Raw genomic sequence first — 72,089 nt, forward strand, 5'->3', positions numbered from 1 at the left:
TTATCATAGTAACTCATATGTAATGCAAAAGCGCAGATTACAACCATTAAAATACTTTGTATAGTTGAAGACTTACAGTAATTTGAAAACATCACTGGACATCATAATGACAGCTACAGTTTCAATAGTAATGATCTAAAACATTTTTTTTTTTGGATCTAATGGGCAACATGTGGCCCCCAGGCCTTAATTTGCCCAGATATGTTATAGGTTAGAGTAAATAACAAGTGAAACAAGGTTTTCATCATAGTTATACACATCCATGAAGAGAAAGCTGTTTTAGCATGCACACACACCACATCACTGTGACAACACACACATTAAAAGCGCAATCGAGATGGGTTTGGCACTTTTAAATTTAAGCTGTTATTATACAGAAGTTGTTACAAAATCTTCCAAGATTTTTACACAGCCCTCCAAAAATAATATCATCAATGTCTGCCTGCTTACTTAAAAAGACATACCAGTTTTTTTATGGTCTACATATGATGTAATGGTGCGTCTTTGGTCAAACTTGGCAACAGCAGAGGACTTTAACATGCATGTGCATGTATAAGCCAGTCTGCTTAATAACAAGAGGAAAGCACTCACTTCTCTGAGCGCTTTGAGTATCTAATAATAAAAAAGTGCGATATAAAGCTAATCCTTTATTATTATTATTATTAATATTATTATAAAGAGAAATATAAGGAACTTATTTCTTATAACATCAAACTACAATGGCAAACTCCTGCAAAGCTCTTCGGGTAAAACATTACCATATATGGAGATATCCGATAACATTACTAATAAAATATGGCAATAAAGTCTCTAATTTCAAACGGATCATTTGGAGCAAGTTTCACAATATAGGGACTTATAGGGATTCCAACTGTAAAGAAAACAAACAGGTAACAATAGGTTAAAAAAGTTGTTTTTGCATAAGAGGGCCGCTGTAAATGCAACTGATTTTAGAATTTACCACTTGTGTCTTCTTCTGGGGCTTGGCGTGTTGAGTCTGATTGGGAGTAAGGGAAGTGTACTTAACTCCAAGCGCCTAGAAAAACACTTGAGCATAAAATGGGAGATGTGGCTAAGTGTATGAAAGTCAAATGGGACAAATTAAAATTAAAATAAGACATCTTTTAATCATGAATTGTATGTCATTAAAGGACTACTGAAATGAGATTTTCTTATTTAAACGGGGATAGCAGGTCCATTCTATGTGTCATACTTGATCATTTCGCGATATTGCCATATTTTTGCTGAAAATATTTAGTAAAGAACATCCACGATAAAGTTCACAACTTTTGGTGCTGACAAAAAAAAGCCCTGCCTTTACCGGAAGTCGCAGACGATGACGTCACAAGTGTGGGGGCTCCTCACATATTCACATTGATTTTCATGGGAGCCTCCAACAAATAATGCTATTCGGACTAAGAAAACAATTTTCCCATTATTTTGAGCGAGGATGAAAGATTCGTGTTTGAGGATATCGATATTGACGGACTAGAAAAAAATAAAAATAAAACACGATTGCATTGGGACGGATTCGATGTTTTTAGATACATTCACTAGGATAAAACTGGGAAATACCTTATCTTTCTATTGCGTTGCTCGTGTTTTGGTGAGTTTAACAGTACCTGATAACCGGAGGTGTGTCTCCACGGGTGTCTTGACGACAGTGTCTCAGGGGAGTCGATGGCAGCAATGGATGGCACAATCTCAGCTGATCTCCAGTAAGACGCGATTTGTTACCACAATTTTCTCACCGAAACCTGCTGGTTGACACATTTTGTCGTGATTCATGTTCGCTTGACTGCGCTCTGATCCATAGTAAAAAAATTCACCTCCAGGAATTTTAAACAAGGAATCACCGTGTGTGTGGCTACAAGCTAAAGCTTCCCAACTCCATCTTTCTACTTTGACTCCTCCAATATTAATTGAACAAATTGCAAAAAATTCAGCAACACAGATCTCCAAAATACTGTGTAATATGCAGTTAAAGCAGATGACTTTTAGCTGTGTGTGTGTGCAGCGCTCATATTTCCTAAAAACCTGTGACGTCTTGCGTACATGTCATCAATACACAACATTTTCAAGACGAAACTCCCGGAAAATTTAAAATTGCAATTTAGTAAACTAAAAAGGCCGTATTGGCATGTGTTGCAATGTTAATATTTCATCATTGATATATAAACTATCAGACTGCGTGGTGGGTAATTGTACTTGTAATGAAATACATAAATATGTTCTCCGGTGTGGCAATGTATTTTTAATCTGAGCAACATTTATAATTAATTACGAATACTTATTTAATTATCCATCCATCTGACCCAGAGCAATAATTACAAATTCTTATTTAATTATCCATCCATCTGACCCAGAACGTGTAGCAGTTTAAGTAAATGAATTTATTCAAGTTGTCTGAGTTATTTACTATATCCACTGGCAGTCATCCACTTCTCTGGTCAAATTTCCAGACATGTGGAACTTTGCAGGTGTTAGGATCGGTCCATGGAGTTGTTGCTTGAGTTTGACGGATAAAATAAATTCATGAAGTGCTGACATACAACTTTTGTAAAGTAGTTAAATTAATGATTAAATCATAAAAAAAATTGTGAAATATTGAATTACATCATAAAGTAAAGAATACAATTAATGCAATACTGAAATCAATAATTACAACAGTAAATAGTTAATTATAGATTGAATACATTAATTAAATGTGGTTAAATAATTTAACACAGTTAATAACACCTGTATGTACTTAATTTCCAATTATAATTAATGGCACATTTATCCATCCATCCATCCATCCATCTTCTTCCGCTTATCCGAGGTCGGGTCGCGGGGGCAGCAGCCTAAACAGCGAAGCCCAGACTTCCCTCTCCCCAGCCACTTCGTCTAGCTCTTCCCGGGGGATCCCGAGGTGTTCCCAGGCCAGCCGGGAGACATAGTCTTCCCAACGTGTTCTGGGTCTTCCCTGTGGCCTCCTACCGGTTGGGCGTGCCCTAAACACCTCCCTCGGGAGGCGTTCGGGTGGCATCCTGACCAGATGCCCGAACCACCTCATCTGGCTCCTCTCGATGTGGAGGAGCAGCGGCTTTACTTCGAGTTCCTCCCGGATGACTGAGCTTCTCACCCTATCTCTAAGGGAGAGCCCCACCACACGGCGGAGGAAACTCATTTCGGCCGCTTGTATCCGTGATCTTGTCCTTTTGGTCATGATCCAAAGCTCATGACTATAGGTGAGGATGGGAACGTAGATCGACCGGTAAATTGAGAGCTTTGCCTTCCGGCTCAGCTCCTTCTTCACCACAACAGATCGGTACAACGTCCGCATTACTGAAGACGCCGCACCGATCCGCCTGTCGATCTCACGATCCACTCTTCCCCCACTCGTGAACAAGACTCCTAGGTACTTGAACTCCTCCACTTGGGGCAGGGTCTCCTCTCCAACCCGGAGATGGAACTCCACTCTTTTCCAGGAGAGAACCATGGACTCGGATTTGGAGGTGCTGATTCTCATTCCGGCCGCTTCACACTCGGCTGCGAACCTATCCAGTGAGAGCTGAAGATCCCGGCCAGATGAAGCCATCAGGACCACATCATCTGCAAAAAGCAGAGACTTAATCCCGCGGCCACCAAACCGGAACGCCTTGACTACGCCTAGAAATTCTGTCCATAAAAGTTATGAACAGAATCGCTGACAAAGGGCAGCCTTGGTGGAGTCCAACCCTCATTGGAAACGTGTCCGAGCTGGTCCACAGTTCCACGACCAGGACGAAAACCACACTGTTCCTCCTGAATCCGAGGTTCGACTATCCGGCGTAGCCTCCTCTCCAGTACACCTGAATAAATCTTACCGGGAAGGCTGAGGAGTGTGATCCCACGATAGTTGGAACACACCCTCCGGTCCCCCTTAAAGAGAGGGACCACCACCCCGGTCTGCCAATCCAGAAGTACCGCCCCCGATGTCCACGCGATGCTGATGAGTCTTGTCAACTAGACAGCCGCACAGCATCCAGAGCCTTAAGGAACTCCGGGCGGATCTCATCCACCCCTGGGGCCTTGCTACCGAGGGGCTTTTTAACGACCTCAGCCCCAGAAATAGGAGAGTCCACCACAGATTCCCCAGGCACTGCTTCCTCATAGGAAGACGTGTTGGTGGGATTGAGGAGGTCTTCGAAGTATTCCTTCCACCTGTCCACAACATCCGCAGTTGAGGTCAGCAGAACATGTGTTCTGGCACATTTAATTAAACATATTTAATTATGTCCCATTCGTCTTTATATAAAAAAGTTGAATGGATAAAAATAAAATATGTAATGTTTTTCCCGTACTGAACAGAAGGATGGGGTCATATTCTAAGCAGGCTTGACTTGGTCGCGAGTCCCCCTTCTGTCTCCAAATTCCCGCAGGCCTGCGCTCATACTGAACATTGAATAGCTTTCAACAATTATTGAAATAATTATACATTAAAATAGTTAATTTAATAATAAACTAAACACATTTAAATTAATTTAATAACTATTATGTATTTGCTTATTTTTGCAGTTTGTGACACTCTTAGTGGAGTCTGCATGTTTTTTTTTCACCGCCTTGACAAAGTTAATCATCTAGTGTGTCTATTCCATCTGCACATCATCACTAAGATGTTATTGCACGGTTTAGGTAAGTAGATTTTTGTGCTCAATTATGAGATGACACCATGAATTGATTAACGTGGACCCAACTTAAACAAGTTGAAAAACTTATTCGGGGGTTACCGTTTAGTGATCAATTGTACGGAATATGTACTAGACTGTGCAATCTACTAATAAAGTTTCAATCAATTATTTTAATGAGTACCTATTGCAACACTGAATGCATGTGTTTTACAAACCCCGTTTCCATATGAGTTGGGAAATTGTGTTAGATGTAAATATAAACGGAATACAATGATTTGCAAATCCTTTTCAACCCATATTCAATTGAATGCACTACAAAGACAAGATATTTGATCTTCAAACTCATACATTTTTTTTTTTGCAAATAATGATTAACTTAGAATTTCATGGCTGCAACACGTGCCAAAGTAGTTCACCACTGTGTTACATCCCCTTTTCTTTTAACAACACTCAATAAACGTTTGGGAGCTGAGGAAACTAATTGTTGAAGCCTTGAAAGTGGAATTCTTTCCCATTCTTGTTTCATGTAGAGCTTAAGTCGTTCAACAGTCCGGGGTCTCCGCTGTTGTGTTTTATGCTTCATAATGCGCCGCACATTTTCGATGGGAGACGGGTCTAGACTGCAAGCGGGCCAAGGACCCGCACTCTTTCTTTACGAAGCCACGCTGTTGTAACACGTGCTGAATGTGGCTTGGCATTGTCTTGCTAAAATAAGCAGGGGCGTCCATGAAAAAAACGGCGCTTAGATGGCAGCATATGTTGTTCCAAAACCTGTATGTACCTTTCAGCATTAATGGTGCCTTCACAGATGTGTAAGTTACCCATGCCTTGGGCACTAATGCACCCCCATACCATTATAGATGCTGACTTTTGAACTTTGCGTCGATATGTCTGGATGGTTCGCTTCTCCTTTGGTCCGGATGACACGATGTCGAATATTTCCAAAAACAATTTGAAATGTGGACTCGTCAGACCACAGAACACTTTTCCACTTTGCATCAGTCCATCTTAGATGATCTCGGGCCCAGAGAAGCCGGCGGCATTTCTGGATGTTGTTGATAAATGGCTTTCGCTTTCCATATAGTAGAGCTTTAACTTGCACTTACAGATATAGCTACGAACTGTATTTAGTGACAGTGGTTTTCTGAAGTGTTCCTGAGCCCATGTGGTGATATAAATCCTTTAGAGATCGATGTCGTTTTTTTTATACAGTGCCGTGTGAGGGATCGAAGGTCACTGTCATTCAATGTTGGTTTCCGGCCATGCCGCTTACGTGGAGTGATTTCTCCAGATTCTCTTAACCTTTTGATGATATTATGGACCGTAGATGTTGAAATATCTAAATTTCTTGCAATTGCACTTTGAGAAACGTTGTTCTTAAACTGTTTGACTATTTGCTCACGCAGTTGTGGACAAAGGCGTGTACCTCGCCCCATCTTTTCTTGTGAAAGACTGAGCATTTTTTGGGAAGCTGTTATTATACCCAATCACGGCACCCTCCTGTTCCCAATTAGCCTGCACACCTGATGTTACAAATGAGTGTTTGATGAGCATTCCTCAACTTTATCAGTATTTATTTTTACCTTTCCCTGGCATCAAATTCTAAAGTTAATGATTATTTGCAAAAAAAAAAATGTTTATCAGTTTGAACATCAAATGATTTGCAAATCATCGTATTCCGTTTATATTTACATCGAACACAATTTCCCAACTCATGGAAACCGGGTTTGTAGTTGCATAATACTTACACATACAAAGTCTCCAAAGCAAAAGCATATTAGAAAGTATCAAGTAACAAAAGGTGTCCACATCATTCAACTTTCTGCATCATGGCCTTAACTTTATGAATCACTGTGGTAAATAGGTTTGAACATCAAATACGTTGTCTCTGTAGCATATTCAACTGAATATGGGTTGAAAATGATTTGCAAATCATTGTATTCCATTTATATTTACATCTAACACAATTTCCCAACTCATATGGAAACAGGGTTTGTACATTCATTTTCAAGTTGGCACAGGAGTAGTGTTGACTGAACTTCAAGAATTTTAGTTCCTCATTTCGATTCCGGTTCCTATCGATTCTTGATTCTAAAATAGGCCGGGTCATCAAAAGCTTGTATGGTCTAAATGTGGGCGCAAACGAAAGTGTTCCCTTTAATAACCAGACAAAAATGTCCCCGTTAGGAATAATACACAAAATATAAAAACATGAATTACTTAAAGGCCTACTGAAACCCACTACTACCGACCACACAGTCTGATGGTTTATACATCAATGATGAAATCTTAACATTGCAACACATGCCAATACGGCCGGTTTAGTTTACTAAATTACAATTTTAAATTTCCCGCGAAGTTTCCAGTTGAAAACGTCGCGGAATGATGACACATATGATGACGCGTGTTTGTGACGTTATTGGTTGGAGGGAACATAGCCCAGCACCACTTACGGCTAAAAGTCGTCTCTTTTCATCGCGCAATTACACAGTATTTTGAAAATCTGTGTTGCTGAATCTTTTGCAATTTGTTCAATAATAATGGAGAAGTCAAAGTAGAAAGATGGAGGTGGGAAATGTTTAATCACACAAACAGTGTTTCCTTGTTTAAAATTCCCGGAGGTGAAGCTTTCCTATGGATCAGAGCGGTCAAGCGAACATGGATCCGACTACATCAACCGGTAGTTTTCGGTGAGAAAATTGTGGATATAGGTCGCCTCTTACCGGAGATCAGCGGAGCCAGAGACCTCATGCAGCTGCCGTGACTTCTCTCAGAGACTCTGGTGTCAAAACACCCATGGCCACACCCCTCCGACTTTAAGGTACTATTTAACTCACTAAAACACTAGCAACGCAATAGGCAGATAAGGGACTTTCCAGAATTATCCTTGGAAATGTGTCTAATAACATCTGAATCGCTCTCACTGCAATCGCCTTTTTTTCAAACTTTTTTTGTATTTTTATTTTTTTCTAGTCCTTCACTCCTTTACCTTATCCACGAAGCTTTCATCCTCGCTCAAATTAATAGGGAAATTGTCGCTTCCTCGGTCTCAATAGCTCTAGCTGCTGCTGGCTATGATTGTAAACAATGTGAGGATGTGAGGAGCCCTACAACCAGTGACGTTACGCGCACATCGTTTGCTACTCCCGGTAAAGGCAAGGTCTTTTTATTACCGACCTAAAGTTGCAACCTTTATCGTCGATGTTCTCTTCTAAAGCCCTTCATCAAAAATATGGCAATATCGCGAAATGATCAAGTATGACACAGAATGGACCTGCTATCCCCGTTTAAATATGAAAATCTCATTTCAGTAGGCCTTTAATATTCACAGACTTGTCTGATTTATAAAAATATGAAACTGAAATTTGAACGAGATGATTAAACAATATTCTTTCATTCATTGATATGTTTACTTGTTCTTTTTTGTGTTTTGGTGTACATATTATTGCAATAGTGTGGGACGTTTATACTTTGCAAACTTCATATAAAACATTTGCAAATTCTGATGTTTATGTGTTAGACCATCTGATGCTTATATTTGATAATGGCAGCCGCACCAGTATCATTTGTTTACCGCCTCAATGTTGGCATTAAAGATGTAATTTTATTGTTTACCTGATGCTGGAGGAACAAAGCCAGCGCCGGTCAGACTCTTTTTAGGAAGGCATCGAAACTAGGAATCGAAAATAAAAAATTTATCGGTTCAGGGATAATTGGAATGTAGATTCCAGTTTCCATCGATCCTTAATGCCCAACCATAGACAGGGCACAATAAATGCTCCAAATCCTTGAGTGGTCTGTCAAAGCCATGTTGGTTCTAGTGAGTCTTAATAGTGCACAGTTAGTGTTTTGGCACTCCTAATTGATTTTCCACTGTAAAAAAAATTTACAAATCATAATTTAGAATACCCTAAACTAAACACTGGGTGCATTAGAAAGAGTCTTGACCATAAAAACCCTTAGGCGTGAATTAAAGTGATTTTAGCATACCATTTGCATATACAGTGGTACCTTGGTATGTCCCACTTTTCCCAGGATTCGGTTTTTGGGGTATTCTTTCCTGGCAACTGCCCCAGATATCGTACAACCAAACAAGACCAACAACAAACTTGTCCGTTTGACTGCGTGTCTTCCATTAGTGACTTCGTCTTGTTGTGTTAACACAATAACATGCGTAATTTAGAAAACATGCCTGTGTTAGTCTGCTTTTTACTCCCAATCCAAACCAAGCGTCATTCTACCCCAGCTCTGTTGCCTCTCTGTGACATCATCACTGATAGATTATTTAGTTCTTTGATTACTTACCAAGTTGCATTAAAGGTCTCACTTCTTTTTTTTTTTAAATAATCTAAAAAAAAAAAAAAAGTAAACCCATAATGGGTGTAGGTGGACTTCAGATCACATCCCGAGTGTGGCCACCGCTGCTGCTCACTGCTCCCCTCACTTCCCTGGGTGTGAACATAGGGATGGGTCAAATGCAGAGGTCCATTTCACCACATTTAGTGTGGGACTTTAACTGTACGTGCAACCTTTACTTTGGGCCGAGCATTTTGATGAATAAGTGGAGCAACGCGAGTGAATTCAAGAAAGAATGCTATCAAAGTATACAGGTGGTTTTCTTTTCCTCCCTCATCGCTGTGTTTACAATAAGCGTCTTTAATAAAAGTAAAAGTGATGTTAAGGGTTAATTTTTACATTTAATTTTTCATTTTTATTCATTTCACATTGTTTACTGCATTTAAAACTTTCTATGAATTATGTTTTGATGTAATGGATTAGTTACATTTACCAGTCCCTTATGAGACATTTTTGTACAAAACCCAAAACCAATGAAGTTGGCACCTTGTGTAAATCTTAGATAAAACAGAATACAAAGACTTTGCTAATCCTTTTCAACCCATATTCAATTGAATACACTGCAAAGACAAGATACTTGCCATTTAAACTGGAAAAAATTGTTATTTCTTGCAAATAACAATTGGATGTGTAATGGTCCAGAGTGGTAAAACATATTAAAATCTAATGCAGTTATTGCTTAAAACCAATAAAAATTGTTAATATACATATTAAGAACCCAATGTAGTGAGAGCAGCTGTCCAAAATAGGGGAAGATGATTAACCGGTTCACAATTTATTAAAATACAATAAAACCAGTCACGTTGGTGATGCTAAAATACCAGATGGTACAAAGGTGATGGGCGGGGGGCCAACAGTCGTGTGGGTATCTTGGCTCCGCCCCTTCCACGGCGTCCTCCTGCACACAAATTAAAAAGGGGGGCAGGCCACGGAGATAAAATCAACAAAAAACTGCGACGCTACCCGGGCTGACGTCACACCTACAAACAAGGCATGGGTTTCCCCTGCAGTTGCTGTAGTTCCGCGTCAAAGTGTTGGGGCACGCCCACTCTCCTCGCCAGTCTCAGTCACTAGCGGGACCTACGTGGCCGCACCCGACCCGCTCCGCCTCTTGGTCGCTCCGGGGGTCTCCGCAGGTCTCTGGGTCCGAATCGCCCCCAGTCCACAGAACCACACAGCCAGCGTACGACGCACGAGCCCGCAAGCCCACAGCCAAAGGCAGTTGGGTGTCCCCACAGATCCACAACAGTACGGCACTTACTTGGGCGGCAGAGTTTCCTCTGCCCCTGCCTGTTGTGGACGTCTTGGGGTTCGTTCCGGTAGCCTGCGGGGTCTACTGCGTGGTCCGGGGGTTCCTTCCCAGCCTGCGTGCGTTCACTCGGTCGCCCTTGGCAAAGCCTGTTGATTCCTCTCCGTTCCGACCAGAACCTGCCGTCCTCTTTCTCCTGTCGTCCAAGCCTGTCGTTTCCCTCTGTCGATCCTTCCTCCTCTCGCCCCTGCCTCAAGCCTTCTTCTTCTTCTTTTGTTTTTATGGCGGTTGGCAATCAACCTTCTGGTGTGCATTACTGCCACCTATTGTAATGGAATGTGGACCGAGGTGGATCCCTACTCTATATTCTTTTATTTAACACAGTGTTTTTTAAATATGTGTATATTGCTTTATCCTATGTTTTCTGAATGCAATCCTAATATACCTCCCACTTCTAACCTAATATTTTCTTTTGCTAACTTATTTTCCAGTATTTCTCTTTCTATATTGTATTTCCTACATTGTATTAAGACATGGTCAACATTTTCTATCTGGTGGCAAAAATCACACAGCCCTGTAGTATGTTTGCCTATCAATTTTAGTGAACTATTTAGATATGTATGTCCTAATCTCATTCTAGTAATAATGTCTTCTTCTTTCCTATTTCTACCCCCTTCTCTCATTACACCTACTCTCCTCTGGACTTTGTAAAACTCTCTACCTTTTGTTTCCTTATTCCAATTATCCTGTCACTTTTTATTGTGTTCTATCTTAATTATGCTCTTCACTTCTTCTTTTACTGTGCTTAATCTCCATGTTTACTTCTGTTTTAGTGGTTGCTTGTTTTGCGTATCTATCAGCTAACTAATTTCCCTCAACTCCTACATGAGCAGGAACCCAGAGAAATGTTACCACACCTCCCGCTTTATTTATCCTGTAGATTGCCTGAACTATTTCATAAACTATATCTTGTCTTGTTTCTGATGCTATGTTTTTTATGCTCGTCAATGCACTGCTGGAGTCCGAGCACACGACTACTTTCCTTGCTTTGTTTTCCTTTATCCAGTTAACTGCCATATAAATTGCTACCAATTCCTCCGTAAAAACAGATAGTTTATCACTGATTCTTTTATTTAACACTATATGTCCCTGTGGGATAACTGCAGCAGCTCCTACTTTACTATTTATAGTTTTTGATGCATCTGTGAATATCATAATATTGTCAAAAAACATTTCCTCAATCCATTGTTCTATTTGCTAACTATTTAAATGTCTATTCTTCAGTAATTGCATGTTTACCTTTGGGTTGTCATACATCCACGGTGGTATTGCAGGAATTGGTACTGTAGGGCTAACTTTAATATTGTCGATTTGTGTTTTGTTACATATATCTCCTATTATCCACCCAAAACTATTCATTTTTTTCTTCCCTTTTTCTTGGGAGTTTAGTAGCACTTGACGGGTTGGATGTCCTTGCTTGGATCCTTTTAAGTTTGCCCAATAAACTGCTGAGAGTTGATCTCTCCTCATGTCCAAAGGTTTTTCATTCATTTTTACTTGTAATGCTGCCACTGGAATTGATTTAGTAGCTCCACAACATAATCTTAAAGCCTGCGACTGGATCCGGTCTATTGTCCCAAGTAGAGTTTTTGAAGCAGATTGATAAATAATGCATCCGTAGTCGATAACAGATCGAATTAAAGTGATATATATTGTTTTCAATGTCAACCTATCAGCCCCCCAATCTTTACCCCTCAAAGCCCTCATTATATTTAACACATTTTTACTTTTCTCCACTATTTTGCTGATGTGGGTTGACCAGTTAATATTTTTATCAAACCATATTCCTAAATATTTAAATACTTGTACCTCTTCTATGTTTTCTCCATAGAGTTTTATTTGGAGCTTGTTTTGTACTTTCCTCTTCGTAAAATTTATGACTTGTCTTTCCAACAGAGAATCTTAAACCCCAAGCCGTCCCCCAGTCTTGAACATTATTTACCGCTTTTTGAATCTTCTTGTCTATATGATTTGTATTTCTACCTCTCTTCCACATCACTCCATCATCAGCAAACAATGCCACCTCCACTAACCCTTCCACTTCACTAAAAACTTCATTTATAATGATGGAAAATAGTACTGGACTTATTATACTCCCTTGTGGGGTCCCATTTTCCACTTCGTATTCTCTGCTATATTCATTCTCTATTTTTACTAATAATGTTCTACTTGTTAAAAATTATTTTATCCATCTGTACATTCTTCCTCTAATCCCAATCGTATTTAGTTTCATCAGCAACCCCTGTTTCCACAACATATCATACGCTTTGTCTATGTAAAAAAATACCGCAGTTATACTTTCTTTATTTATTTGTCCCTTTCTAATTTCCTCTTCCAGCTGCACTGCTGGGTCATTTGTGCTTCTTGCTTTGCGAAAACCACTTTGGTAGTTTTTTATAATTTCTTATTACTCTAAATAATATATTAATCTTACATCATTTTTTCCATTACTTTGCCCAAATTTGAGGTCAATGCTATCGGCCTACAATTTCCTGCCTCTTCCGGATCTTTCCCTGGCTTGCATATTGGAATTATTACAGCTGTTTTCCACTCATCTGGTAATTTTCCTTCTTCATATATCCTATTATATAATTTCAAGACCACTTCTTTGCCGATGCTACCTAAATTTTTGATCATTTGATAACTCACCAGGTCTTTCCCTGGCGTCGTATTTTTACCTTTTTTGAAAATTCGAACCATTTCATCCAAAGAAAATGTCATATCCATAGTGTTGGTAAAGCTATTATCGTTGTCTTCCTTCATTTCCTCAATATTTAAACTAATTGTTTCTTCTCTCTTTTGTTTTTCTACATTTCTCAAATTATCATTACTGTGCACGTTAACAAAGGTTTTTGCTAAAATTTCTGCTTTTTCTTTATTTCCTACCACATTCCGCGTTCCATCTTTCATCACATGATTTTTACGTTCTTTTCTGACCCCTGACATTCTCTTGATCATTCCTCACACTTGGCTTAAAGGAGTAGTTCTATTTAGTGTTTCGCAAAAAGTTCTCCAATGATGTTTTCTTGTTTTTTTAATAACATACCTTACTTTAGCTTGATGCCTTTTATATTTGATCATGTCTTGGAAATTATGTGTTCTTCTCAATATTCTAAATGCTCTATTCTGTTCTTGTATTGCATCTGTACACTCTTGTGTCCACCACGGCACTATCTTCCTTCTTCTCCCTATACTATTCCTTGGTATGCTCTGTTCGGCTGCTTCTATTATGCACTTTGTAATATCTGTATTTAATTGTTCAATATCTTGATTTATATCCACTTCCTTTAAAGTTATGTCGGTAATCCATAAATTTCCCCCAGTCACCATGATTATACTTCCATCTTCCTTCTATCCTAGTGCTTTCTGTCCTTTGATTTATGTTTATGTGAATGAAGATTGGATAGTAATCACTTCCCATAGTGCTGTATTTATTTACTTCCCACTCCACCTTTCCTGCTAACCCTTGTGACACTAGTGTTAAATCTATTGCTGTTTCTTTACCCGTGACAACATCTAACCTTGTTCCCGACCCATCATTCACACACACCAGTTCTTTTTCCTCCAAAAGTGCTTCCAATGTTTCCCCATTCCAGTCATCCCTTTCACCCCTTTCATTGTGCTACGTGCATTAAAGTCACCACACCAAATAATATTGCCACTCCAGTGCTCAATTATTGTTTCTAGTTGGTGAATTTCTAATTTCTTGCATGGATTGCAGAAGTTTAGTACTTTGTATCTTTCTTTATTATTCCATACTTCTACTCCTACTATCTCTAGTTCTTGTTTTACTTTTAATATTGAATAATGCATATCTTCCTTGATAAATATGGCACATCCTCCTTGCCCATCATTGCTATCTTTACGTATCATTATATATCCTTTTATTATAAAGTTTAATGTTGGCTTTAGCCATGTTTCTTGAATACATATTATATGTGGTTTATTTTTCATATTATTAATATATCCCTTTAATTCCTGTCCGTTTGCTATCAAACTTCTGGCATTCCATTGAACAATTAACATGGCGTTGGATTGTGGTAACATGACTCGGTCTCGTCTACTCTCTGTAGCTCACCGTGCACCTGTTCCCAGGATAGTTTTTTTTTAATTTAAAAACTTTGCTGCTGCTTTGACAATTATTTTGATTTTCTTAGTCTTGTTTCTAGCCTGTTCTGTACAGTTTATTACGTAAGCCAGGAATACAACTAGTTTGTCCATGGAAATTCCTGTATTTGCGGCCTCTTGTTTTTTATTTCTTGAACTATTTTCACTTCTGTCCTGTTCTGCACTTTCTTGATTTCTTATTTTAACTGCCTTTGCGTATGTAATATTTCTTTCAACTCTGATTTGCTGTACTTCTGTTGCCTGTTTTCTTATGATGCAGCCCCCATACGCTACTGTGTGATTCCCGCCACAATTACAACACTTGACCTGTTCATTTTCTCCACATTGTCCATATTCATGCTCTCCTCCACACCTTCCACATCTCATCTTAGCATGACACACACTAGCTATGTGCCTATAGCGTTGGCACTTGAAACAACGTACTGGGGGTGGCACGTAAGCTCTAACATAGAAGCTTAAATACCCAATCATGATTCTCTCTGGTAGGACCTCCTCTGCAAATTGCACTAGCACGGATTCGCTCTCAGTCTTTTCAGTGTTCCTAAATGCCATCATTCTTTTCATCATAGTGACAGTTCCTCCTTTTATTTCTCTTTTCAGATCATCTAAATTTTCTCCTCTTGGGATTCCTGTCACGACTCCTCTTGCCCCCTTTCGTTCTCCCACTTCGATTTTTTCCTTTATTATTTTGTTGCACAGTTTTTGCAATCACATTACTTTGTTCTTTTGCTCTCCATTTTTGCATTTAATCAACAGCCGTCCGTCCCTGAGCACCTTCGCTATCTCCACCTGTCCAATGTCCTTTTTTAATCCCTTAACCAGTGTCATCAAACTAATGTCATTCATATCTTGGTTTGATTTAAATTCATAAATTATCTTATATTCATCCACCATAACCCTTTTCCTCTTATCAACCTCTTCATCGTCTTCATGCACTCTTTTAGCACTCGACTTTCCTTCACTCCCTCCTCTCCCCTTCTTTCCTCTCTCCCCTCTAGTCCTATCCATTTCCATACTATCCTCATACATCCCGTCACTATCCCCTTCCATCTCGATCCAGTCACAAAACAGTTTATGCTCAACCGCCAAAACAGATTTAGACACTCTCGCCGCCGCCAAATTCACTCCAAATGTTTGGTAGTTCCGCGTCTCTCCTTCCGGAAGCTTCGGGCCACACACCGAAAACTAGCCAGCTTCCAGCACTGACCTGGCCATGAGCAGCTCTCCTGCCTCACTCCTTCTCTTGTTGCTCCTTTTAAACGTGCAGTCCTAATGCTCCTCAGGTGCGTCCAATTTCCCCTGCCTTTGCTGTTTGATTGGGCACTTTGGTTGTTAGGGGCAACCACCTAAAGGGGCAATGTCTTAAAATACCAGCAAAGTCCACAAGGAGTAAAAACATGCAATTAAAAATACAATCATCTTCTAAAATGTAAAAACGTGCAATTCAAAATACAATCAACTTCTAAAATGTAAAAACGTGCAATTCAAAATACAAATTCTAAAATATAAAACCATGCAATTCTAAATATAATCAAATCTTAAAATATAAAAACATGCAATTTAAAATCCACAGCAATAAAATACTATAAAACTTGCATGGCAATGAAAAAAATAAAATCCCCTACTTGTGACCCATCACAGATGGATGGATTAGTTAATTTGGAATTTAATCACTGCAACATGTTTAAAAAAAAAAGCTGGCACAAGTGGCAAAAAACCCTGACAAGGTTGAGGAATGCTCACCAAACACTTATTTGCAACATCTCACAGGTGAACAAACTAATTGGGAAAAAGTCCCTGCTTATTTCAGCAAGAAAGCCAAATGTTACAACAACGTGGCTTCGTAGTAAACGAGTGCGGCTACTAGACTGGCCTGCCTGTTGTCCAGATTTGTATCCCATTGAAAATGTTTGGCGTACTATGAAGCCTAAAATACCACAACGGAGTATTCTGAGTTGAACAACTTAGAATGGGAAATAATTCCACCTGAAAACCTTCAAAAAGTTGTCTCCTCAGTTCCCTAACATTTACTGACTGACGTTAAAAGGAAAGGCCATATAACATAGTGGTAAAAATGCCCCCGTGCCAACTTTTCTGCAATGTGTTGCTGCCATTACATTCTAAGTTAATGATTATTTACAACAACAAAAAAAGTTTCTCAGTTCAAGCATTAAGTATCTTGTCTTTGCAGTCCATTCAATTGAATATAAGTTGAAAGGAATTTGCAAACTATTGTATTCTGTTTTTATTTATGATTTACACAACGTGCCAACTTCATTTGTTTTAGGGGGTGTGCCATTCGGTCATCATCAGACATTTGGGAACGTATTATTAACAAAAACTGAGGTACTTTTTGTACTGGTAACTTAAATACCACATAATGCCGGTACACAAGACAGTGTGTTTGCATTTGTATTGCTATGGTAAATGCCACACTTCTAGCACTATATACACACTATGCATCTGCGTAATGGAATGAACATCAGCTAAAAACTTAACTAAGCCATCTGTCTATTTTCATACCCATTTTGGAGTTGCAGGGGTACCAGTTTTTGTAAGGAGGCCCAAACTTGCTAGTTTGCTGCCACCTCTTCGAGTTCCACCGGTTCTCAGGCCAGCTGCGATACAAAATCCACCAGCGTCCGGAAGGCATCCAGACTAGATGCGTGAACCACCTCAACTGGCTCCTCTTGGATGACCGAACCCCTCAATCTGATGTAGAATGAGCTTTGCCACTGAGTTTTTCTGACAAGTAGTCATGGTGATGGCCACCTTTATGTCATCAGAGTCCCTCGATGAAAGATCCGTCAGTGTGATTGAGAAATGCCTGAAATTATTATTTTTACCCGAGCAAGAATATCTTTAATTGAGGTCAGCTGTCCTGTCCCCACTGTAAACGGTGTGGTCAGGGCACTGTTGTCGGACAAATAGCCAATACATCTCTCTCTCGCCAGAGTGAAAGAGTCCAGCCCCTAGTTCCAGACCCTTTGCTGTGTGTCCAACCGGAACTTCCCCACCTCGCGCACCAGCTCCTTGCCCACCAGCGAGGTGAAGTTTTACGTCCATGAATTGGACCGTCAATGGCCCTGCTTTCGGCTGCTGCCCTGCTCAAAATCCTCCCGAATTCTATGCCCCCTCCTATGAGTGGTGAGCCTATTCAAAGGGTATTTATTCATTTAATATAATATTTAACAAATCATTGATTTCATTATTACATGATTTATTTTTTTCCATGATTTATCTATCTATTTCATGAACAGATAGTCCAACTCATTGTGAATTTATTTTTGCTGCCAAAGTCAGCCATCAAAGTCAATAGAATTTTTTTCCAAGTTGTCAGAGTTAATTCCTCGCTTTCAGACCAATATATCAACCAGTAGTCCAGTAGTTTTGGGTCACTCTTAACCTCTTACAAGCCGAACAGAGTCGCAAGCGGGTTGGCCTGCTGGCACCCGTCAGCTGCTTCAGGAGTCCCACAAGCCATCCAGGCTCGGTACGACTCCTTATTTAGCTTGACGGCCATGTTTACCTGCAGGTGGTGGGTCTACGAGGGAATATCCACGTGGCATTTTTGCTCTGGGCCCGACCAGTCCCCACGGGTGACAGCCCAGCCACCAGGTGCTTGCCTGAGAGCCCATTTACCTGGGGTTGGCTACAGGGTGAGGCCACGTTGCCACATTCGGGTGAGGTGCGGTCTCCTTAAGTTCATTTCCATAGACTTTTCTGAATCGCTCTTTGTCTGGTCCATCACCTAGGACCTGTTTGCCTTCGGACACCCAACCAGGGGCTTTAAGCCCTGGGAAACATAACTCCTAGGATCACTCGGGTACTCAATCCTCGTCACGATGATAAGGTAGTGATTCAACCAATCACATATTAGAATAGCCGAGAACATTAAAAATGCAAGCTCTTAAATGGGTACATTTTTTGGTAGACTTATAACGAGTTCCCACTCTTTACACATTAATACAGGCCTGGGCAATTAATTTGCCTCGGAGGGACAAATTTAGAGAAAAAAATGTGTCTGGGTGCCTGTACATCTATTAGGAACAATAATACAAAACCTCACAATGTCTGAATGCTAAAAACATTATGGCAGACAGCCTTAAAAACGGAATGGAATTTTTTTTTTTTTTTTACTGAATGAGAATCCTACAATGTAAATGAAAATAAAGAATGTGGGATTTACAATATTAACTATGAATATTAAAACACTGAATATTGACAACATATGAACATCACACACCCTCTCAATCAACATAATTTATAATACAGCGAAACGCAAAAAACTGTGAAATATGAACGCAAAAGGTAAAGAAATCCCACCTACAACCTGATATATCTGATACATCACTAAGCTTTAGAACAGGGGTGTCAAACGTGCGGCCCGCGGGCCGGATCAGGCCCACCAATAGGTTTTATCCGGCCTGCGGGATGAGTTTGCTAAGTATAAAATCGAGCCGAAATTTGTGAATGAAAAAAACTGCTTTTCTAAATGTGTCCACTAGATGTCACAATAGCAATTATTTGTATCTTTGTAGAAGATGCTACATATGTAAAAAAAATAAAAATAAACCACTTGATGTTAGTGCACCAGTCAAGGAAAATGAGGAAACTACATAAATGACATCATTTTATTTGGTTTTGATATACATTTTTTATCTTGATAGATTGAAAAACAACTCCAATGAGTTAACTGATGAACATTATCATGTAATTTATTCAGAAAGTAGAAATAACGCCAACTAAAGATAGAAAACCAAGACTTGAGTAACGTGGACCCCGACTTAAACAAGTTGAAAAACTTATTCGGGTGTTACCATTTAGGGGTCAATTGTACGGATTATGTAGTGTACTGTGCAATCTCCTAATAAAAGTTTCAATCAATACTACTAACTGCAACAAGTAAGTGTACAGAAAACTCAACAACATTATTATTTGTACATTTTCAGAATGTCTTTGTTCTATTTTTAAACAAAGAAAACAATCTGAAGTTGTCTTTATTTTTAAGTTATCGTGCCATGATTTTACCAGTCTGGCCCACTTGTGAGTAGATTTTTCTCCATGTGGTCCCTGATCTAAAATGAGTTTGACACCGCTGCTTTAGAACTTTGTTGTAAAAATCTCCTTCTGCGTCTGTCCCTGACACTCGTATTTCAGGCTGGCTGTTCTGGATACCCTCTGGAAACGCTCCCTACCCACACTGCTTGGTGCCTCGTCTGAGCTGCTGTGACTTAGATTACCATAGTAACTAATTAGATTACCATAGTAACTGGTATATCATGCATACGCGCAAATTCCAACCATTGAAATAATTTGTATAGTTCAAGACTTACGGTAATTTGAAAACACTGCACATCATAATGGCAGCTACAGTTTCCATCTTAAAGATCTAATAAAAATATTTGGGAATGGCGGGCCAGAATGAAAAGGTCAACTGCGTTAATAGTTGAAAAATGACAAAAAATAGTTTGGCAATATTGCAAATGTTGGTATTTCAATGCGCAAGGAAAGAATATTATCGTTTAAAAGCCGAGTCAGTTATTCAGTGAAAATGCACTCATCTTTACGCACTATGTCTGAGTTGTGTTCGCTTCCTAATGTCTCATCTCTTGTCCGTATGTCACCTACACGTTTGACCTTGTTTTTTTCTTTCCATCCCCTACTTTGAACTTCTCCTCACCCAAAACTGCAGTCTGGCATTAAAATATTACTAGATCATGCTGCTGCTAATCCAATTTTTTCCCATTTGTCTTTCCACTTTATAAGAAGACTAGTTTTTTTTTTTACCTCACTCAACTCCAACTCTATGTTTTTTGTTTCTACCCACCGGCTTTCTTCAATGTTTATTAATTTCTACCCACCGGCTTCTTCAACATCCATCCATCCATCCATCCATTTTCTACCTTTTATTCCCTTTGGGAACGCGGGGGGCGCTGGTGCCAATCTCAGCTACAATCGGGCGGAAGGCGGTGTACACCCTGGACAAGTCGCAACCTCATCGCTGGGCCAACACAGATGGACTCACACTCACATTCACACACTAGGGCCAATTTAGTGTTGCCAATCAACCTATCCCCAGGTGCATGTCTTTGGAAGTGGGAGGAAGCCGGAGTACCCGGAGGGAACCCACGCATTCACTGGGAGGACTGCAAACTCTTCACAGAAAGATCCCAAGCGATTGAACCCTGACCACTAAGGCAACATAATTGTTTTTAAGCATAGTCTTAGTATTTTCTCAAAGTAAACCCCACAATTTTTTTTTTTAACAAAAACTCCATGTTATCTAGCTGTTGCCTTCTGCAACTTGTTCCTGTTTTGTGTATTCATACACCTTTTCTGTTCAACAGAGACACAATAAATAACAATGGCATTAAACGTTCTCGGTCTGGTGGTGATGGCGGCGTTCTATCTGCTAATCCTGGGAACGGGCATCTATGCATCCGTGCGCTCCAGGAAGGAGGAGAAAAAGTGGTTGGGAGACGGAATAGAGATCACGCTACTGGCTGGACGTAAAATCAACTTGCTAGTGGGCGTATTCACTCTTACAGGTATAAAGCTTTCTTTTGACAGCAAGCCATCAGAAAAATAACATGTAATAATTGACTGGTATTATGAAAAACAACTTCGTTGTCATGTTTTTGCAGCCACGTGGGTAGGAGGAGGCTTTATCCTTGGTATCGCTGAAGCAACATACAACCCGACATTAGGAGCTGTGTGGGCTCTCATGCCAGTGCCGTATGTCCTTACGTTCTTCTTAGGTACTTGAAACCTGTAGCTCTTTACTGTCTTTTTTTTGTGCTTTTCATTGATAGCTGCATGACTATTTTCCAAAATCTTTTTTTTTTTCATACCTACACTCCCTCTTCCTAGGTGGCTTTTTCTTTGCAAAGCCCATGAGAGAAAACAAGTATGTGACAATGATGGATCCTTTTCAGCAGAAGTACGGTAACATGCTGGCCACTGCTCTGATTTTTCCGGCACTAGTTGCTGATGTGCTATGGGTGGCGCGCACACTCGTCAGCCTGGGTGAGTTTATATACTCTGTAGAACTGTTGATAACAGGCATGGGAACAATGGCCTATTAAGTTAAGTTATTAAGTCTCTAAATGTATTTTATTAAAACATTTCAATACTGCCACTGCCTCCGGTGGCAGCATTTTCAATACTTTTCCCGCTGTTGACAGTTTCAGAAACTAGAAGATATGCATTTTTCAGTGATTTGTGGGTCATTACTGTAATCCCAGAGACTTTTGTCAACACAGCTCTGGTAGACAAGGCTTTGATGCAAAGTAGAGTGGGGCTTTGTGTTTACAAAGGAACACGAGCTTGAACAAAGCTACATTGAGGATGTGAATTGTAGAGCAAAATAGGTTATACTTGTATAGCGCTTTTTTACTTTCAAGGCACTTAAAGCATTTTGACACTATTTCCACATTCACCCACACACATTAACACACTGATGGCAAGAGCTGCCATGCAAGGCCCTAACCACGACCCATCATGAGCAAGGGTGAAATGTCTTGCTCAAGGACACCACGGACGTCATAAGCTTGGTAGAAGCTGGGGATCAAACCAGGAAGCCTCAGATTGCTGGCACGGCAATTCAATTCAAAATCGATTCTCAATTCAAACTGATTCCAAATTCTCAGACTTAGTATTTAACAAAATACATATATTCTCAAATAGACAAACCACTGAGAAATGCTAATGTTAAAACTGGCTATGTTAAAACAAATTTAGCTTATAAAAAGATTCAAAAAGGGATTGGAAATTGGAAATACACAAGAAAAAGCTGTAAGGGACAATGCAAACTTCTATATCTCTCCTATTTATCTGAGCTCAATGTCGACGCTTGTATATGGAAATAACATACTTGCCCATTAATGTAGCGCATCCATCCATTTTCTACCGCTTATTCCCTTTTGGGGTTGCGGGGGGCGCTGGCGCCTATCTCAGCTGCAATCGGGCGGAAGGCGAGGTACACCCTGGTCAAGTCGCCACCTCGCACAATAGATCAATATAAGATGCGCACACACAATGTAAGCTTTTGGTAAATAAAATATATATATTTTTTTGTTGGTAACTGGTTTCTAATCTTGGTATTTACTTCAAGTTATTACAGTATGTCTCCATGTACAAACCCCGTTTTCATATGAGTTGGGAAATTGTGTTAGATGTAAATATAAACGGAATACAATGATTTGAAAATCATTTTCAACCCATATTCAGTTGAATATGCTACAAAGACAACATATTTGATGTTCAAACTGATAAACATATTTTTTTTGCAAATAATCATTAACTTTAGAATTTGATGCCAGCAACACGTTACAAAGAAGTTGGGAAAGGTGGCAATAAATACTGATAAGTTGAGGAATGCTCATCAAACACTTATTTGGAACATCACACAGGTGTGCAGGCTAATTGGGAACAGGTGGGTGCCATGATTGGGTATAATAACAGCTTCCCAAAAAATGCTCAGTCTTATATGCTAACTCACAAAACAAATAAATTTTGAACAATTAAGACAAAACCCATATTAGACTTAGGAGAAAAAATTGATAAGAAAACTCGATGCTGCAGAGGTTACGCTTGGAGGAGTTTGAGCATGACAATGAACCAAGCAAATATTTGGCTGACCCACTTAAACTAAATATAGAAACAAGCTTTATACCATCAATTAAGGATTCAGCTGGGAACATTACGCACATTCCTGAGGAAATGTATTCCATCTGTATAGACTTTTACAAAAACTTATATTCACCCCAGATTGACCCATCTCTTACAGATATTGAGACATTTCTTAAAAATTTTGTCTTACCAACATTAAATACAAGGTACATGTCAAATTTAGATATCGCAATTTCAGTAACTTCAATTCATGATGCTCCTCAACAGATGCTAAACAATAAAGCATCAAGGCCTCATGGGTTCTCTGTGGAGTTCTGAAAAACATTCTGTTCCTGCTGGCTCCAATATTTACAAAAATAGAATTAGAGATTAAAGGAAACTCATTCCTTCCTCCAAATATGAACTGTTGCATAATCAGTCTCTTGCTAAAATCACCCGGGTGAAGTGAAGGGCGGAGCTTTCTACCGATCACCACATGGTGTTGAATTGACTCCGAGGGTGGGGGAAGATGCCGTTCGAACCTGGTTGGCCCAAACACATTATGAGGGTCTCCTGGGAACGTCTAGCAGGGTCTCCTATCAGAGAAAGTTTCAATTCCCACCTCCGGAGGACCCTTGAACATGTCAGGAATAAGGCGCGGGACATGAGTCCAAGTGGGCCATGTTTCGTACCTCTATATTCGAGACGGCCGATCGGCGTTGTGGCTGCAATGTGATTGGTGTCTGTCATGGCGGTAATCCTAGAACCCGTCAAGTTATAATGATTCCGTCAAGCTGGAGGAATTCTATCGGGTCCTTTTGGCTCATGGGACCTAGGAGGCAGCGAACAGGTACCGACCGGCCATAAGATCCACCCGGAGTTCCTTAAGGCTCTGGATGCTGTAGGGTTGTTGCGGTCGACAGGACTCTGCAGTATTGTGTGTACATCGGGGGAGGTGGCTCTGGATTGGCAGATGGGTGGGGGTTCCTCACTGTAAGAAGGGAAACAGGAACGCCTCAGCTTCCCCAGTAAAGTCTATTCAGGGGTACTGGAGGCTACACCGGATTGTCGAACCTCGAATTCAGGAGAAGCAGTGCAGTTTTCGTCCTGGTCGTGGAACTGTGGATTAGCTCTATACTCTCGGCAAGGTCCTTGAGGGTGCATGGGAGTTGGGCCATCTAATCACCATGTGCTCTATGGACTTGGAGAAGGGCCGCGACTGTGGGGAGTACTTTGAGAGTATTTATCCCTGTATGATCGGTGTGAGAGCTTGGTCCGCATTACCGGCAGTAAGTCGGAGCCATTTCCAGTGAGAGTTGGACTCCACCAGGGCTGCCTTTTGTTACCGCTTCTGTTTAAAACTTTTATGGACATAAATTCTAAAGCATCTAAAGTTACGAAATTACTTTGCTCTAGTTGGTCCTCTAGTAGGGCCAACCTATCCATGAGAACGGTGGACGAAGAGCACGGAGCTACTGTATACTGTTTCTTTCACCGAGGAGCCGCAACTTAGAGCAGGCCCGTGAGACAGAGAGTTGGTGGTTTGCGAGATTGATAAGACTACTCAATAAGTTTGGGAAGGAATAAAGAAAGTTGTAAAACAATTAGAAGTACACTGATACAGTAAGAATACTTAGTTTTTTTCGCAGCTCCTTAAAAGTGGATGCATGTGTATGTGTATGTGTGTGTGTGTGAGAAAAGAGATTTAAAAGTACATTAGAGATTGACAACTTAATAATAATCACGTAAACCTGTGATAGTAAAATGTTGCATGTAATAACTATCTCTATGCATTGGACAACTTACCGTTAAAAGTTTGTTCCATCCATCCTTGGTGCTCACCTATGCAATGTTGTTGCAGGTGGAACTATGAGTGTGATCCTGGACCTCTCTTACATCTACTCCATCATCATCTCTTCGGGGGTGGCCATTGTCTACACTCTCCTAGGGGGGCTCTACTCTGTGGCTTACACGGATGTCATCCAGCTCACCCTGATATTTGTCAGCCTGGTATGTAGCATCTATTCACACGCAGTTCATTTTCTCAACATTCTGATGATTATGAGTTAATATACAGAGAAAACTCTACCAGTGTTGGTCATCTTACTTTAGAGTGATTAGTTGTAGTTACAAAAAGTAACCGAGTTAGTAAATGTGCATCATCTGAGTTAGTAACACAGTTTCCTCATTGTAAGAGTATTTAGTACTCAGCAAAGTAACTGACATTATTTTTATATTTGTTATTTAATACGCTATTACGTTCAATAACATCTTTAACATCAAATATGTTTATATTATCTGAATGAAGAATAAAAACTACAGTATTTTAGAACATTTGGCATTTATCTGAACTCAATGGATTGCAGTTTGCCATATGGTATAGATGGAAATAAAAATGTATAAAGAAATGCATATCATGTAAAGCAGGCCTGGGCAATTATTTTGCCCGAGGGGGCCGAATTTACAGAACAAAATTGGTCAGGGGACCGGTATATATCTATTTTTAGGAACACTAATACAAAACCTCACAATAATGTTTGAATGCTAAAAACGTATGACAGACCGCCTTGAAAAAGGGAATGGAATTCAAATTTTTTTTTACTGAATGAAACACCCAGAATGAACACAAAAATAAAGAATGTGGGATTTACAATATTAACTATGAACGATAAAACACTGAATACTGACACGTCATTACTCCCCCCCCCCACCCCTGATCGACATATTTTACAATCAAGCGAAACGCAACAATAATGCAACAAACACAGTGAAATATGAACGCACAGGGTAAAACAAAACAAAATACCTACATCTGATATAGCCGACATATCACTAACCTTTAAACTGTGTTGTAAAAATCTCCGTCCACGTCTGTCCCGGACACCCGCGTTTCAGGCTGACACTCCGTGGAAACGCACCACACCCACACTTCTTGATGCCTCAAGGTTCTGTGACTTAGATCAGTGGGTCTCAACCTGTTTTCAGTGATGTACCCCCCGTGAACATTTTTTTAATTCAAGTACCCCCTAATCAGAGCTAAGCATTTTTGGTTGAAAAAAAGAGATAAAGAAGTAAAATACAGCACTTTGTCATCAGTTTCTGATTTATTAAATTGTATAACAGTGCAAAATATTGCTCATTTGTAGTGGTCTTTCTTGAACTATTTGGAAAAAAAGATAAAAATAACTAAACTTGTTGAAAAATAAACAAATGATTAAATTATAAATAAAGATTTCTACACTGAGAAGTAGTCATCAACTTAAAGTGCCCTCTTTGGGGATTGTAATAGAGATCCATCTGGATTCATGAACTTAATTCTAAACATTTATTCACAGAAAAATAAATCTTTAACATCAATATTTATGGAACATGTCCAAAAAAAAAATCTAGCTGTCAACACTGAATATTGCATTTCTTTTCACAGTTTATGAACTTACATTCATATTTTGTTGAAGTATTATTCAATAAATATATTTATAAAGGATTTTTGAATTGTTGATATTTTTAGAATATTTTTTTAAAATCGCACGTACCCCTTGGCATACCTTTAAGCACCTCCAGGCGTACGCGTACCCCCATTTGATGACCACTGACTAAGATTACCACATTAACCAATTAAATTACCATAGTAACTAGCATATCATGCAAAAGCGCATATTCCAACCATTGAAATAATTTGTAAAGTTCAAGACTTACTGTAATTTGAAAACATCACTGCACATCATAATGGCGGCTACAGTTTTGATCTTAAAGAACTAAACAAATTATTTGGGTATGTCCGGCGGGCCAGATTGAAAAGCTTAATGAGCCGCATGCGCCCTCCGAGCGTTTTGATCAGGTCTGATGTAAAGTAGCAACAATAAACATTGAAATGACATACTGAATACAGTACAAAAATGTAAACTTAGGTTAAAAAGACACAAAGGAACATTTATCCTTTAAGTAGTGCAATCCTTTGCACCTGTAAACCAAAATACAGCCTGAAAGAGCTTAAGGTAAAACTGTTCGAAAGTTTTGGGCAAATAAATGACATGCATTTATGTAAAACATTTCATAACGTTCCAGAATGACAGTCCGACAATAAAATAGCATTTGTGGACACAAATAGGGTATTTTCTTAAACTAGTATTAATAATGCAAGCGAGTGTGATTAATCATGATGAATCTGAAATCCAAAATGTGATGAATGTTATTTAAAAAAATGGCTGCATTTGGGTTTCGGGTTGGGTTAGCAGCATGTCTTGTTGACATGTGTTGATGTGAGGTGTAATTCGAGTTGCTTGAGGCAGATATGGATAAATGCTTTATTCCTGGACATTGCGTGAGCGTTGCATAAACATTCTTGCCTTTAATTTCACTGAGCGAAAAGTAGTGCCAGGACTTGCAGTTTGAAAACGCTAGTTTTATATTTCCCTGGCCGCAGCTTGTCACAGTTATTGGGGGCCTTGTTGTGTGTCAGTCAGAGCGTGCAGTGAGACAGCGTGAGTAGGGCATGATCTGCCCACCCAGCCAATCAACATCTACGTATTTACAATGACGAGATTATCTCTCCCCAGGCAGCTGATGTGTGGCCAAAACCAGACACCTTTTGCGTAATTCAACCAAACTGTAGTAACAAGCCATTTCACATTGTAATAACAGCAACAGCATGTCATCGATGGAAACAGTAATTAGAATAGAACCAGAAATAGCAAGAACATCACGTAAAGAAACTTGGTTCCACCTCACTTTTTTTGTTTGTGAAGAGTCATTCTTCATCTAAATGAGAATATATGAACATCCTAGCAATAGGCATCCTAATGCCAGCAGACCTTGCACAGTAAGTAATGTTTTATCATGTTTGTTGGCTATCCCAAAGTCTGCAATGAGTCGTAATCAGTACTAATAAAAAGCGTCGTGATGCGTTTTTAAAAATGTTTATGGCTGTTGATAAATGGCTTTCGCTTTGGTTAGTAGAGATTTAACTTGCACGGACAGATGAAGCGACAAACTATAGTTACGGACAGTGAATGCTTGAAATGAGCAAAATACGTAAATATTGAATGTCCTGTTACTACATTACATATATACTTACATCATGTATATGAAACCTTAATGGAGATGTTTGGTTGTTTTTTTGAGCACTTTATAGGCAGAATAGAGCGGTTCCCATAGGCTCAATTGTAAGCAGAGTTTTGATCGCATTTATTTAATATTTTGAATAAAAATACATCCACGGTCTTTTCTTAATGTTTTTGAATGAAAAAAGTGCAGTTTTCCTGCACTTTTTAAATGTAAATGTAAGTTTTGAAATGCTGTCGAGGTTGGTGCATCTTAGTGGATTTGTTGTTTGACCACATGAATAGTTTGGGCTTTTGGATTAGGTTTGAGCAGGTATATATTTTTGTTACCATATTCGATCCAATAAATTTGCCCAGTATCAAAACTGATGCCGATCGTAAAACTCGATCAGACCATCTCTAGTACATTCAGTTGAACGTGCGGATATCGTGTTTTTATTAGGGTTTTCCAAATACCAATATTTTGATACTGGTACCAACATGTATTCCGATACTTTTCTAAAAAAAAGTGAACCAAAAAAAAAATCGTATTATTGGCGTTATTTTAACAAAAAATCTTATAGTAGTGTCCTTAAATAAAACAGTGAACTAATTTGTCTGCTGACATATGCAGTAACATATTGTGTAATTTCTCATTCTATTATTTGGCAAATATTATGAAGGACAAGCTGTAGAAAATTAATTATTAATGTATTTGTTCGTTTGCTCTTAATACAGTATCTGGTTATTTTCTGTTTTAACATGTTTTATTTACCCTTGTCCTAAAATGTAATAAAGAAGTATTCTTCTGTTGTTTTGAAAACTTTACATTAGTGTTGGATGATACCACAAATTCGGGTATCAATTCCAATACCAAGTAGTTACAGGATCATACACTGGTCATAATTTAAGTCCTACTGTGTCCAGGGTCATATTTCCCGAGTTTATAAACAACATGAATTTAAAAAAAAAAAAAAAAAGTTAAATATCGATGTAATCATTATAGTATCAAATAGATACGCTCTTGTACTTGGTATCATTACAGTGGATGTCAGGTGTAGATCCACCCATTTGTTTACATTCAGGTGCGCCAGGTTGTTAGCGGTGACCCCTAGTGAGCTATTGAATCCTCCTTCAGTGTGTAGTAATAAATAAATGATAAATGGGTTGTACTTGTATAGCGCTTTTCTACCTTCAAGGTACTCAAAGCACTTTGACACTACTTCCACATTTACCCATTCACACACTGATTGAGGGAGCTGCCATGCAAGGCGCTAACCAGCACCCATCAGGAGCAAAAGTGAAGTGTCTTGCTCAGGACACAACGGGCGTGACGAGGTTGGTACTAGGTGGGGATTGAACCAGGGGCCCTCGGGTTGCGCATGGCCACTGCGCCACTCTTAATACCGTATCTGGTTATTTTCTGTTTTAACATGTTCTATCTACGCTTGTCTTAAAATGTATTAAAGAAGTATTCTTCTGTTGTTTGGAAGCATGTTTAGATATTCCTTCGTCTGCAGGAATGATACTTGTTAGAATTATACTTTTTTTGTTGCCATGGAGGCGAGGATTAGTGATTTAGAAGTAGAAAACACTGCTGATGTTAACCGCTAGCTAGCTAGCCATGTCTTAAAGCACCGCTATCTGAGGGCGTTTCAGTGTTGCCGAACAAGCTCCTCTGCTCGTAAAACCAGCAAAGTCAGAAAGTGATGATAGAGCACCATCATGCCTGTTAAAAAAAAAAAAACAGTAACTATACTTTTTAGAGGCGGTTATAATACCGATTGTGATTAATTGGTATCGCAGTACTTTACTAGTACTGGTACAACCCTAGTTTCTACTACAGTGGTATATTAATACATTATTATAAAATGTTATGTTGTTGCTGTATTGTTTGTACATGTAGTAAAAGCAGTTATTGCTATTATTGAAATATTTTTTTGGTAGTATTGTTGTTTGTTAATGAATTTTTTATCACATCTTTTGATCATTATCAACTGAAGGTGTGAAATTTAAGAGTATTTTTTTCTGAAAATGTATGTGTCTGAATTGAATTTTAGAGTTCAGGAAATTCTGTGATAGGTGTCATTAGGGAGGTAAAGATAAACAGTATTATTGACAAACTGCTATACAACTCAGTTAGTATTATGATTTTAAAATAAAGTTGTTGTAAAGCTAACACAATAAGCTAACAATAAACTCAAGGGTTGTGATACTGCTCATTTACTTTAAAAAAAAGCTACTCTGCTAATGGATATCATAAATGCTAACACAAAAACAAGAGATGAATGGCGTCCTAACTTAGTGACTTAACTCTTAGACTGGACAATGGCAGATTTGCACAAAGCTCTTAGAGATATCCTCTAACTTAATTAACGACAAATACGTCACCAACTCATCAATTTCCAAATTGCTCGTTTGGAGCAAGTATGAATGGGTCGGAGGGGCGGGGACCTCGATCTGTACCATCACCCCATTGCAGTGCCAACACAGATAGACATACAAGCATTCACACATTCAGGTACTAGGGCTTATTTGGTGTTGCCAATCAGTCTGGGAGGAAGCCGGAGTACCCGGAGAGAATGTGCAAACTGCACATCAAACGCAGGACTTTCTCGCCATTACTCTACCGCTCAGGGCAAGGCAAGGCAAGATTGTTTTATGAATATCTCCGCAATGACTTATGAGGATCCTTAAAACACAAAAACAAGTGCCAACAGGTAAGAAAAGTGTTTTTTTCATAACAGCACCCCTATAAAAAATTACAAAACACTGTACTTATTAGCAGCTTTCATAAATGTTTAGTCATTCACAAACAAGGATGGGGCGTAGGTCACCAATTTGTGAAAAAATGCGTGAGCAAATTGTCGAACAGTTTACGAACCGCATTTCTCAACAAGCTATTGCAAGGAAATTACGGATATCACCATCTACGATCCGTAATATCATCAAAAGGTTTAGAGGATCTAGAGAAATCAATGCTTTCTACAGAAAGCTAGGAGTAGTCAACAACAATTTCAAATTAGAAATGGTCTCAGCTAACGAGGTGCTTAATAAATTGAGCGTGCTCCACCCAAACAAGGCCACCGGCCTTGACAATATCACCTCCAGATTCCTCATGGACTCTGCCACCACCATTGCCCCAATAATCACACATATAATAAACCTCTTAATCAAACAAGGCCAGGTACCCAAGGATTTCAAGATAGCAAGAGTAAACTGTGAATTGTTCCTGTTTGCGGATGACTCGGCCCTGCTGGTATCCGGCAAGAACAAGTCACATGTGGAACAAATCCTCAGTGCTGAACTCCTTAATATTTGCACCTGGCTCGCTGACAACAAGCTATCCATACACTTCGGTAAAACGGAATCCATCCTATTTAGGTCCCATATCAACCTTAAGAAAGTCAGTGACTTCACTATAAAAGTGGTGACATTGTTATCACCAGGAAAGATGAGATCACCTACCTAGGTTCCATTCTAGAGGCTAATCTTTCCTGTGATAAAATGGCCACCAAGGTAATCAAAAAGGTCAACCAAAGAACGAAATTCCTCTACAGAATCTCCTCTCTGGTCAACAAAATCACCTTGAAGATTCTAGCGGGAACTCTCATTCAACCCTTTTTCGATTACGCTTGCACCTCCTGGTACCCCAGCACCTCCAAAACCCTCAGATCTAGACTCCAAGCATCCCAGAACAAGCTAGCCACGTTACTTTTAGACCTCCACCCCATATCACACCTCACTCCAACCCACTTCTCCAAAGTGGGCTGGCTAAGGGTGGAGGAGAGAGTAAAACAACTTGCAATGAGCCTAATCTATAAAAACCGCTACACCTCCCTGATACCGAAGTACATGTCAAACTACTTCCTTAACGTAAATGACCGCCATAACCACAACACCAAGGGGAGCTCCACAAACCACGGTAAACCCAGATTACGATCTAACAAAGGTCTTAACTCATTCTCTTTCTATGCCACATCAATGTGGAATGTACTCCCAACAGGTATAAAAGTAAGTGCATCTCTATACTCCTTCATAACCGCTCTAAAACAACACCTCCAGGCAGCTTCAACCCTTTACTAATACCCTCCTCCATTCACATCCCATCTCCCCGGATTATAAATAACCTAATGTAAATAATCAAATGTACTTCTAATGTAAGTATGTATGTACATATCCTACTAAGTAAGACCTACACTATTTCAATGTCCATTTCTCCGTTGATGCAATTGTTGACAACTGAAGTACTGATATCAACCAAAGCTCCTCATCCCACCCCCCGGATTGTAAATAATGTAAATAATTCAATGTATATACTATGATGATTAACATCATTGCCTGGGAGAGGCAATGATGAGAGATATAGCAGATTAGTCTCTCTTAACAGGTGGCTGGATAGCTTCTGCAGACAACAGGGATTTACGTTTATTGATAATTGGCCCTCTTTCTGGGGCAAACCTGGCTTGCTGAGGAGAGACGGCCTTCACCCTAACCAGGAAGGCGCTATCCTCTTGTCTCGGAACATAGACTTCGCATTGAGCCACATTTGACTAACTGCACTAGAGCAAGCCCGGTCACAGGCAATTACAGAGCCTGCTAGCCTGGGTATGGAGTCAGTTAAGTTAGAACTAGCCAGCGCCAGGCTGGATGATCCCTGTACACATAGCAATTTTCGTAGAATAATACACAACTCACAAAATGTTTTTTCTACTGTATCTATGACTTCGTCAGAGTTAGACATGCGTTCTACTGAGGTGGCAAATTATGATGCGTTCAGTTTATCGCAGCGCCAAGTAGACAATCTGAAAATTCCCGTCATATCAATTCCTAGATATGGTCGTAATTATTTTAAGTACACTGCGCATAATAAACGCAACATTATTAATATTGCTACTACGGATAATTTTATCAACAACTCCTTAAAACAGCCCACTACCTATAATATGGGCTTTCTAAACATCAGATCTTTGTCTCCCAAAACGTTATTAGTCAATGAGGTCATTAGAGACAACAACCTTAACGTCATCGGTCTTAGCGAAACCTGGCTCAAACCAGACGACTTTTTTGCGATAAATGAGGCATCCCCTCCTAACTATACGAATGCGCATATTGCCCGTCACCTCAAAAGGGGAGGGGGTGTCGCACTAATATACAACGAAAACTTTAACTTTAGTCCTAACTTAAATAATAAATATAAATCGTTTGAGGTGCTTTCTATGAAGTCTGCCACACCTCTGCCTCTGTGCCTGGCCGTTATCTACCGCCCCCCAGGGCCCTATTCGGACTTTATTAATGAATTCTCAGAGTTTGTTGCTGATCTAGTGACGCACGCCGATAATATAATTATAATGGGGGACTTTAATATCCATATGAATACCCCATTGGACCCACCGTGCGTGGCGCTCCAGACTATAATTGATAGCTGTGGTCTTACACAAATAATAAATGAACCGACGCATTGCAGCGGTAATACGATAGACCTAGTGCTTGTCAGAGGTATCACCGTCTCCAAAGTTATGATACTCCCGTATACTAAAGTAATGTCCGATCATTACCTTATAAAATTCGAAGTTCAGACTCATGTTCGGCAAGCTAATAATAATAATAACTGCTATAGCAGCCGCAACATTAATGCTGCCACAACGACGACTCTTGCGGACCTACTGCCCTCGGTAATGGCACCGTTCCCAAAGTATGTGGGGTCTATTGATAACCTCACTAACAACTTTAACAACGCACTGCGCGAAACCATTGATAGTATAGCACCGCTGAAGTTAAAAAAGGCTCCAAAAAGGCGTACGCCATGGTTTACTGAAGAAACTAGAGCTCAGAAATTATTATGTAGAAAGCTGGAACGCAAATGGCGCACGACTAAACTTGAGGTGCACCATCAAGCATGGAGTGATAGTTTAATAACTTATAAACGCATGCTTACCTTAGCTAAAACTAATTATTACTCAAATCTCATCCGCATTAATAAAAACGATCCAAAATTTTTGTTTAGTACAGTAGCATCGCTAACCCAACAAGGGACTCCTTCCAGTAGCTCCACCCATTCGGCAGATGACTTTATGAAGTTCTTTAATAAGAAAATTGAACTTATTAGAAAGGAGATTAAAGACAATGCGTCCCAGCTACAACGGGGTTATAGTAACACAGATACGATTGTATATACAGCGGATACTGCAAATATCCAAAATAGTTTCTCTCGTTTTGATGAAATAACATTAGAAGGATTGTTACAACGTGTAAATGGAATAAAACAAACAACATGTTTACTTGACCCACTTCCTGGGAAACTTATCAAGGAGCTTTTTGTATTATTAGGTCCATCAGTGCTAAATATTATAAACTTATCACTTTCCTCGGGCACTGTTCCCGTTGCATTCAAAAAAGCGGTTATTCATCCTCTCCTTAAAAGACCTAACCTCGATCCAGACCTCATGGTAAACTACCGACCGGTGTCTCACCTTCCCTTTATTTCGAAAATCCTCGAAAAAATTGTTGCAGAGCAGCTAAATGAGCACTTAGCGTTTAACAATCTATGTGAAACCTTTCAATCCGGTTTCAGGGCAAATCACTCGACTGAGACAGCCCTCGCAAAACTGACTAATGATCTATTGCTAACGATGGACTCTGATGCGTCATCTATGTTGCTGCTCCTCGATCTTAGCGCTGCTTTCGATACCGTCGATCATAATATTTTATTAGAGCGTATCAAAATACGAATTGGTATTTCAGACTCAGCCCTGTCATGGTTTAACTCTTATCTTACTGATAGGATGCAGTGCGTCTCCTATAACAGTGTGACCTCGGACTATGTTAAGGTAACATGTGGAGTTCCCCAGGGTTCGGTCCTTGGCCCTGTACTCTTCAGCATCTACATGCTGCCGCTAGGTGACGTCATACGCAAATACGGTATTAGCTTTCACTGTTATGCTGATGACACCCAACTTTACATGCCCCTAAAGCTGACCAACACGCCGGACTGTAGTCAGTTGGAAGCGTGTCTTAATGAAATTAAACAATGGATGTCCGCTAACTTTTTGCAACTTAATGCCAAAAAAACGGAAATGCTGATTATCGGTCCTGCTAGACACCGACCTCTATTTAATAATACAACTTTAACATTTGACAACCAAATAATAAAACAAGGTGACTCTGTAAAAAATCTGGGTATTATCTTCGACCCAACTCTCTCCTTTGAGGCACACATTAAAAGCGTTACTAAAACGGCCTTCTTTCATCTCCGTAATATCGCTAAAATTCGCTCCATTTTGTCCACTAAAGACGCCGAGATCATTATCCATGCGTTTGTTACGTCTCGTCTCGATTACTGTAACGTATTATTTTCGGGTCTCCCAATGTCTAGCATTAAAAGATTACAGTTGGTACAAAATGCGGCTGCTAGACTTTTGACAAGAACAAGAAAGTTTGATCATATTACGCCTGTACTGGCTCACCTGCACTGGCTTCCTGTGCACTTAAGATGTGACTTTAAGGTTTTACTACTTACGTATAAAATACTACACGGTCTAGCTCCAGCCTATCTTGCCGATTGTATTGTACCGTATGTCCCGGCAAGAAATCTGCGTTCAAAAGACTCCGGCTTATTAGTGATTCCTAGAGCTCAAAAAAAGTCTGCGGGCTATAGAGCGTTTTCCGTTCGGGCTCCAGTACTCTGGAATGCCCTCCCGGTAACAGTTCGAGATGCTACCTCAGTAGAAGCATTTAAGTCTCATCTTAAAACTCATCTGTATACTCTAGCCTTTAAATAGACCTCCTTTTTAGACCAGTTGATCTGCCGCTTCTTTTCTTTCTCCTATGTCCCCCCCTCCCTTGTGGAGGGGGTCCGGTCCGATGACCATGGATGAAGTACTGGCTGTCCAGAGTCGAGACCCAGGATGGACCGCTCGTCGGGACCCAGGATGGACCGCTCGCCTGTATCGGTTGGGGACATCTCTACGCTGCTGATCCGCTCGAGATGGTTTCCTGTGGACGGGACTCTCGCTGCTGTCTTGGAGCCACTGTGGATTGAACTTTCGCAGTATCATGTTGGACCCGCTCGACATCCATTGCTTTCGGTCCCCTAGAGGGGGGGGGTTGCCCACATCTGAGGTCCTCTCCAAGGTTTCTCATAGTCAGCATTGTCGCTGGCGTCCCACTGAATGTGAATTCTCCCTGCCCACTGGGTGTGAGTTTTCCTTGCCCTTTTGTGGGTTCTTCCGAGGATGTTGTAGTCGTAATGATTTGTGCAGTCCTTTGAGACATTTGTGATTTGGGGCTATATAAATAAACATTGATTGATTGATTGAACATGTGTGATGACTGTATTATGCTGATAGTATATATTTGTACCATGAATTGATTAACGTGGACCCCGACTTAAACAAGTCAAAAAACTTATTCGGGTGTTACCATTTAGTGGTCAATTGTACGGAACATGTACTGAACTGCAATCTACTAATACAATTATCAATCAATCAATCAATCAATCAGCACATAAGCAGCAAGGCTGAAAACCAACATTGAATGCTCGTGACCTTCAATCCCTCATGCGGTATTGCATCAAAAACTATATTAGTGTGTAAAGGATACGCCACATGTGCTCGTTGAGAAATGTTGCTCTTAAACTGTTAAGACAATTTGCTCACGCATTTGTTCACAAAGTGGTGACCCTCGCCCCATCCTTCTTTGTGAATGACTGAGCATTTCATGGAGGATGCTTTTATACCCAATCATGGCACCCACCTGTTCCCAATCAGCCTGTTCACCTTGCAGGCTCCAAATAAGTGTTTGATGAGCATTCCTCAACTTTTTTTGTCTTTTTGCCACTTGTGCCAGCATTTTTGAAACATGTAGCAGGCATCAAATTCCAAATGACAAAAAAATATAACAGAGTTTAACAGTTCGAACATTAAATATCCTGTCTTTGCAGTCTATTTAATTGAATTGAAAAGGATTAGCAAATTATTGTATTCTGTTTTTATTTACTATTTACACAACATGCCAATTTCAGTGGTTTTGGGTTTGGTATGTACATTTATTTTTCTTTATGGACTGCAGAGCAGGAACCTGTTTGGAAATTGGCATCTACTGAGTGGCCTGTTTTGTGATTTTCTATTTCTTGTTTATAGATAAAATCAAATCAGCTAAATGTTTTTGTGTTTGTGTACACAGTGGGTGTGTGTCCCTTTCCTATTGACCAACCCGCACTCTTTGGACATTTCACTGACGGCCTACAATCAGGGCTACCAGGCTCCTTGGATTGGCAAGGTGGAGTATAATGAAGCCGGCAAGTGGTTTGACGACTTCATGGTGCTGGTGAGTCTAAAGTGTTTCTAATTATATTTGTTGTCTTGCCGGATATTCGAACTTTGGATTTATTAGGAGCAGAGTAGTTTTCGTCCTGGTCGTGGAACTGTGGACCAGCTCAATACTCTCAGCAGGGTCCTCAAGGGTGCATGGGAGTTTGCCTAACCAGTCTACATTTGTTTTGTGGACTTGGAGAAGATTTTAGACCGTCTCCCTCAGAAAGTCCTAGTGGAAGTGCAATCGTGCAAGTCCGGTGTTAACTTGCCTGGAAAAGGATGTGCCATCTCTGGGTTGGGGACATGAACCTCCCCCAAGTGGAGGAGTTGAAGTACCTTGGTGTATATTTCACAAGTGAGGGAAGAATGGATTTTAAAATCAACCGGCAGATGCTGTGGATTTTAAAATCAACCGGCAGATCAGCATCTGCAGTAATGAGGATTCTTCATGGGTCTGTCGTGGTGAAGGATCTGAGCCAAATGGCAAATCCCTCAATTTACTGGTCGATCAACATTCTTTGCCTCACCTGTGGAGTTTAGTTTTATGTTGTGACCAAAAGGACAAGATCACGGGTTCAAGCGGCTGAAAGTTTCCTCAATAGGGTATATGGGCCACGTCCAACCGGTAGGAGGCAATGGGGAAGACCCAGGACATGTTGGAGAGACTAAGTCTTTCAGCAAGCCTGGGAACGCCTATGCATCCCTTGGGAGGAGCTGGACAAAGTAGCTGAGGAGAAGGATGTCTCGGTTGCTCAGGCTGCTGCCCCTGTGAAAGTAGCAAAGAAAATCTTTAAAAAAACAACAGAGTGAAGCCACAACAAACAAAATAACTGAGCAAGCTGGTTAAGAGCACAATGTTATCCAGGTAGTTCAAGGTACAAAATATAAGTACCCACAAATACGCAAAAACACAGAACAAGAATACGTAACAAGGAATAGCTGGCTTTGAAACATGCAGGTAACGAGGCGTTATAGAAACCGTAGCAAAAAACAACAAGACGAGGTGATTGGAGACTGCTAACAGCTGTGCACAGAACCCAAACATGGCAGCTGTAACACAGAGGTGGCACAAATGTGACAGGTGTGGAAGAAGGATAGCCGCCGCCCCTCCCTCTTGAAGGACATGGTGCACCTGGTTCCTCTGGTTCATCTAGTTTGAGCAAATGGAAGTTACAAATGAGTGACAGGTCCAGGATACAGGAGCGGGAGACCCACAAAAACTCCTTTGTCCAAAAAACTTTTAAAACACCCTTACCCTTTCCATTTGGATTCCAAAACGGTCTTCAATGTAAAAACGGTCTGCACAGTGAGAGCTGGCCGACAATGCATCAGGGGCAGAGGAGACAGAGACACCGCTAGATGGAGCTGGCTGACCAGGACGGATCGCATATAAAAAATGTTGACCACTTGAACAAGGAGATAGGTAGAGGCATTCTATGAAAGTCTGAACAGCAATACAGTTTTAACTTATATCTGCCTTCAGACTCCACATGGAAGCGGTAAAAACTACGCAGTCAAACATGTAAATAAGAACGCTCATGAAACCGTGCATCCTGAAAAGCCAGTCAGAAAGGAGATTGAAGATTGTCTGTAAGACAATCCATGCCAGATGTCGACCAATATACCCATCACCATACTATGTAGACCACAAGAAAATGTTTTGAATGTAGAAAAAAAATCATAATATGACCCCTTTAATTGAAACCAAACTTTAGTTATTTGCTCTGAAAAAGTACCATGATCATAGTGGTCATGTCACTAGCAAATTAAGTTAGGATCCTTCTGTCTTGTGCTGCCTCCTGTCATCTCAACGCTAAATTTGTTTCTACCAGGCTTTGGGTGGTTTGGCTTACCAAGCGTTCTACCAAAGGATACTGGCTGCCTCATCTTACACCCAGGCTCAAATGACCTGTTTTATTTCATCTGCCTTTTGCCTGGTGCTGGGTGTCCCCTCTATATTGTTTGGAGCGGTTGCCGCATCTACTGGTATACATTAAATGTTTTAACTTCAGTTCTGGAAGCAAGGTTTTACTTGTAACGTGTTCTTATTTTTGGTTCTCTATAAAATTATTCCATAGACTGGAACTCAACAGGCTATGGACTACCAACTCCATATCAGCGTGGCGAGGCAGGTTCCGTCCTCCCCATTTCCCTGCAGTACCTCACTCCCACCTATGTGTCCATCATTGGTATTGGAGCTGTGGCTGCTGCTGTCATGTCCTCCATGGACTCTGCCCTGCTGTCCTCTGCGTCATTGTTCTCCTCCAACATCTACAAGAACATTCTCAGAAAGCAGGTGAAAACTTGAGCTAGAATGCACTTTCACACAAAAATTTGAAATGATTCATAAAATCCCTAAATGTACAAACATTAGGGACTTTATGACAAATAGCTTTTGGTCATTGTGTTTTCTTATGATCCCAAGACTATATAAACCACATTTTAAAGTTCTCTCTCGCTCTTGTGTCAGGCATCAGATCGTGAGATGCGGTGGGTTATTCGTATCTCGGTGGTGGCTGTGGGTCTGGCTGGTACTGGCCTCACCTTCCTGGACAACAGTGTTCTGGTCTTCTGGCTTGTGGGTGTGGACATGTCCTACACCATCATGTTCCCTCAGCTGGTTTGCATCCTCTTCTTCAAGGTGTCCAATGGCTACGGTGCTAGTTTAGGCTTCTTACTGGGAATCACTATGAGAGTTCTAAGTGGAGAGCCACTCATCGGCTTGCCGCCGGTCATCTTCTACCCCGGCATACGGAAAAATGCAGAGGGAACACTTACCCAATACTTCCCCTTCCGCACTACTATCATGGTCACCTCGCTGCTATCCATCCTGCTGTTCTCCTGGCTGATGAATGTCATTTTTGACAAAGGCTTGTTGTCTGAGAAGTGGGATTTTTTTAAGATCAAAAGCCAGCAGAACATCCCAGAAGACAAGAGGACCCGTGGAAACAAAGTAAAGGTATCCATGTTCAAGCAACTACTGGACACCACAAGCGGCAGACGGGCCTAAGACGTAAAAACATGGGTCCGGACAGGAGGCAGACATGCTCATCTGCTCAACAGGAGTTAACAGTCTTGACGTGAGAAACGAGTCGGTATAGAAACACTGAATTTGTGTCACGCTGTACAGACCAACATGTCCTCTGAGCACTCTAACCTAGCTTCTAGAAAAATTAATGATCAAAGTTGTCAACGTCTTTGTATATGAACAATCCATGAACGCATAAAATGTGATGTGACTGATTCAAAACACTGAAAAAAAAGATGAGCCTTGTTATAATCGTATCACACAGACTTGGTTGGCTCAGCCATTTAAATTATTTTCCATTTGGAAACGAAAGTGCTATCTCCCCGTTTCATGTTCCTGCTTTGGTCATGTTCCAGTTTTCCTTGCGTGAATTAATATTGGTGTATTTGTCATCCGTATTGTGTGTTCAAGTTAGATACCCTGGTATCTTGTGTAAAACAGCACCAAAAGTCACAGCGATAGTCCAGGTAATGTAGGTAAAAAAGCCTGTAGCTCATTACCTAGCATATTTTAGCACAGCTGCTGCAGGAAGAGGACAAAACTTTATTCCCTCATTGACGACATCACAACTCTCATCAAACCGTTTTCCAAGTATTGTATTCTTCCGCTATCCTTCCTGTCAATTTGGTGCTGTCCTACCGAGCATTTTCTTTGCACCTGGACTCACTTGTTAAGAGGGCCTTGTGTTTTGCCACATGAGGATCCAGCCTTTGAGTCTGCATTTTACGTTCCTTTCTGCCAAAGTATTGATCCATGAAATTAAAGGAGTTTGTTAATGGAGATATGCACCAATTTGTAAAATACAGGAATGAGAGAAAGGCGATTTTTACATTTTTATATTTGCCAATTAAAGAAAAAACAGTTTAGCTGTATATTTTTTTTGTGTTTTGATAAACCAGTTTGAGAATAATTTTAAACCACTCTACCTTTCATCCATCCATCCATTTTCTACCGCTTGTCCCTTTTGGGGTTGCGAGGGGTCGCTGGAGCCTATCTCAGCTGCATTCGGGCGGTAGACGGGGTACACCCTGGACAAGTCGCAATCTCATTGCAGTACTGCACCTTTCAGATTTGTGAATATTGACTACTGCGTGAAGTCCTACGTCAGGTTAAATTTCAGTTAAGAATTAAAGCTGCAAGCAGCGATGGATGGGACCGACTTTTGCTGGTGTTTCCTGCCTTTACCCATTATACATATCTTTACCTTCACGTAACCTACCTTCCCTGCATCCTGGGGTCACACTGGTGCTTCTTTCTGTCACCCATAATGTTTGAAAAAAGGTGACAAGTTTTTACAAAACTCTTGTTTTGAAAGGCTAATTGCCAACTTCCTGTTCATTTTTGCTGAAGGATGTCTATTATTAAAATGTAGATCTAAGTGAGACCTACATAGAGGTTTGTGTTTCATGTCTCTCCGACATTCCTACCGGAAGTTACACGCAGTTGTGTCTGTGTTTTCTTCCTAGGAGCAGTTTTGTCTGTTTTATTCCTAGGGGGCGCTAGAGTGTAATTTAGTTACATTTTTTTCAATTTTTTATTAAATCACAATTTTCGCCAGTCTTGATGTGTGTGTCCAGTTTGGTGAGTTTTGAAGCATTTTAAGGGGGTCAAATAACAGTTCAGGCAAACTTTACCTGTGATCACTGGTTTTCATTGAAAATTTTCATAGACTGGAATTCGACAAGCTATGGGCTACCATATGAGTGTGGCGAGGCAGGTTCCATTCTCCCCATTACCCTGCGATACCTCACTCCTACATTTGTGTCCGTCATTGGCATTGGAGCTGTAACTGCTGCTGTCATGTCCTCCATGGACTCCACTGCTGTTTTCTGCCTCAATGTTCTCCAACGTCTACAACGTCTACGAACATAATCAGAAAACAGGTGAAAATATCACTCAGAATCTTACATTTTTTCATGAAGTCACCAATGAATGTTTCCTGTATTAAAACATTGTACTGTTCTAGCTTATTGTCATTGTGTTGTCTTTCTACAGTAAATATCCAAAGAATAGATGATCTATATTTAACTTTTTTTTTTTTTTATGTCAGGCATCGGACTGTGAGATGCAGTGGGTGATTTGTATCTTGGTGGTGGTTGTAGGACTGACTGGTACTGGCCTCACCTTCCTGGACAATAGTGTTCTGGTCTTCTGGCTTGTGGGTGTGAATATGTCCTTCACCATCATGTTCCCTCAGCTGGTTTGCATCCTCTTCAAGGTGTCCAATGGCTACAGCCCTAGCTTGGGCTTCTTAGTGGGAATCATTATGAGAATTCTATGTGGAGTGCCACTTATTGGCTTGCCACCTGTCATCTGCTACCCCGGCTGCCAACTGAATGATGAGGGAATGCTCACTCAGTACTTCCCCTTCCGCACTGCTGTCATGATCACCCCCCTGCTATCTGTCCTGCTGTTCTCATGGCTGACGGCTTTCCTTTTCAATCAAGGGCTATTGTCTGAAAATTGGGATGTATTTAAGGTCAAACCAAAGGAAAATGTTTATGAAGACAGAAAGGCCAGTGGAAACAACGCAGTGTCTGTGCAGCTACTGGAAAGCTCTGTTTAAAGGCGCCTCACAGGACGTTCAACAGGAGTTCAAACTAACAACCACTCAATAACATCAACAGCTAGCTACAAAAAATAATTATCAGCACGGTGGTACAGGGGTAAGTGGATGTACCTCTCAATACGAAGGTCCAGGGTTCGATGCTGTGCTTGGGATCTTTCTGTGTGGAGTTTGTATGTTCTCCCCATGACTGCGTGGGTTCTCTCCAGGTTCTCCGGCTTCTTCCCATTTTCAAAAACATGGACCTGGGGATAGGTTGATTGGCAATACAAAAATTGACCCTAGCGTGTGAATGTGAGTATGAATGTCGTCTATGTGTTGGCCCTGTGATGAGGTGGCGACTTGTCCAGGGTGTACACCGCCTTCCGCCCGAAGCAGCTGAGATATGCTTCAGCACCCTGCGCGACCCCGAACAGAACAAGCGGTAGAAAACAAGGAAGATTATCACTTAGTATAAAATACTATGTGAATGATTCAAAAGACATTGAATAATTATGACAAACCTTTTTATAAACTATATCACACATCTTTGAAATGGATGGCCAGAGGTCGTCCATTTAAATTCCTTTCCATTAGAAATTGGAGCTGATATTTATTTTTTTTCTAATCTGTCCTATCAAGCCACTCTGGCAAATCATTTGTTGATGTAAATGCCCATTTCTGTTGTACAGATTTACTTTACAAAAGACAAATGTGGATATTTCTCTTGTTGCCCTATTTGTATTTCACTTAAATTAACATTTGGATATATTTTGTGTTTGACGCAACCAGTTCAGAACAGGAAGGAATGGAAAGAAGAGAAAAAAAAAAAGAAGACAGTGGAATTCTGGGAACAAAAACGGGGAGAATACAGACAACAACAAAACAACAATAGAACTACATTAGCAAACACAATGTATAAAAAGTAGATGATGAGGGGAATAATGAGGGGGACAAGACAGAGGGAGACAGCAAAACAAACGATATTCACTGAAACTGAAGTGAATGACAAGTGCACTGTAATAAGTAAGTAGCAAGTAATTTCCTAAAACTTGAGTACAGTTTTGATTTGGGCTTTCATGGTAACCAACTCAATTTTTTTTTTTTTATCCAGATGCATGCATTTGTCCAAATGTGGCCAATAAGACGCATCGTGGATTTCCTGGAAGTCTACATCGCTAAAAGAAATATCTAAGGAAGAGAATCCCTCTGCCATCTTCCACTATTTTTTTTTATATATAAATCGCCCGCTTGAATATTCCCTCTTCTCTTCTACAACGAGACATTCGGGATGTCTGTTGTGTTTTCCCTTCCCTGGTCCCATGGCCAGCCCTAACTTGCCTCTGATTGGCCTGTCTGTAATGTTTTGCCTTAATCTCAACCAATCATAACTCTTCATAGTAAACAACCAACCAATCATGGATGTTCTTAAACGTGCAAGCACTCTTGGAAGGAGGAAGGGGAGGGGTTTAATAGCGCATGAGAGGGAGTGATGAGTGAGGGAGAACAACCTACACAACAAAAATGCAATGTTTGGTCATTTTAACATGAAATAAATATCGATATTATGATTATTTTCTTAATTAACATGTTTAAAAATATATTGATACATCTTACAAACGGGATATATCGCCCAGCCCTAATATAACCTAGTATCTGACTGCCGTGCAGCACCGCCACATGGCAAACTGAGGCGCAAGGGCAGACTGACAGGGAACGCACATGGACTAGACCCAGCAGGCTCCAACAGAGCAGGGCACCCAGGAGAGCACAAGCAGTGGGACCCAGGGGCTTACTTGCCAACCCTCCCGATTTTCCCAGGAGACTCACAAATTTCAATGCCCCTCCCGAAAATCTCCCAGGGGAAACATTCTCCCGAATTTCTCCCGATTTTCACCTGGATAACACTAATGTGGACGTGCCTTTAAGGCACTGCCTTCAGCGAGCCAGCACAGGCACACAATATATCTAGCTTTTGCAAATAGAAAAGTGAATGCAAGGCATACTTGATCAACAGCCATACAGGTCACACTGAGGGTGGTCGTATAAACAACTTTAACACTGTTACAAATATGTTCCACGCTGTTAACCCACACAAAACAAGAATGACAAACACACTTTGGGAGAACATCTGCACCGAAACACAACATAAACATAAATAATACTATATGCTCATTTTAAACTTTCATGCAGAGGGGGAAATCACAACTACCGTATTTCCTTGAATTGCCGCCAGGGCGCTAATTAATTTAAAAACTCTTCTCACTCCTGCGCTTACCAAAGGCATGCAGTAAAAGTAAGCATGCACTAATTATTTTAAAACCTCTTCTCACTCCGGCACTTACCAAAGGCATGCAGTATAAATTTGAGTGATGTAAGCTTGGACCTTAAACCCTACTGAATAGTTCTTAATCTTCCCTTTATGCGATTTCAAATTACCGGTATTGCAATCAGCCTCCTCCATTTTGAAAATGATGACAGGGAAAGTGTCACTCGTGCCGTCACGAGTTTGACCCCGGCGGTAATACTAAGCATGCGCTAATTATTTTGCGAAGCGAGTTTGACTTGGCAGTAATTCAAGGCAGGCGCATACTATATGCCCTGCGGCAATTCAAGGAAATACGGTAAGTCAATTTACCAAAACTATATTTATCAAACAGTGGCACAAACATTCATATAATTTCAAAACAGAAAGTGCAAGGTTGTCAGAGACATTTTAAACCCAGCTATTAGTGCACTTTTGTGCATGATGTCACTAAGACGAGACATCAAAACAACACTAAATTAAAGTGCACTTTTTGTACGGAATGCCACGACAATATTTTAAAACAAAGTGCACTTTTGTGCATGATGTCACACAAGATATTTAAAAATGTTTAAACTAAAACTGAGTTGCATAATAAGAACTCAAATAGTGTATGTGGCAGGTTCCTGCGGACGTTATCTCCTTCTGTTGTTGATGTGGAAATGAAAGATGCCAGGCTCAATTGGGTCAGCATTGGGTCGGCATTTTGTTGGTGGGGCCGGAGATGTTGACATGCAGAGTTTCAAACACTCCTTATTCTCTAGTGGGTGACTTTTCAAATGATGCTACAAATTAGTAGTTCTACTACTTTTTGTAGCAATGCTTTGGCCGCATACTTGACATATTATGGTTATCAGTTCAACCTCTTCCCGCTTGAAGTCAATCCACCGCCATACGATGGATCCAGTGCTGTTCTTCTTGGGAATTAATTCTTCCTCCATTTGTTAGCAGATTCGCATCTTTCTCTGTCTCGTATTACCACTCGCACCGCGTCGCTCGCACCACCTGCTAAAGCTAACTTTACCCGAGCTGTTACCTCACTGTTCGGCGAGGGCGTATGACGATGCACACAGTATGTGACTTATGTTAGAAGGTGCGCTTGTTTTATCTCACTGTGCGAAGGAGAGACAAGAAAGAGTGAGAAAAGCCTCAAGTGTAATGCCCACAGCTAAAAACAACTGCGTGAGAACATACACTTCAGGGGTCGGCAACCCGCGGCTCCGGAGCCGCATGCGGCTCTTTGGCAACTCTGATGCGGCTCAGCTGCACAATCGCCGGCCCCCCAGATTGTTGCGGGGAGATTCCGGAATTCAATGCCTCTCCCGGACATCACCCGGAGTCAACGTTCTCCAATTTTCACCCGGACTACAATATTAAGGGTGTGCCGTGATGATATTACTCTTAACGTCCTCTTGAACGTCATCGCGCCCGCCATTCACAGAATGATATTTGCGTCCTCTTGAATGTCATTGCGCCCGCCATTCACGTAATGCTATCTGCGTGCCGACCGGACACATGCATCTCGCTGCTTCTATCGGCACATGTATGAGATTGCAAGGCATACTGGGTGACAGAGTACACTGACGGTTGTGATATAAACAACTTTAACACTCCTACTAATATGCGCCACATTGTGAACCCACACAAAAGAAGAATGACAAACACATTTTGGGAGAAAATCCCCACAGTAACACTACATAAACGCAACTCAAACGAATACCCAGAATCCTTTGCATCCATGACGATTCCTGACTATGTTATACACCCCGCGAGCACCCCCCCCCCCTCCCTGCGTGGTTGAGGTGGGCGGAGTTTGGTGCTCTTGGGGTGTATAACAGTCAGGAATTGTCATGGATGCAAAGGATTCTGGGAATTTGTTGTGTTGCGTTTATGTTGTGTTACTGTGAGAATTTTCTCCGGAAATGTGTTTGTCATTCTTCTTTTGTGTGGGTTCACAATCTGGCGCATATTAGTATGAGTGTTGAAGTTATTTATATCACAACCGTCACCCAGTATGCCTTCCAGTCGTGTGTGCATTTGCAGAAGCCTCTCACAACATGTTGCTGGACTGGCAATCAGTTTGTACATGTTGTAGAAGGTGTTTAAGGCAATGGCTTCATAGCATGCCCTTATTCTTGTCATTTGGATAACCACCAGCAGATGTTGGCGAGAATAATTGCGGCTCCCATTGTCTTCCTCATTTTGTGAAGCAGGTTTAAATGGCTCTTTGAGTGGTGAAGGTTGCCAACCCCTGGTATACTTGAATACTCACGATATAGTAATTTTCTATATCGCACAGAGACAAACCCAAGCTATATCGGGTTCATTTGATCGCCCAGCCCTAGGTTCAATCGTAACAAACATGAATGATAGAATTAGAACGTTGCAATGATTTATGTTAGCTTGACATGACAGTATTTTTTTTTTTTCTTCCAAGATGGCGCCGCTGTAGTGGCTGCTGTTGGCAGGAGCCCTGTGCTCTTGTGTCATCCTTTTGTGTTTCCCTCTTGTTTTCATGTGGTATTGTATATATATATTTTTTTGCCTTTTGGTCCGAGACCCTTTGGGACTGTGTGACAAGAGGTTGCACTTTTGTGACTTCTGCGGTGCTTTTTTGTGGACTTCTGGATCTGCCTCCTCGGAGCCTTTTGGCCATGGAGACCAGCTGCTGGGTCTCTGCCACACCAGAGTCAGTTTGGAGAGACTGGAGGAGATGCAGATGAAGAGACAGGGCTGCGGAGCTAGCACAAAGCGCCGGGACGGACAAGCTTCACAGTGTCTTGGCTGAATGAGCAGGTATCGGACACCTCAGTCTTCTTGGACGTATCCTCGCTCATCCATGCGGACTGGACACTGGCCGAAAGTTGGTTGGCAACCGAGAGTGGAGAGTTGGCTCTCTTGCTTGCTTTGTTGGGTCTGCTCCTGTCTCTGGCCATGCTCCCCCCCCCACCCCCCCCCCCCCCCCCCAGCAGACGACGGCGTGGAACACCGCAGAGGCCACCACAGTGTATATGTGTTCTTTTACTTTTTATTCATAGCTGTGTGTAGAAGTGTCTGGTTGCATCAGCTCCGCTACTTTAATGTCTTTCATGTCCTTTGTGTTCTTTAATTTTGATGTTTCCCTCTTACACACATGTAAGAGGAATGTGTACTATGGCTGTGAGTTGTTTTTTGTTTAGTTTTTTTCCCTTGGCCTCAGTCTGGACTCCCTCTCCAGGGGCCCAGGTTTAGACCAATATTTTCATTTTATTTTATTATTTTATTTTTTCTCCCATTCCCCCCTCACTTGTTTACCTGTATCTCACCTTTTTTGTAAGGGGCGCCGAAAGTTGGCATATCCGTCAGCGATCCTGTTCTGTCCCCCTGTAATGTTTGTCTGATCTTGAATGGGATTTTGCTGAAAAATTAAATTTCCCCTCGGGGATTAATAAAGTATGTCTGATTCAGATTCTGATTCTGATCCTGAAAAAGTGGCAGCTGTGCACATGCGGCTTTCATTTGCAGTTAATGGAGAGGTGTGATTCCTGTCTGCACTGACTGACATGGTAAGATAGGTAGCTAGTTGGTCAATTTTTGACACACACACGCACGCACGCACGCACACACACACATATACACACGTGAGGCGAGTAAGTGACTGAGGCTGTGTTCTGTAGGTAAATTCACTAGTTTAAGTGTGTGTTACGGTATTACAGCAGGAAGTCTAGCTCAACGGGTTTTATTCGAGCTTGATGATTACGTAGGATGTGTATGCTACTATGTGTGTGGATGCAAGGCTATGTGTGGAAGTTAACCAAATATAAGTTACCAGAGGTTGTTGTAAGCGCGTGTTGGTTGTGGCAGCAAACAAGTCCAGAGAGGCGAAGCAAAAGAGGTTCGTGATCCGAGCGAGGTCCATGGGAAAGGAGGCGTCCAGAACTCCTGGTCCGAGCGTTGAGGTTGAGGGTCGAGGAAGGTAGTCAGAGTCCGGGGGGGGAGATCAGCAGGGGTGGCTTACGGTTCACTGTGGAGACACGGAGGTACTGTGGGAACAGGAGACGACAAACACAAAGGAGACAAAGTAAGCAAAAAGGGGGGATACAGGTGAGGAGCCAGAGACGTGAAGCTAAATGAACCACGGCTAAGGTCCGACATGGAGTAGTCAGCGGAGTGAGCCTTTATTGCTGCTGCCTCTCGTCAAGACCAGGTGCGTTGATTGATGATTGCCTCCCGCTGTGGAGGCGTGTGGCGCGTGTAGGGGCGTGTCTTGCGGTGCTCGCAGCGGAGCCTCTAAGTCAGGGGTCGAGAAACTTTTTGGCTGAGAGAGCCGTGAAAGCCAAATATTTTAAAATGTATTTCTGTGAGAGCCATACCATATTTTTTAGCACTGAATACAACTAAATACTGCATGTGCATTTTTAAGTAAGACCAACATTTTTAGAGTATAATAAGTCTCTTATAATTTTTATTAACATTGTTATGCTGAAGCTAAATAATAATAAATAAAATACTTCTTACCATTAATGCCACTTCTCGGTAGAAAGCGGATGGATGAATTAAAATGTATAATATTTGATATATTGAACATTATTTTTAACACTGTGATTACCAGCGTAATTATTCATTACTTATCGTGTTAAGCAATGTCAGCTAAGATTTATCTGAGAGCCAGACAGAGTCATCAAAAGAGCCACAGCTGGCTCGAGAGCCATAGGTTCCCTACCCCTGCTCTAGGTGCTCCTGCTGAGGACGGAGAAGCAGACTGCGCGTCCGCTGTAACTGTGTGACTGTAAAGAAATATTTACATTTAAAATTTTAGTCAGAACTTCCGACTGCCCACTACAAAGGGAACGCAACATAAATGTGCATGCCCAAACTGCTGCAGTAACAGCTTAAACACGCTTGTGTAAAAAAGATGTGTTTTGCATATATTACCCGTCAGGCCTAGAGAATGGGTTAAATGGGTGTGTTTTTGAATTGTGTTACTCTGTGTGGTACTATTTACGGTGTCAAACTAATTTTAGCTCAAGGGCCGCACTGGTAAACTCATGGCTTAATAACCTAAAAATAATAACTTCAGATTATTTTCTTTGTCTTACTTTGGCCAAAAACAGAACAAGTACATTCTGAAAATGTGCACACTACAAATAATCCTATTGGCAAAACATTTGATGTATGTTGAAAACTCTGAGGAAAAAATTGGGGTGGTTTCAAAAACACCATAAAGAACACAACGTTGGCAGATTATTAAAAATGTTTGGAAAAGCAACCGAATATTTCCACAAACCGCTGCATTGGTGGAATCCGAATACTGCCGCAACACATTAATTTATCATTATTCAAATATTACAATTAATAAATTAACCATATTGTCAGTTATCAACACAACACCAGGGCTTTGTGATGCGGCTTTTGTGAACAGACCTTGTTTTAACTTTTCAAGATTCAAGATTGTTTATTGTCATATGCACAGTTAAACAGACAGTTTGCTGTACAATGAAAACCTTACTTTGCTAGTCCACCCTTCAACAAGTCGCACGGTACTTAGCTAAAAATAAAAAATAAAAATAAAGTATATACAAGGCAAAGTAAGTAACATAACATTATTGCACATTCTGATTGACAGTCAACAGTATAAATATAGAGGTGACTTTGGGTCACAGCAGCAGTTAAAGTGTCTTTAGTGATCAAATGTGAAAGGTGTCTACAGTGATGGTTCACAGTTCGGGGGTGGTCAAGGTAGCTGTCTTTTGTTCAAAAAGACAAAAGCAAAGACGGGGTGGGAGCTAGCATTCACAAGTTAGCATTCACAAGCCTGATGGCCTGTGGGTAGAAACTGTTTGTCAGTCTTGTAGTCCTGGATTTCAGGCTCCTGTATCGTCTGCCTGATGGTAGAAGGCTGAAGAGACTGTGCTGGGGGTGCGTACTGTCCTTTATGATGTTGTGAGCTCTCCTGGTCGCCCTGGTAGAGTACATGTCCTGTAGTGAGGGGAAGGCTGCTCCTGATATGTACTGAGCAGTTTTAATCACTCGCTGGAGTGCCTTCCTGTCCTTAGCAGTGCAGTTTCCATACCAGACCATGATTGAGCTGGTAAGGACACTCTCAACCGTACTTCTATAAAAGTTGCTGAGAATTTTGGGTGGCATACCAAATTTTCTCAGCCTTCTTAGGAAGTACATTCGGTGCTGGGCTTTCTTTATTGTTTGTTGTGTGTTGTGATTCCAGGTGAGGTCCTCGCTGATGTGGGTCGCAAGGAATTTAAAGGTTTTCACCCTGTCCACCTTTGTCCCCCCTATGTACAAAGGTGTGTACTGTGGACTCCTTCTCCGTGGGTCAATAATCATCTCCTTGGTCTTGTTTGTGTTCAAGGAGATATTATCATCCTGACACCAGGCCACCAGTTCCGCTACCTCCCTTCTGTATGCTGCCTCAGCTCCCCCGGTGATCAGTCCGACGACCGTAGTATCATCTGCAAACTTGATGATACTGGTGTTGTTCTGGGAGGCCACACAGTCGTGTGTGAAGAGGGTGTACAGTAAGGGGCTCAGCACGCAGCCTTGGGGGGTCCCTATGTTTAGAACCTTTGTGCCTGATGTCTTGTTGCCAATTCTGACTGACTGGGGCCGGTTTTTGAGAAAGTTCAGGACCCAGTCACAGAGAGTTGGTGTCAGACCAACAGTGAGGTGTTTAACAGTGAGTTTTTAGTGGGATGACCATGTTAAAAGCAGAGCTGTAGTCAAGAATAATAGCCTGGCATAGGTGTCCTTGCCCTCTAAGTGGGTGAGGGTGGTGTGGATGACGGTGTTGACTGCATCTTCAGTGGACCGGTTCTGCTGGTAGGCAAACTGTAGAGGGTGCAGTGTGTCTGGGATGGTCTTCTTGATGTGTGACATGACTATCCTCTCGAAGCACTTCATCACTATTGGGGTGAGTGCAACAGGGCGATAGTCATTCAGACAGGTCACAGTGTTTTTCTTTGGCAGGGGTACGATGGTGGTGGTCTTGAAGCAGGTGGGCACAACAGCTTGTGCTAGTGACAAGTTGTATATGTCAGCAAGTACGTCAGCCAGCTCTGATGAACACACCCTGAGGGCCTGGCCAGGGATGTTGTTTGGGCCGGCTGCCTTTCGTGGGTTTGTTCTCCTCAGAACTGTACGTACCTCTGCTGTTGTCACAGTAAGTGGTGGGTCCTGCGTGCGCTCTTAGGTCAGAACCCCTCTCTGTTGGTTGGTGTTAAGGACCTCGAAACGGCTGTAGAACTCATTCAGCTCATCTGGCAGTGATCGTTGGCTGTTTGTGACCTCCCTGCTCCCCTGCTTGAAGTCTGTGATGTGTTGCAGGCCTTGCCACATGCGCCGGGAATCTGTGGTGGAGTAGAATCCCTCCAGGTTTTGTCTGTATTGTCCCTTGGCCTCGTTGATGGATTTACGCAGGTCATATCTGGCCTTCTTGTAGTCCTCAGCGTTGCCTGAGACAAATGCATTGGAGCAGGCATGTGGCTTGGACCGAACATCACAGTTAATCCAGGGTTTTTGGTTTGGGTATATTTTGTATTGTTTTGTGGGAACAATGTTTTCCGCACACGTGCTGATGTAGCAAGTTACACTGGAAGCATATTCCTCTATGTCCACAGTACCATCATCCCTCTGAGCAGCAGTTTTGAACATGTCCCAGTCTGTAGTCCCAAAGCAGTCCTGAAGCACGAGTTCAGTGTCTTCATTCCACACTTGAACAGTTTTTCTCACTGGGGGGGCTTGCTTGAGGCGCTGTCTGTACACTGGATATAGAAAAGCTGAGATGTGATCGATAGTCCAAAGTCAAGTAAAGTCAAGTCAGCTTTATTTGTCAATTTTTTTTACATGTAAAAACATACAAAGAAATCAAAATTTTGTTTCGCACTCTCCTATGCGTGGACAAAAAGAAGACACAAACACTAAAGTGCAACATAAATATGTCTACCTACTAAAATGACAATAATATATAGTTCCTGTTACTTCTAAATAGGATATGGCTGTAAACAATGAGTGTTTCATCAGAAGTGCCAATACTTATGTTATAGCAGCAGATGTGTGCAATTTTGCATATTCAAGTGTGGTCTGGGTACAGCCTTGCAGGCTCCCCTCACGTTGCAGTAAACTTGGTCCAGACAGTTGTTGTTTTTTCCACCTTCTGTAGCCTTTGTTCCATGTCCATATTCTTGTCTTTGTCTTTGTGTTTCTTAGACGATTCATAGTGCCTTCTTAGATTATAGTCTTTCATTACAGCCACACTTTCTTCACACAGAAGATACACAGGTATGAAGAGCCACATGCAGCTTCAGAGCTGCAGGTTGCAAACAGTGTGGTGGCACTGTATGTATGCATCTTTTGAATTAGCTTACAGTAGGTCCATCCATCCATCCATCCATCCATCCATCCATTTCTACAGCTTGGTCCAGAACAAAATAAACATTACTTCAATGACACAGCACATTATAACTGCTTGAACAATATAACTATAATACAGGTCCTTATTTTCATATTTAGGGTCTAAAAAAATCCATTAATAATTAGAGGAATACTTATTACTTGTGAAATTTATTTTCGGGGGTTTTTCATGCGAGTATGGGCTTTATTTGCCGTCACTTATTCCCGTGTTTAAAAAACCAAGTGTGAGCTCAACCAATGGCCGAAAGAGTGCATAGAAATGTGCAATATTTTCCAAATATAATAAAAAAAATACCAGCATCTGGGGTGAAAGTTACTTGTTGCACTTTTTCTACTTTTTTGTGCACGGCAACCTTTTATAATCGGGGCTGCAGGACTCAGCATTAGGTCAGGTCAGCTTGTTTTTGTAGATAAGCATCCAGTGACCAATGACATGTACCGAAAATGTTAATTGTCAGAATTTTTTTAATTTGTTCCAAGACATTGGATTCAAATAACCTTATTGTCATTGTGCCTTTAATGACAAAACACCGCAAAAAAGGCAGTGGAGGTCTATTGTGTAAATATGGTGCTAGCAAATACCGACTGTATAAATAAAACACAAGTAGTTCTCTAATTTTCAATTTAAAGTAGGCCTTGTGTGTGATGTTGGTCAACAGTTGTAGAAGCTCTAATGTAGGAGAGACTCCAGGAGATGGCAGCAATCTACCATCAATAAAGTCATTTGCCCTGAACTCATACAGAAGAAGAACTCAGACATCAGCTTGGTTTCTGGCTATCAGGGTGAGAAACTGAAAGCTTTCTCAATTGGGCGGCTGCATCCTTCCAAGGACCAGCCCATGCTGTCGACAAAGTGTGGGTCCTAATTTTTTTTGGCCTTTTTTAGTTGCATGAAAGGAGTTTTATACCATCCATAAAGTTTGAATGAAAGCAACTGGACTCATTTATTTACGATGTTTCAGAGTTGCTTCCATTCAACCTTTGTGGATTTTATGCCCTGATGACTGACAATGTACACATATATGTTTATACTATTTGACTCCAACCGAAATTTAATTAGGTGCATATGTTTTGGAATCATATGACTACATGGGAAACAAATTGTTCATTAATATTTTTTGTGCAAAATTACTAAATAACAAATAGACATATTGTTTTTTTTGTCTTAAATTTAAATATTTCCTGCTTAACATAACAGAATACAAATACATTTCTTTAACAGAAGTTTGTGCCGCCAACCTAAAACAGCTTTCAATTCTAAATACTTGATGATCATTTTTTTTAAGGGACAGTTGGCAACCCTACAAATGGTTGACATGAAGACCTGTCATGTGTTGACAAGCATTTTAAAGTTGTGTTGGCCCTGGGATGAGCTGGCGACTTGTCCAGGGTGTACGCTGCCTACCGCCTGAACGCAGCTGAGATAGGCTCCAGCACCCCCCGCGACCCCGAAACGGACAAGCGGTAAAAAATGGATGAATGGATTCCTAGAAAAGTGTTAATGGTGGTTTTACTTTTATGCTTGTGAATGGTTGTCGTAGTGAAGGGGTGTCAAACTCGTTTTCATTGAGGGCCACATCGCGGTTATGGTTGCCCTCAGAGGGCCGCGTTTAACAATGAGTAATATATGAATATACATGTATATATAATACATTAACAATATATATATTTTACATAAGCTATAAAAAAATAATAATACAATTTTACTTTAAAAACTGGCAGCTCAGTCATCAGAATTTGACAGTAAAAGCAGTTGTTTTTTTCCAGTATATAAAACAAATTGAATAAATAGAATGGAACAACAATACCACTGTTTATATTGGTAAAAATCAAGCAACAGAGCTGCCATTATTCTTTTTTACCATATAATCTCGTTTTTTTAATGTTTTTTTGTTTTCTTTTCTTTTTATGTGTCTTACTGTATATGGAAAAAAACAGTCCCAAATTTGATTTTACGGTAAAAACTCAGTCGGCAGAATTTAACTGTAAAATCTATTGTCAATTCTACAATCTATGATTTGAATGATAATTTGTTTTGGAATCATAAGTCAAGCAGATATTTTAACAAAAAAACATTTTTGGAATACATGATATTACAATATTTTGATTTTGATAGTATTGAATTTTAAAAGATATGCAATTCCATACAGTACATGGTTTGTCGTGGGCCGCTTTAAATAATGTGGCGGGCCTTGAGTTTGACACCTGTGTTGTAGTGGGACATATCCCTTAAAAACACACAGACAATCCAAATGATGTCCCAGAAATAGTCCGCATTGTCTATCTATACAGCGACACCACACAATACTAATTAGCAGTTACTTTATTAATTTGTCATTCACAATTGATGTAATTTTATATTCTTGTAAATCTGGTTGCAGTAGGCCTTGTGTGTGATGTTGGTCAACACCCAATACTAATATCCAATATTGGATATCCCACCCAATACTAAGTATTGGGTGGGATATCAATTGGGATAGCATAATATTATCATCATAAACATATTTGCAATGAAGGCAGACAAAATTAATCACAATGACAGTTTCAGCATATGAGTTTGTTAATCTAAATAAGTCATACAATACTTTGTTTTCATAAGATCATCCAAACTGGTATTTATGTGTTTTTTTTGTCAGTTTTCAATGGTCTGTTGTCCTTTTAATTGCCTTGTTCAAGTCCATGTCATTGATCGTTCTGCACAGCAAAAAAAACAAAAAAACAAAAAGCTCAGAAAAAAGTTAAACACAAGATCACATGAATCATTTATGGATGTAAACATTTCCAAATAACATGCAAATGTACACAAAAAAAATAAAATAATAATAATATTGGTACTAGGATTGTACGATAGTGGTACTCCTAAAGTACCGCGATACTAATGAATCATAAATGGTACTATACTGTCTCTAAAAAGTACTAATTCCTTGTTTTTTTATTTTTTATTTATTAACAGGCCTGACAGCACGCCGTAACACGGCGGGAGCATGTTCGGCAGCGCACAATCACAGAATACTTAAAAGCAGACAGAAAAGGGAGAGCTAGCAGCTAGCGGCTAATGTGCATCAGCAGTCGGCAGTGTTTTAACTACTTGTAAATAACTAATCCTCGTATCTGTAGCGACAAATAAAGTACCGTATTTCCTTGAATTGCCGCCGGGCATGTAATATGCGTCTGCCTTGAGTTACAGCCAGGTCAAACTCGCTTCCCAAAATTTTTAGCACATGCTAAAAATTTGACCGCCGGGTCAAATTTGTGACGTCAGGAGTGACGCTTCCCCTGTCGTCATTTTCGAACTGGGGGAGGAGGTTTTTTTTACTTTTACTATGTGTAAACCAGGGGTCTTGTTCAACAGCCATACAGATCACACTGAAGGTTGTGATATAAAACAACTTTAACACTCTTACTAATATGTGCCACACTCTGTGAACCCCCACCAAACAAGAATGACAAACACATTTTGGGAGAACATCGGCTCTGTAACACATTATAAATGCAACATAACAATTACCCAGAATGCCATGCATCCATGACTCTTGGCTATATTATACACCCCGCTAGCACCAAACCCCCCGCAGCCCCCCCCCTTTATAATATAGCCAAGAGTCATGGATAAGGGGTACGTGAAATTTTAAAATATTCTAAAATAGCAACAATTAAAAAACCCTTTATAAGTATATTTATTGAATATTACTTCAACAAAATACGAATGTAAGTTCATAAACAGTGAAAAAAAATACAACAATGCACTATTCAATGTCGACAGCTAGATTTTTTAATGGACATGTTCCATAAATATTGATGTTAAAGATTTCTTTTTTTGTCAATAAATATTTAGAATTAAGTTCATGAATCCAGATGGATCTATATTACAATCCCCAAAGAGGGCACTTTGGATTGATGATTATCTATGTGTAGAAATCGTTATTTATAATTGAATCACTTGTTTATTTTTCAACAAGTTTTTAGTTATTTTTGTATATATTTTTTCCAAACAGTTCAAGAAAGACCACTACAAATGTGCAATAGTTTGCACTGTTATACAATTTAATAAATCAGAAACTGATGACATAGTGCTGTATTTTACTTCATCTCTTTTTTTCAACCAAAAATGCTTTGCTCTGATTAGGGGGTACTTGAATTTGAAAAAAAAAAAATTCACAGGGGGCACATCACTGAAAAAAGGTTGAGAACCACTGCTATAGTAGAACACACTCAAGGCTAATATATTGGGTGAACCAGTGTAAAGGTGTGATTGATGTTATTTCATATTTAGAGGGCAAAGAACGTATTAAGAAGGTTGTAAAAGAAAAAAAAAATGCTCTGATTATTGAAATGTTAGATTTATTATCCTCGCTCATCCATGCAGACTTGACACTGGCCGAGAGTTGGTGGGCGGGCGAGGGTGGAGTCGGCTCTCTTGGTTGCTTTGTTGGGTCTTCTCATGTGTTTGTATTTGTTGTATACTCTGTGGTATACTCGGTATACTCTGTTTCATCTGCTCAGGGGCCATGCCCCCCCCCACTCCAGCAGACGATGGCGTGGAACACCACACCACAGTGTGTGGGTATTGAAACTACATTTTTGTTTGGTTGCTTGTCTATGCACGGTGCAATCGGGTGTGCGCAATGTATATTAATGGTTGATTATTATTTTGTTGTTGTACTTGTGACTGTGTCTAGAGTGGCAGCTGGTTGCATCAGCTCTGCTCTTTTAATATCTTTAATGTCCTTTGTGTTCTTTGATGCTTCCCTCTTACACACAGTTTATGTGTTCTATAGCTATAACTTTTTTTTCTTCTTTGGTCTGAAGTCTGGACCCCTTCTTTAGGGGCCCAGGCTTAGACTTTTTTTTTTCACCCTCCCCCTTCCCAGCGTTTACCTGTTTCTCACCTTTTTTGAAAGGGACGCTGGAAGTTGGCAGACTCGTCAGTGATCCTGTTCTGTCTCCCCATAATGTGTGTCTGATCTTGAATAGGATTGTGCTGAAAATATTCATTTCCCCTCGGGGATTAATAAAGTACTTCAGATTCTGATTCTGATTGTGATTATAATAGTAATCCTACTTTGCGGAAATCTGTTTATTGCGGTCATGTCTGGCTTTAATTAAAACCAGATTATTTGTTTTCGTACCGCTTGTTTTCCGTATGATTCGGTGTCGGACCACAGCTTTACCAAAGTCTCCCCATGGTTTTCGTAGAGTCTCAGTTATCGTGCTGTCAAACATTCCACATGAGAAACTAGTTTATTCTGCTGAAGGAATCACATGTGTTGGTGACTCAGTTTCTTAACTTTTTTGTCTTGTTGGGCCAATTAAAAAGTTCTGAGTGCCAGCACTTTGTTAAAGAAGGTAAAGAACAGAACAGTACTGTTTCAATTGGTTCTACGACTGAGCACGTAATTCATAACTTAGAATCAGTGCCACACTTTAAAACTAATCAAAAAAATTTAATCAGTGCATTTTGTTTCCATGGTCATGTTTTTTTATTTATTTAAAACAATTTTTTTTAAATATTGATAATATTAAAAGTAATATTTTTTTCAAACTAATTTTCCAAATATTTTGACTCTATTCTTTGTTTTGTTTGTTTTTTGTATATTTTACTTCTTTGTTTGATATTTCAACTTGATGCTTTTAAGTTTGCGTTTTGTAACTCAAAAATGTGTTTTTTGAAAATTTATTTTTTCATAAGATTATAAATTTTTCTCTTAATAGAATGACTTTGAACCTTCTGTTCATTCTATTTCCAATTCTGAAACGCAAATCGAAAAACAAAGTTAGGGCCGATTTTTACTATATATGCCAGATTTGAAATCAAACAAAAAAGGGTTGATTTTCATAGAAATATTGCCATAAAATTAGATTTTGTGCTGTTTTATTTTTATGGAAATTGAACCGGAAGCAGTATTTTTACCTTCGCGATTAGCATGTTTTTAGCATAACACTAACACTTTTTTTCAGCAAAGTGTCATTAAATAGTTGTCCAACTTTTGTGTCAGAAATAAAAATGGAAAAAAATAGCTTTTTGATTTGCATTTGAGAATTCGAAATCGAATGAGCGGGACTCTAATGCCCTAATAATTTAAAGTCATTTTTGTAAAATTACTGCACTTTTTTCAATTTACAAAGAAAATCAACTTTTGTTTTTTTTGTGATTCTTCTTCATTCTAATCATATTTTAACTTATTCTCGTAATACCATGCTTTTTTAAAACCTAATTTCCCCCAAAATTAACTTTGTTCTTAATTTTGTTTGTTCCAAATTTAAAAAAAATAAAAAAATCAAATATGTCCTTAATATTTTATCCGTAGATATATTGCTTTATTGTAAATAAATACAATGAAATGTCATCTAAATAAGGAAAACATATATGAAATCAATAAATACCGAGAAAATTAACTATATTACATTCAATATTTACTACCCACAAGCATGCAAGAAAATGGTGCTAAAAAAGTCATAACTGTGTTTAAAAAATAGTCTCTGGCCTTATGTTTTTAATTTTTTTTTATGGTAATACTTATTCTGTCGATGGCTTGAGAATAGAAACTATGGAACTGCCTGGCGGTGCATGTCTGAACTCTCCTGAGGGGAGAAGGTTGAACAGGTGGTGGGCAGAGGGGAATGTGTCCTTCAGGATCCTGTCTGTTTTTTGGAGACAAGTTTGCTTCCAATATTGTATTTTTCCCTCTCTCAATATATTCTCTTAAAAGTATAAATTTTTTCCCTGTAAAATTACCATTTTTTTCCTTAATATTACAACTTTATATTGTCAATATTTTGACTTCATCCTTTTTTTTTTTTGGACACCCCCGTTTAAAAGGGTGAATTTTCGTACCCCAAAATCCCACTTCAGTGCATTTAACTTTTACCACTTTTTGCATCTTTTCCTCCTCTTCTAAGGTACAAAAAGTATGGTTGTTTTCCCCCCCACAGAGGCGCACTGGCCCCCAACCTCACCACCCCCTGCACACACGTCTCACACATAAATGCAGACTGGTGTCCTAGTCAGTGGAAAAGTACTGGGCATAGCAGTACAGGGAGTGTGCATATACTCATATCACTGCTATCACCGAGCAGTGGGAGCCTCCTTGTATATGTATCTATGCAGAAAAGAGAAAAAACCAACAATCCGTGATTAGGCCTCCAGGGAATTCTATTTTACGCTTTATTTTTTACGTAAGCTGTGCATAAAGAGGATCTAATGGCCATGCAATAGTAAAGACAAGTCCACAGATAGCAATCTATTTGAACTCTTATTTCTATATTTTGGTTTGACAGCGGTAACTGAACTAGACACACTTTTGTTCCAAAGCCAAGTGTTTACAGACTGAGGGCCATAGATAGAATGCAGCATTGATAAAGACAGATATCTACTATACTTGCGTGATGTTGGCCAAAAGGTAGTGAAGCGATTTATTGGGAGATAATATGATACGCCGCATGTGCAACAATGTATTTTTGTTGAAGCTAAATACAATGATCTCAATTTGTGTTGCTACTTTATACTATCTTACAGTGAATGGGTCATTGTCCCCTTTTGCTGTGTGTGTCATCACTAATTGCCATGGCAATTTCATAACCGAATCATTTGCTACGGACATTCTTCATTCGTCAACCTACATTTATTGACATACCTATCATGGCGCGTTATCTAATTTGTAGATAAAAACAGAATAAAATGATTTGCGAATCCTTTTCAACTTATATTCAATTAAACAGCCTGCAAAGACAAGATAATTAATGTTCGAAATGAGAAACTTATTTTTTTTTTGCAAATAATCATTAACTTAGAATTTAATGGCAGCAACACATTGCAAACAAGTTGGAACAGGGCCATTTTTACCACTGTGTTACATGGCCTTTCCTTTTAACAACACTCAGTAAACGTTTGGGAACTGAGGAGACCCATTTTTTAAGCTTTTCAGGTTGAATTATTTCCCATTCTTGCTTGATGTAAGTGCGTGTCCAAAGCTTAAGTTGTTCAACAGTACGGGGTCTCTGTTGTGGTTTTTTAGGCTTCATATTGCGGCACACATTTTCAATGGGAGACAGGTCTGAACTACAGGCAGGCCAGTCTAGTACCCACACTCTTTTACAGTGTGGGTACTAGACAATGTCAACACGTGGCTTGACATTGTCTTGCTAAAATAAGCAGGGGCGTCCATGATAACGTTGTTTGGATGGTAACATATCCAAAACCTGTGTGTACCTTTCAGCATTAATGGTGATTCTCTGAACCTTTTGATGATATTACAGACTGTATGTTGAAATCCCTAAATTCCTCGTTGAGAAATGTTGTTCTTAAACTGTTTGACAATTTGCTCATGCATTTGTTCACAAAGTGGTGACCCTCGCCCATCCTTGTTTGTGAATGACTGAACATTTCATGGAAGCTACTTTTACAGTATACCTAATAATGGCACCCACCTCTTCCCAAATAGCTTGTTCACCTGTGGAATGTTCCTAATAAGTGTTTGATTAGAATTCCTCAACTTTCTCAGTATTTTTTGCCACTTGTGCCAGCTTTTTTTAAAAACATGTTGCAGGCATCAAATTGCAAATGAGCTACAGTAATATTTGCGAAAAATAACAAAGTTTTCCAGTGCGAACATTGAATATCTTGTCTTTGCATTTATTCAATTGTATATAGGTTGAAAAGGATTTGCAAATCATTGTATTCTGTTTTTATTTACGCTTTGCACAACGTGCCAACGTCACTGGTTTTGGGTTTTGTACAATCTTATGTGAGACAAGAACACAAATCTTTCTCTGATCTGTGCGTAAATCTTACAAAAACTGCTAGGAAGCGGCGGATAACGCTGCAGTTAAGTATTCATATACTGATCTACGCTTATAAAGCCTTAAAAAAACAACAACAGAAAACCGCCAACAATACTCTGTTTGTATGCCATGACTGGCAAGTAAACTTTAGCAACATTGTTATTGTAAGAGCTAACATAGGCTGACCATACGTCCTCTTTTCCCCGGTGTCGGGGCCTTTTTTTTTAAATGCGTCAAATGCATTGGGTTGTGTGTATTGGGTTGTGTGTATTTTCAATGTAGTTACCATATATATATATATATATATATATATATATATATATATGAAATACTCGAGTTGGTGAATTCTAGCTGTAAATAATGTAGTGGCTGACTATGGGGTGTTAGCCAATGGCTTTGGCTGGGGAGCGGGACATCCGGGGAAAATAGGGAAGTGACGCTATTGACAGGAAGTGTTGGTTCGAGTTTTGCCGGGAAAAGGAAATAGCCTTCTTGGTAAACACTAAGGTGAGTGTAAAGTCAACATTTTTAACTCCAGTAAATGAGTTATTTTAGTATTTGTGAGTCCATGGAAACTTCACTTTTATCTACCGCTGGATCCACATCGTTTGAGGAGATGGAGACAGGCTAGCTGTTAGCTTCAAGCTAACCAGCACCCGAGCAGATTCCTCCACCTCAAAAACATACTTTGCAGGTCAAAAAACGAGGCAGTTGTTTGCCCTTTGAAGTGTTAATATGCGAGGAGTGTTCAAAAGGATTCTTTTGAAGACGTGGCTGACAAGTTAGCATCGCTGACAGTGATGTCATCACCATCATTGTTTACTGAAGCAGAGATGGTGAATGTGTGTTATGATAAACGCGATAGATTTATCGGATACATTTTTTTATTATCCATAGCAGGGGTGTCAAAAGTGTGCCAAAGAGGCCATTTGCGGCCCACAGCTAATGTTTTAATGGCCCACGGCACATTCTAAAAATACTATTAAAAAAAACTAAAACATAACAAAAGTGAAATAAAAAAGCTTAAAGGTGAAATGTAATTTAGAAAAAGTTGCAATGTTAACTAATAAAACAAAGCTGTTTTTTTTTCTTTCAAATGGTCATTGCTCAAAACATAATATTGAATCAAAATCAATGTTATTATGAATTATTGACCTATCCAAGGTTCCCATTACTTCACATCAAATATTCCACTAAGAAAAATATTTTTGGTGGAAGATTTTGCATATTTTGTGTGTTTGCCATTAAAAACATAGTTTTGTTTGACAAAAAACGGGCGGGAAACAAACAAACAAGAAAACAACATAAAAAAACTAAAACATTTTGAAATGAGGGATATATGTGAAGTTGATATAGACTCCAGAGATTTAAGCATTAAATATAAATGGTATATATGCCCTGGCACACCATTATCATCATTTCATGACCCAAGCAAAACACTTTTTACACTTTTATACTGAAATAAATACAACTACAACCTAATAAATAAAAACATAGAAAAAACTACCAGCAGCGGTAAAGTTTAAATCCATGAAGGTTTATAACTGAATACATTTACATATGTATACGCATTTGTTTTCTTTTTTTATTTTATTTTTTTTAATGAATTAAGTAACGTTTATGACAACCTTTTTCCAAAAAACGATATAGAATGTGCGATACAACAGGATAATGAATACGTTTATCATTTGTTTTCAAAACGCTTACAAAAAAGTGGCAACCCAAAAATGTACTGTGGGACCCCATTTTTATGACTTGATGGGGTCCCTGGGATCCCATTTTAAAAATTCCTAGCGCCAATACAGCAGTCAGGTGAAAAAATGCTTTATTTAAATAAATATATTATTTATAAAGCAAGTGTGAGTATCATTGGCAAATTTTCATCTACTCCCGGTCTTGGCTTGCTGCCCGCCTTGGCACTCATATATGTGTCCTCTTTTTGGGATTTCAGAATATGGTTAGCCTAGCTAACACCAAGAAACTATTTTGAGTAAGACGGCACCTTGATCCTAAAGAGCAATTGACCATCTGAGCTGCTGCAAAAATATTGAAATATAAGGCTCTGGATCATCATTTGTCCCAAAGTAGTCATTGTTGTCTCTCATGAAGCCATGATTATGAGAAGTTGTTGTTGGTTAAAATAGCAATTGTAGCTATGCACTCTGTGAAATCAAAGCGTCCAGGAAATAACTTCTAGTTTTAAAATGACCATTAAATACAGTAAACCCTGGTTGGATGTTTTATAAGGCTTTATAAGGAGAATAGATCGTTTCCCCATTACCTGCATTGTTAGCCGCCTCTTGCTAGCAGTTTTTTTTTTTGACTGTATAGAATGTATAGAAATGAAAAATACGTGGGATTGTGCATAATAGGCAGGTAACGCTTTTGAAATTGTAGATACGTTGCAATTCCCCTTTAATACATGGGTGACTGCTTTTGTCGACATTAAATGTGAGAGCTAAAGAGGTAATTTCTATGGAAAAAGAGTCCGTTTATGTCAACGTCATCATTGCTAAGCAGCGTGAAACGACAACAGAAAGTATTGTTTCGTAGTTAAACAACATTCAACTGTGTCAACAGGGACTTCCTGTTCTAGCCAAAGTCACAAATGAGTGTGCAAACAATAGCTTGTTTCTGTTTACTGTATGTCAAAAAACGCTTATGTCGACGTTGGTCAGCCAGTCCGAGGGACGTCGACATAAAGAGGTTCCACCGTATTGAGAAAATACAAAAGATATTGAATGTTAAGACACACGGACAGTGATCTCAAACTCATTCCTTTGCTCTAAGTGCCCAATCAGTTAGCTCTGATGTTATCTACTAAGGTAGTATGACGCCGGGCTAATACAGGCGATATCCCGGTATTTTTTTCAAGCCGGATGGAGATATATATACGGTATACAACGGTATCTTAAACAAAACGTGCTAAGTAAGTACTTATGTGTTTTATGGCTCAAAAACCGGTGTTGAGAGTACTCAGATTATTTTTGTTGTAAGTAGTGAATTATATATTTATTTTTATATAGCGCTTTTCTCAAGTGACTCAAAGCGCTTCACATAGTGAAACCCAATATGACTCGATGGGCCAACTTTTCCTGTATATTAGGAACACTAATACAAATAGTGTCTCACAATAGTGTCTGATTTGATGCTAAAAACGTTGTGACAGGCAGAATGCAATTTTACTTTTTTTTTATACTGAATGAGACACCCAGAATGTACATGAAAATAAAGAATGTGGGATTTACAATATTAACAATGAACGATAAAACACTGATCATTGACCTCATATGAACTTGACACACCCTCTCGATCGACATATTCTACAATCAAGCAAAACGCAATAAAAATGCAACAAACACAGCAAAATATGAACGCGAAGGGTAAAAAAATAAACCCACCTACTATCTGATATATCTGATATATCACTAAGCTTTAGAACTTTGTTGTAAAAACCTCCTTCCGTGTCTGTCCCTGACACCCGCATTTTAGGCATGCCGCTCTGGCAACTCTCTGTGGAAACGCACCCCACTCACACTGTTTGGTGCCTTTTCTGACCTGCTGGGATGCAGATTACCATAGTAACTATTATATCATGCAAAAGCGCAGATTCCAACTATTGAAATACTTTGTATAGTTCAATACTTAAGGTCATTTCAAAACATCATTGCACATCATAATGGCAGCTACAGTTTTGATCTTAAAGATCTAAAACAAATATTTGGGAATGTCCGGCGGGCCAGATTGAAAAGCTTAACGGGCCGCATGCGGCACCCGGGCCTTAATTTGCCTAGCTCTGCGTACCTATGTCAAAGTCGTTTTTGTTAATTTTGTTAATTAAAGTTAGGTTTAAAGCCTAACGCTTGTGCCCGGGGATGGATGGAGCTTCTACTCGCTCACTGCGGGGAAGGCTGCTGGCTGTTCATTTTGAAACTACTCTTCAGCCACCCAGCCGCTGTTCGCACGGGCTATGGGGGGGACACTTTCAAGCCAAGAAATAGCTAAACATTTGACACACCGTGCGAGCAGTAGAGAGGAGCTATCGCTAGCTTCTGTGCTAATTGCCTACCAGAAGTGGCAAGTGAGATTAATGTCAAGTCGCTAAAAGGAGAGATAAAATGTCTCAGACAAATTAGTGCATGTGTAAATAAAGCTGTAGTCACTCACCAATAGCCAAATGCAGTCGGTGACCAAAGCGTTGCATCACTTGGGAGTTGAAAGGTTGGCACTGGAGCGGGCGAGCTGCCATATTCTTTTGAAATTTTTGTTGCGTTGCGTCATCTTGCGTCAAATAAGCCTATGTAATTGCGCAAGGGGCAGGGTTGAGCCAAAAGGAATGCCCTATGCTTCGCCTGTCAGGCGCAGAAAAGAGCACATCAAAAGATACCGGTATGGCGGTATTGTCTCAAATATATATTGCTTTCTAAAACATACCTGGACAACCAAAATACCTGTCCTACGTGGGGCAGGGAACTGATCTGTGTCATCATCAGCAGAAAGCATGTCTCTGCATTTTCACACCATTTTTCTGGTCTTTGCAATTAGAATTTTATTGAACGGAAGCTCCCCTATTAAAAGGTAATGCTTTTGAAACACCAACAGAGTAAACTGTTGGTGTTTCCATCTGACTTATGCTTTCTTTGGGATCTAAAAACAGACCCTTCTTTCAAACAGTGTACTCTTTATTCTATATACTGTAGAGGTATGCTGCAGTTCCAGTCAGCTGCAAGCAGTCCTTTTACCTTCACTTCCATGTTACATTTATTCACTCATTTTGAACACACTTTTTTTTTCATGTTGGAAAATGGAATTAATTTGAATAATTATGAATGACTCAGATGTCGGATCTCGGATGACAACAGTGGGGGACATTTTAGATCAGGGGTCGGGAACCTTTTTGGCTGAGAGAGCCAAGAAGCCAAATATTTTAAAATGTATTTCCGTAAGAGTCATATAATATTTTTTTGAACACTGAACACAACTAAACGCGTGCATTTTCAAGTAAGACCAACATTTCTAGAGTATAGTAGGTTTCTTATTCTTTGGAATAACATTGTTATTCTTAAGCTAACTGTGGAGAGGGTGTGGCCTACGGGCCTTCAGCGTAGTGGGGTGTTGCCAGGATCGGCCTCGAAATCAGCGACAGGTGCACAGATGGACCACCTGGGCCTTGTTATCTAATCACCTGTCGCTCTGTTATAAGCAGCAGCCAGTAAGAGGGACGGCGTTGGAGCTGGAGCCAGAGCGCGAGCGAGAACGAAAGACAAAAAGACAATTGCTGGAAAGCAACTGAGAGACTTATTGAAAAATAAAACAATATTGTAACCCTGAAACAGGCTCTCATGTCGGTGGTCTGAAGAACCCCCAGGAGGGCAAGCCCCACACTAACCAATAATAAATAAATAACTTCTTATCATTAATGCAACTTCTTGAACAGGTGCGGCAGAAAATAAATGGATGGATTAAAAATGCATGAGAATGTTTTATATTTTGAACGTTATTTTTGGATAGTGAAGCCGAGTTCCCCATAACAGTCAATGTAAACAAGTATAATTGGTTCGAGCCTCGACAAAAGTCCCTATTCTACAAACCCCGTTTCCATATGAGTTGGGAAATTGTGTCAGATGTAAATATAAACGGAATACAATGATTTGCAAATTCTTTTCAACCCATATTCAAATGAATGCACTACAAAGACAAGATATTTGATGTCCAAACTCAAACTTTATTTTTTTTTTTGCAAATAATAATTAACTTAGAATTTCATGGCTGCAACACGTGCCAAAGTAGTTGGGAAAGGGCATGTTCACCACTGTGTTACATCACCTTTTCTTTTAACAACACTCAATAAACGTTTGGGAACCGAAGAAACTAATTGTTGAAGCTTTGAAAGTGGAATTCTTTCTCATTCTTGTGTTATGTAGAGCTTCAGTCGTTCAACAGTCCGGTGTCTCCGCTGTCGTATTTTACGCTTCGTAATGCGCCACACATTTTCGATGGGAGACAGGTCCAGACTCTTTTTTTACAAAGCCACGCTGTTGTAACACTTGTCTTGCTGAAATAAGCAGGGGCGTCCATGACAACGTTGCTTGAATGACAACATATGTTGCTCCAAAACCTGTATGGACCTTTCAGCATTAATGGTGCCTTCACAGATGTGTAAGTTACCCATGCCTTGGGCAGTACTACACCCCCATACCATCACATATTCTGGCTTTTGAACTTTGCACCTATAACAATCCAAATGGTTATTTTCCTCTTTGTTCCGGAGTCCTCTGTTTCCAAATATAATTTGAAATGTGAACTCATCAGACCACAGAACATCTTTCAACTTTGCATCAGTCATTCTTAGGTGAGCTCGGGCCCAGTCAAGCCGGCGGCGTTTCAGGATATTGTTGATAAATGGGTTTGGCTTTGCATAGTAGAGTTTTAACTTGCACTTACAGATGTAGCGACCAACTGTAGTTACTGACAGTGGTTTTATGAAGTGTTCCTGAGCCCATGTGGTGATATCCTTTACACGCTGATAGCGGTTTTTGATGCAGTACCGCCTGAGTGGTCAAAAGTCCGTAATATCATCGCTTACGTGCAGTGATTTCTCCAGATTCTCTGAACTTTTTGATGATTTTACAGAGCGTGGATGGTAAAATCCCCAAATTCCTTGCAATAGCTCATTAAGAAATGTTGTTCTAAAACTGTTCGACAATTTGCTTACAAAGTGGTGGCCCTCACCCCATCCTTGTTTGTGAATTACTTAGCATTTCATGGAACCTGCTTTTATACCCAACCATGGCACCCAACTGTTACCAATTAGCCTGCACACCTGTGGGATGTTCCATATAAGTGTTTGATGAGCATCCCTCGACTTTATCAGTATATATTGCCACCTTTCCCAACTTCTTTGTCACGTGTTGCTGGCATCAAATTCTAAAGTTAATGATCATTTGCACAAAAAAAAAAAGTTTATTAGTTTGAACATCAAATATATTGTCTTTGTAGCATATTCAACTGAATATGGGTTGAAAATGATTTGCAAATCATTGTATTCAGTTTATATTTACATCTAACAAAATTTCCCAACTCATATGGAAACGGGGTTTGTAATAAAAAAAACAGCACACTTTGAAGATACAATATATAGTAAATAAATGGGTTGTACTTGTATAGCGCTTTTCTACTTTTAAGGTAGTCAAAGCGCTTTGACATTACTTCCACATTTACCCATTCACACACTGATGGAGGGAGCTGCCATGCAAGGCGCCAACCAGCACCCATCAGGAGCAAGGGTGAAGTGTCTTGCTCAGGATACAACGGACGTGACGAGGTTGGTACTAGGTGGGATTTGAACCAGGGACCTTCGGGTTGCACAGGGCCACTCTCCCACTCCGCCACGCCGTCCCTGGTACAGGCCAAAAGTTTGGACACACGTTCTCATTCACAACACAACTAATGGTCCCCACCCCATTGATAAAGCAATACATTCCACTAATCAACCCCAATAAGGCATACTTGTGAAATGAAAACCATCTCAGGTGACTACCTCTTGAAGCTCATCGAGAGAATGCCAAGAGTGTGCAAAACAGTGATCAGGGCAAAGGGTGGCTATTTTGAAGAAACTACAATAAAAACATATTTTCAGATATTTACCCTTTTTTTGTTAAGTACATTAACTCCACATGTGTCAATTCATAGTTTTGATGCCTTCAGTGACAATCTACAAAGTCATGTAAATACAGAAAACGCATTGAATGAGAAGGTGTGTCCAAACCTTTGGCCTGTACTGTATATATATAAATTATTCGGGACTTATACAGATCCCAAACACACTTGCTCTCAAATACACTGTGCTGTGACCTTCATATTAACCAAGCTATAGCGACATTGTTATTGTGAGATCTAACACCAAGGCGCTACTTTTCAGCCGTTGTGACACAATGCCACACTCACGCTGCTCCTCTGGCCACTAGCGAGCAGTACACTAGCTACTTGAGCTTCTTTTGCTGCTGCTGTATTGCCTTAGAGCAGGGGTGTCCAAAGTCCAAACCTTTTCCACTGAGGGCCGCACACTGAAAAATCAAAGCAAGCAGGGGCCATTTTGATATTTTTTTATTTCAAAAACCTATACAATATATGTGTAAAAATATACATTTAGGCCTCCACTCAGGCTTGATCTCAGGGACCCCGGAGGATTTTGGTCAAAAAAATATTTAAAATGTGTCATTACATTTTAGCAATGACACAAAAAAAGAAAATCGCACTAAAATGATATGGGATCCAAAAGGGTCTTACTCATTAAAAATAAAAAACTTTTTTTTTTTTTTACTGTTTACTTTAAAGGCCTACTGAAACCAACTACTACCGACCACACAGTCTGATAGTTTATATAATAATGATGAAATATTAACATTGCAACACATGCCAATACGGCCTTTTTAGTTTACTAAATTGCAATTTCAAATTTTCCGCGAGTTTCTTGTTGAAAACGTCACGGCATGATGACACGTACGCGTGACGTCTCTGACTGTCATAAAATATTAGCAGCTGCACCACTCGCGGCTAAAAGTCGTCTGCTTTAATCGCATAATTACACAGGACATCTATGTTGCTGAATCTTTTGCAATTTGTTCATTTAATAATGGAGACTATAAAAAACAATGCTGTTGGTGGAAAGCGGTGTATTGCAGCTGGCTTTAGCACCGAGACACAGCCGATGTTTCTTTGTTTGTTGTGAAGCAGAGCGGTCAAGTGAACATGTTTTCTCTACGTAGACCAGCATGTTTTTGGATGTGGAAATTGTGATATACATCTCACCGGAGAAACCATTGGATTATTCATCGTCCTGCAGCAGCGGCAGCTGTGAGCTTGGCTCTTTGGCTTCTCTCTGAGACATTTCGTGTTCACCGCAGCCATCTGACCTCGAGGTATGTCTTTACAATCTTTTACAATCTTTAAACTCTCACTAAAACACTATTAAAACAATAAGCAGATAAGGGATCTTCCAGAATTATTCTAGTAAATGTGTCTAATTACATCTGAAACGCTCACACTGCCGTCGCCCGGAGCCGCTCAGAGAGTATGGGGTATTGAATTGTCTGATTGTGGCGGTCTGCTCCCTGTACATTCAGAGTCAGAGCTTGGTTTGCATTGACGGCAGTAAGTCAGACACGTTTCCAGTGAGGGTTGGACTCTGCCAAGGCTGCCCTTTGTAACTGATTCTGTTCATAACTTTTATGCACAGAATTTCTAGACGCAGTCAAGGCGTTGAGGGGATCCGGTTTGGTGGCTGCAGGATTAGGTCTCTGCTTTTTGCAGATGATGTGGTCCTGGTGGCTTCATCTGGCCAGGATCTTCAGCTCTCACTGGATCGGTTCGCAGCCGAGTGTGAAGCAACTGTGATGACAATCAGCACCTCCGAGTCCGAGACCATGCAGTGCCATCTACGGGTTGGGGAAGACCCTGCCCCAAGTGGAGGAGTTCAAGTACCTCGGAGTCTTGTTCACGAGTGAGGGAAGAGTGGCTCGTGAGATTGACAGGCGGATCGGTTCGGCATCTTCAGTAATGCTGACGCTGTATCGATCCGTTGTGGTGAAAAAAGAGCTTAGCCGGAAGGCAA

General features: G+C 40.1%; 1 protein-coding gene across 1 annotated transcript; it reads left to right on the top strand.

Moving 5' to 3' along the window:
* Nucleotides 1-20,812: 20,812 nt before the first annotated feature.
* LOC133557806 (high affinity choline transporter 1-like) lies at nt 20,813-41,257 on the top strand. The gene is made up of 8 exons (XM_061908617.1): nt 20,813-20,996; nt 21,093-21,206; nt 21,319-21,474; nt 24,920-25,068; nt 37,281-37,424; nt 39,244-39,397; nt 39,490-39,707; nt 39,882-41,257. Exons 1-8 carry the CDS (start codon nt 20,813-20,815, stop codon nt 40,419-40,421), a joined length of 1,659 nt encoding a protein of 552 aa, XP_061764601.1. The 3' UTR covers nt 40,422-41,257.
* The last annotated feature ends 30,832 nt before the right edge of the window (nt 41,258-72,089 follow it).

This window comes from Nerophis ophidion, linkage group LG01 (assembly GCF_033978795.1).
Source record: "Nerophis ophidion isolate RoL-2023_Sa linkage group LG01, RoL_Noph_v1.0, whole genome shotgun sequence".
Classification (NCBI taxonomy): domain Eukaryota; kingdom Metazoa; phylum Chordata; class Actinopteri; order Syngnathiformes; family Syngnathidae; genus Nerophis; species Nerophis ophidion.

Coding starts and splice junctions, on each gene's coding strand:
- LOC133557806 (XM_061908617.1), top strand. CDS start 20,813: ATGGCATTAAACGTTCTCGGTCTGGTGGTGATGGCGGCGTTCTATCTG. Junction 21,475..24,919: donor GCGCACACTCGTCAGCCTGG/GTGAGTTTATAT, acceptor ATGTTGTTGCAG/GTGGAACTATGAGTGTGATC. Junction 39,398..39,489: donor AGCGGTTGCCGCATCTACTG/GTATACATTAAA, acceptor ATTATTCCATAG/ACTGGAACTCAACAGGCTAT.